This window comes from Dendropsophus ebraccatus, chromosome 11 (assembly GCF_027789765.1).
Source record: "Dendropsophus ebraccatus isolate aDenEbr1 chromosome 11, aDenEbr1.pat, whole genome shotgun sequence".
Classification (NCBI taxonomy): domain Eukaryota; kingdom Metazoa; phylum Chordata; class Amphibia; order Anura; family Hylidae; genus Dendropsophus; species Dendropsophus ebraccatus.
Genome location: NC_091464.1, coordinates 58,919,664 through 58,979,097, shown reverse-complemented (window position 1 = coordinate 58,979,097; position 59,434 = coordinate 58,919,664). Strand labels below are relative to the sequence as shown.

At 44.8% G+C, this 59,434-nt stretch overlaps 1 protein-coding gene across 3 annotated transcripts; it reads left to right on the top strand.

Moving 5' to 3' along the window:
• The first annotated feature begins 19,207 nt into the window (after positions 1–19,207).
• Positions 19,208–59,230, top strand: LOC138767195 (interferon-induced GTP-binding protein Mx2-like). Of its 3 annotated transcripts, XM_069944534.1 has the most exons (21): positions 19,208–19,286; positions 20,437–20,510; positions 20,600–20,643; positions 20,931–21,015; positions 21,690–21,739; positions 21,959–22,052; positions 22,239–22,279; positions 22,464–22,518; positions 24,992–25,053; positions 25,309–25,498; positions 27,465–27,602; positions 28,430–28,584; positions 29,543–29,681; positions 38,711–38,909; positions 39,445–39,523; positions 40,173–40,295; positions 40,484–40,625; positions 41,510–41,668; positions 42,918–42,994; positions 45,469–45,681; positions 58,826–59,230. In XM_069944534.1, exons 2-21 carry the CDS (start codon positions 20,450–20,452, stop codon positions 59,051–59,053), a joined length of 2,334 nt encoding a protein of 777 aa, XP_069800635.1. In that variant the 5' UTR covers positions 19,208–19,286; positions 20,437–20,449; the 3' UTR covers positions 59,054–59,230. The 3 variants fall into 3 exon arrangements, with proteins under 3 accessions (XP_069800635.1, XP_069800636.1, XP_069800637.1); XM_069944535.1 differs by lacking the exons at positions 21,690–21,739; positions 21,959–22,052; XM_069944536.1 differs by lacking the exons at positions 19,208–19,286; positions 20,437–20,510; positions 20,600–20,643; positions 21,690–21,739 and having other exon boundaries at positions 20,944–21,015.
• Positions 59,231–59,434: the final 204 nt, after the last annotated feature.

Here is a 59,434-nt window from a genome sequence, read left to right as displayed (position 1 = left end):
TAGTCTTCTGGCATAACACTGCTGGTAAGTGCCTAGTTCCCATAGAACCACTCAGCTGGATGCTCAGGACAAAACCAGTACACAACGCTTAAACTTCTGGTGAAGAACCCAATGCATTGTCTGCTCATTGGTACAGATATAGGATGATGCATGACTGCCCAGCACTGATAGCGACCATTATCAGAGCCAACGCTTATGCATCATCCTATGTCTGTACCAACCCCTGATTATTGCTAAATGAGCACTATCCTGGTATTTCCTCCAAGCCCTGAGATTTCACCAGGAGCTTCAGTCAAGACGGCAGATTGAGAAAGAGCAACTCGTCAGGATCTAACAGGAACCCCAACAGCTGGCTTATCCTTAAGTGGGGCCTGTACTACTGGACGTGTCACTCTGTGCCCTTAACCAGCAACAGACAGATCTTCATAGACAAGAGAACAGGTTGCTCTTCAAAGTTAAAGTTCACAATCTAATTTGGGACATGTTGGGGGTATAGAAGAAAACTGGAACATAAAGGAATATGGGGTGAATGTAATGGATGTTCCAAGTATGAAGAGGTGGATCCCCTGGATCACCGAATAGTGCTGGCCTTCTTTCTCCGAGCAGCAGAGTCTAAGGAGCTCCTGAATTTCACCAGTGCCAGGATGGACTTTGCTGCAGGAAACTCTCAGGTCGCCAACCTCGGTGACCACCGACTGAACAACCGAAGGGGTGCTGGAGTCCTGGAAAAAAACAATATTACCAATAATACCTGGATATAAGAAACAGATATCATGACTACAACTATTACCACCACATAGTAACTAATACCACCATACCATAACTGAAATCCAGTATACCAAGACCAATAATACCAGCATATTAGAAAAAATATTATCACAACACCTTCACTACCACCATTGCTATTCCCATACCATTACTAAATAACATCCACCATACAATTACCCTTATCATCAGCATACACTGACCCATTTAGAGATAGACACCAATAGTACACAGGCTGTGCACACCATGTAAGTGATTACTGCAAAGTTACTAATGACTCACAGGTGACGCAGTTGCTAACTTTTTTGGTTTCTTCTCCATCATGGCCAGCCATCATGAAGACACAACTCTTCTCCATGGAGTCTGGCAGACAAACTAGGGTTCTCACTCATACAGTATTGACATCCCCTGTGTCCCCATATAGCAGTAAGGCCCCCTCTGTGCATCCATATAGTAGTTGTGCCCCCTGTGCTGTGCCCCCATAGTAATAATGTCCCCTGTCCTGCTGTGCCCCTCCATATAAATAATATTCCCTGTGCTGTGTCCATTTAGTAATAATGTCCCCTTGCATTGCCCCAACACAAAAATAACACCATCATATTTACCTAATCCAGGCATGGGTCTTCCTCTTTTCTGGCTGTGTTCTCCAGCCTCTAGCAGGCACAATGACGTCATATAAGAACTAGCTGAACAAGGCGGGGGTCCCCTGTGCTATGTCCCCATAGTAATAATTCTCCCTGTGCTGTTCCCCATAGTAATAATTCACCCCTGTGCTGTGTCCCCATAGTAATAATGTTCCCTATGGTCTGTACCCATAGTAATAATGCTCCCTGTGCTGTACCCATATAATAATAATGTCCCCTGTGCTGTGTCCCCATAGTAATAATATTCAAAAAGTAAGGAGTAGGTTCACCTCTCAACCAGAAATATGCTTATTCAATGGTAGTGGTTCATACCTTGTAGAGAAGTGTCTTATAGGATCCGGAGCGGTGCACACAAAGTCCAGGAGCTTGCTGGACATCCAGTACATCAATCCAAAAGTGTCTGTAGCACTCAAGCTCGTAAAATCAAGATCCTTTATTAATCACGAACACATATACATCCAAAAGATACACAAGGAGTGTGCAGCAACGCGTTTCAACGTGACCGTCTTTTTCACAGCTTATACACCAAATACATAAAAAGCTCATATATATATCAAAGAGTAAAAACAAAAGGAAATAGACCACTTACCCCCTCCTCCTACTGAGCGTCTAGGTGAATGTAATGCGCATGTGTCAAATCAAGACACGCTAGTGACACCTGTATACAGACGCTGTGGTGGTGGGGATAAGTGATCCTCCTAGTGGATGAACATAAACATTACACACTGCATAAAGAAAGAAAAACAAACGGGGATAAATATTTTCATAATCTAATTTCACATTATAATTTAGTTAATAAATATACATCAAATCTGTTTTGTAGTTGAGTCCTTTAGGGAAGCGAGTGTCCATATTCAATATCCAGAAGGCTTCTCGATTGAGAACCTTCTGTGACCAATTCCCTCCTCTGCAATCTTTGTAAACTTTTTCCAAACCAAAAAATTAAAAATATTGCAAATCACCATTATGTGCAGTTATAAAATGTTTTGCTGCACCTGATACGTTTTCGCCTTTGCGGCTGATATCATAAATATGTTCCGCGATGCGGGTTTTTAATCTTCTTGTGGTACAGCCTACATATGATTTTCTGCAAAAGGAACATGAGATTACATAAATCACATGGTCTGTATTACTGTTTAAAAAGGACTTGATACAAAAACTCTTTTTCTGGTCGTCTGTATTAAAATTAGCTGTTTTTTTTTGCATATTTGCATATATTACACCGGGGTCCGCCACATGGGAAGAAACCCTTTTGAGACAGCCAGGTTTTCCCTGTGCTGTGTCCATTTAGTAATAATGTCCCCCTGCATTGCCCCAACACAAAAATAATACCATTATATTTACCTAATCCAGGCATGGGTCTTCCTCTTTTCTGGCTGTCTTCTCCAGCCTTCACAGGAACAATGATGTCATATTAGAACTAGCTGAACGAGGCGGGGGTTTAGGCTTTAGCTGCCACCAGTGCCCAGTGCTGCCCCACCCTATAATGTACTGGGGGGAGGTAGGCCCAGGGGGCAAATGGCCCCCGGCCCAGCCCGCCCCTGATCATCAGGGACAGAAATGGTGTCAAAAGGTATAAATAATAATTTAAATAAAGTTTTCCCAAGTATCAAGAATAACTTCACATAAATGAACGTATAACTACTAGACAACTAGAGAGTACTTGTATGAAGCCAGTCCACTAAAACACTAATATAGTAGTCAACAACGGTAAAATTAAGCCATGCAAAATCACTGCCTCTAGAAGTAGATTCCTACTTAGATATTAGGCAGTGCTATATCAGGGGTACATGTCAGAACATACTGAACAAAAACACTTTAAACTTACAAACCCACACACCGTATACGCAGCAGATACGCAGCAAATCTGCAGCAGATTTGATGGTGCAGATTTGATGCTGTGTTCAGTTATTTAGATCTAATCTGCTGCATATTTGTTGCGTATTTGTTGCGTATTTGCTGCGTATCGCAGCAGTAAATACGCTGCTTATACGGTGTGTGTGTTTATACCCTAAGGCTATGTTCACACTACGTATATGTCCGGCCGCATATTTTTCGCGGCCGGACATATACGTGTAAAACTCCGGCCGGAATTTACGCAAGTTGCGGCCGGCTACGTACGGTCCGCGAACTTACAAACTTACACACGCAAAGGGCGTAAGTTACAGCATTTCCGTTCCGAAACAATGATCTGGTTCATTTTTTATGGCGCCGCGTACGATCCGGGCGTAAGTTCGTACGTAGTGTGAACTGTGCAGCCGTACATCGTATAATTTCCATTGTACGCAAATTACGTAAATCTCCGGCCGCTTATTCACGGAACGCGCTATGGCCGGAAACTTACGTAGTGTAAACCTAGCCTTAGGGTGCGTTCACACCTACAGGATCTGCAGCAGATCCGCAGCAAATTTGATGGTGCAGATTTAATGTTGTGTTCAGTTATTTAAATGAAATCTGCTGCGGATCTGCAGCAGAAAATCAGCTGCAGATCCTGTAGGTGTGAACGCACCCTTAATAAATAGCCTAAGATACTATATAGAGGGTTGCATCAGGCGGTGGTGGTGAGTTAGTAGTTGGTCAGTGTCTGTCCCAATGGTAAAGACAGCAGGTAAAGATAAAAGTCCTTCTATCGTAATACATTTTAAATTGATTACTGTTTATTTCTGTGTAATAGGAAAAAGAAGGCTTCAGCTCACCCCGTTTGACAAAGCGTGGTTGCAAGTTCATGCAGTTCCCCAGGAGGCAGGAGCACGTAGGCAGATTAAGTTGCGGGCCGTCACCCGTATGGATGGTGTAAAAAACCGAGGAAAATTACAGCTCCTTAAAACGTGTATTCGTTTTTATTGGTACAACTTAAAAGAGAACAAAAATCATTAAAAACACGCCGACGCGTTGCGGAGGAGCCATGATTAAGGAGGGTCTCCTCCGCAACGCGTCGGCGTGTTTTTAATGATTTTTGTTCTCTTTTAAGTTGTACCAATAAAAACGAATACACGTTTTAAGGAGCTGTAATTTTCCTCGGTTTTTTACACCATCCACTGTTTATTTCTGTTTGTTTTGAATTGTGTTTTGACTTAATTTGATTATTGCTGCTAGAGAGGAGCGAAGCAGGCTTCTTTTGCTTTGTACGAAGCAAAACTAATCCATCCCGCAGGCTGGTGGCTCCGTAAAGAGGATGGATACAGCCCGAGGACTGGCTGGAAAATGTCTGGAAAACATGGATACAACCATGAAGCTTTGCTCATCTCTAATTATTGCTAAGTTGTAGTGTGTGGGTTGTTGCATTTTCTGTATAGGTGTTGGGGACAATACATTTATTGACAGAGATAAGGTGGTTACTAACCATTTGAATAGCTACTTCTTGTCCCATTGTAGTGAGCTCCTTCCATTCAGCAACAGTAGAAGTCAGTTGCTGTCAAGGTTGCCCCTCTGGTAAGTATCTCGAATGGTGTCATACTATGTTGGTGTTAGGAACTTACCTGTTTCGGACCTTGGCGCAGTCCTGCTACCCATCAATTCATATACCTAGAGATATTCATATTAATATGAAATGCCGGCCTAATTAATATCAGGCCAATGATTATGGTTAACATTATTTTACACGCTCACTCAAAACCTATATTTGTTATTTACTTATAACCTTCTATTGAAACCCATTCCAGACCATAATGAGCCCTGTGAGTTCATCCATTCGCCCGTGGTGGAACGCATAGTTAGAACGCAGGGCCGTACTGCCTTGCTCTATGCCATTTCCGGCCTGGAGCGAGATCCATGCTGACGCTCCATCTTGATATGAGTACACTTTCTCTATAAAAGTATGGTGATACATGTAAACTGTTGGCTTGAGAAAGGTGGGAACAAGCCCACTGAAATGCCATAGTGATTTTACAATATATGGAACCTTGGATTGAATTACCCTCTGGCTACTCGGTCTGGTTATAAGCATCTTGGAGGGGGTCAGGTTTGAAAATGTCAGCCTTTCTCCCACAGTGAAGTAAGTGCCATTTATTGAGCTTGTAGCTTTCATTCTGCTGTATTGTTGGTTCCAGTCCATGAGCGCTACATTTTTTTGTTGTTCTCCATTCATATTATTACCGGTGTGGCTATCTACCCCAGGCATTGGTGAGCACCCTCTGTATGGATGTTCTGGTGGAACGGGGATCAGAATTAGTTCATTAAATGTGATTATGGATTATTGGTGGAGTTTGTAAGGGGTCACACCTATACCAACATACACCGGGTGAGACCCATATCAATTATTTCCTACATTTGGATGAGCACTGCCCCCTGTTCTTGGCAGAGTACAAGGGCTACATTGGGGCTCCTCTGGCAAACTCCTCTTCTCTCTACTTTCTACAAAGCACTACTACATCTACTCTTTCCAAGCACCTACCTCAAGCACTAAGTCAAGCACTCAAGTCCTTGTCAATTTCTATATGCAAAACGTGTACTGTTGTATTCTCAAAGCTCTTCAGTAAAACTGTTATATTTTTACATATCAAACGCAAAGACTCTGTCTATCTCTGTCTGCACCTGCACCTATATACACACCACCGCACACCTTAGGTTATTTTTTCCATTCTCTGTGGGTGGCAGTACTGACATCCCGGGTGGGTCAGTTGCCACTCCAGGTTGCCGTGACAAGAGCCCAAGAACCCAACAACAAACCCAGAAGGTTACCCTTGCTTGCTGTCTGCCCCTGACCATATTGCCTGTTTTTTGACTACGCCTATTGGATCCTCATTTTGTACTTTTGCTGCCCGACAATTGCCAACAATTCTTTTTATGCTTGTTCGTCTTGTCCTGTCTTTTATTTCACAAATACAGGCCAGGGACCCAGTTGTTCGCTGCTGCCTAGGGCAGATAGTGGCAAGTAGACAGGGACAGTGGGTGGGTCTGAGCTTAGGGTACACCGTCTTTGTCTCTCTTCCATCTCTCTGTAACCCAAGTCGTGACAGTTGGCATTTTAACGTTAAGTCTATTGGCAATGTAATGGCCCAGAAAGGAATTTATTGTCAGGCGTCTGGAGATGAATTGTTACTATTGGCAACCTTAGACAGTCTGTATTGGGACCTATGTATTTGCTGCTTTTTCCTAACTCTCTTATGGAGATAGTGTTTTCTGTCATATATTTATTCAATATGTTGATATGTATTAATCTCCAAGACAAGTGTTGAGCTTGATCAGTGCTCCTCCCCTGCAACCTATCACACTCTAGTGATTGGCCAGTCCTGTCAGACTCCATCTTCAACCATCTAACCTGTTTCCAGTCAGCCATAAGGACTAATACGTGTCTTCAAAGTCTCAGCAGGACATCCTCTGTATTTATTAGTGCCTGCTGTCCGATTGGTGAAGTGATAGAGGGTCTCCCATTCACCATCCACTTCTTCCTGGCTTCCAAGTCAGTATGTCCATGCGTCTTCCTCCTACATGATAGCGAGCGTTGACAGAGTCAAGTCTCTTCAGTAACTTCAAGTACCTATTCACACGTACCTTATAAAGGCTGGAAAACCGCAAAGTCCCTGGAACAGATCTGTCTACTTGAAACTCTATTTATCCACCAAGTCTAAGCTATAGTAACCAAGGTAACCCTCCCCCTGAAGCTAAGGACTCTGATCAAGCCAACGGTTTACTGTCATCAGATGCCCCTGTATTGGATTGTACATAGTTATCCTTCAAGTAAAGTCTTAAAGGGGTTATCCAGCGCTACAAAAACATGGCCACTTTCCCCCTACTGTTGTCTCCAGTTTGGGTGGGGTTTTGAAACTTAGTTCCATTGAAGTAAATGGAGCTTAATTGCAAACCACACCTGAACTGGAGACAACAGTAGGGGGAAAAGTGGCCATGTTTTTGTAGTGCCGAATAACCCCTTTAATACTTTCACCATTGTGTGAAGACTTTTATTAAAAATTATATGTCCCTGTGTGTATGCTGAAGAAGACAAGGGCCCCAGCACCCTCGGACCCCACCGAGACAGTAATGTTTCAGAAGGTGAGCCCTAAGGTTGCACTACACCACCCCACAACACAAACCCTAAGCATATCACACCGCACAACACCAAAAGGGACACTATAGCAACAGGACATCTGACCACACAATAGCTCTCCGTAAGAAATTTCACAGGGTCCACATATGAGTAAGTAAACGGGTTACCGTTATTTACATGTTACAAACAGCACCAGCGCTTTAATATCCTTTTGGCTGGGACAATTGGCACATAGATGGGTTAGTGCAATACAACATCTAACTGATGTGAGTATTATACATTGGTTTATCATCTATCACTTGGCGTTGGTCTTTTTGTGCAATAACATCTTGATTACATACAGTACTGCCATTACATTGGGTTTACAACTTTATCAAAGTTTATGTATATTATCTGTTGCTACATAGGCTGGGGCTCTAGGTGCAATATCTTTGGATGTATACATTGTATATGCATACTTGCTGTTAGTTGCAAGAAAGTTTTATAACTCATTTATTTATGAACGGGCTACCATATACTTCTGATTGGCACTGTTCCTTATGTTTGTTAGTGACCCTGGCTCATCCCAGATTTGAATTTGTCTGATGTGTTCATGTTTTTAGGTGTATATCAATTTTTATGTCTAATAAAAGATTATTAATTAGAATAAAATGTAGTGAAATAGTTTTTTGAGGGGTTGTTTGTAGGTAAGAGATTTAACACTTAGCTGTATAGTCTTCACACAAGGCAAAACTGGTACTAAATATTGTAAAAGTAAACCCTAGACTGTCTGACTAAACACATAGTGCTCCTCATTGTGAGACCTTGGTTCGACTGCCAAGAACCTCAGACAAACAAGCAATTCTCCTCATTGATCTGGGCTTCCGCAGGCCTTGGCACAAGCGGCCCATCCACAGATTGGTGGCATTGTTTGAGAAGATTCACAACTCACTTAAAAAGGAACTATCAGCAGGTTACATAAATGTAACTGCAGTGTCCCAGCACTAAAGGTTCTTTCTCTTTACATATATTCTACTTGGTATGGTGCTGGAAAGTTTAGTGGCCACTGCAAAGGTTTATTTTATGTACCCCCAGTATTCAAGTCTGGCACTATGTCTTATATTGTCATTATTCTGCTATGTATATTGTTTTGTTCATATGTTGGTCACATGGTGTGGTGTTGCAAAAGGCCTAGTGTCACGTGACTTTCCCCGGCTGCCATAGTAACTCCAATAGCCATCAAGCTTTTGGCTGGGGTTTAGGTCACTTCCTCTCTAGTTTTTTTCTGGCTGTTCCCCTCTGGTCGTGAGGGAAGAACATGGTCCCTCCCTAGTCCTCACGGGAGAAGGTTGTGCTTTCTGTACTCCTCTGTCAGATATATCCAAACTCATTCCGGTCCAGTCCAGTCCAGACCTGGCGTATTCTTCAAGATTCCTGTCTATTCAAAGATCTGGGTCCATTTTCCAAAGTCGCCATATTCTTCTCATCGCTAACTGCAAGTATTCTCCTTATCACCGCTATACCCAGCATCATTCTCCCAAGGGAACTACTACTCCCATTCTCCGTAAAGATTTCCATCTAACCAAAGAGACACTCATATACTACGGCCTATTGCAACACCACCCATCTCCTCCGTTGTACCTGATTCTGCCTATTCCTGGTTGCATCCAGAGACTGTTGCTATTAGCATTGCCGTTCCAATAAACGTACAACTCCCGTTGTTTCCGAACCCTGGCATTGGTCTAGTCATTGGTGCCTTGACTAGGGGCAACGAAGAATCTGGGGTCCCACGCGGTCAGGTTCCCGTGGACTAGCCACATCCCCTCGTGCCATAACCGTGACCCCAACATCTGGCAAGTGGCAACCCGCGGCCTATACTACTCTCCCGCGGGGTCACCCCATAACCTGCTGATAGCCCCCTATTGCACAGGAGGTGCCGAGGATGAAGGCATGTATCTTAACTTTATCCTCAGCACTGTTCTTGTGCAGGAAGTGTTTTACTCCTGCGAATTCGCAGCGAGAAATCCACTTCAGATACACTCAGTGTGTTTGTACCCTTAAACTTGCAGCCCTGTGCCAAACTGGTGTGGCCTAGAATGACTATGCATTAGGCTGGCACAACCTCTCTGTCCCGCCTTCCCGTCCTCTTCATCATTAGGAATGCTCCAGGCAGGTACTTTCATATTCATCAGCTGTGAGAACACGGCACATGGGCTGGATCGTTGAGGCACCTGTGCAGTGTTCACCGCAGAGGAATAGGAAAAATCCTGCCAGTGGCATTCCTAATGAGGAGGAGGGTGGGGAGGAGGGACGGAGGGGTGGTGCAAAGTTAGGGCACAGATACTCTAAGCCACGGCCGTTTGGCACAGGGCTGCAAGTTTAAAAGTTGTTTTCTAGGACAATAACTGCATCACCTGCTGAACGGAGCCCAGGACAGATCTTGGATTAAAAGCAGCTATCCAAAGGTACAAGTGGTTTGGGGGGGGACAGACTCTGGGCACAGAGTCGCTTTAAGTGCACACTATATGGTTCAGGGAAGAAAAAGAGCGCTGCACCTCACACCTATGGCTGACACTAGTGCCTCTCGGCTGCATAAAAAACATCAGAATTTTGCGTATGAATTGATCAAGCCACACTGCCCCATGTACCGCGTGCAGGTATCTGATACACATGGGTCCCTACACTAAGTGCACACTATAGGGGAGATTTATGAAAGGGCGTAGATATACACCTAGTGTAAACTGCCCACAGTAACCAATCACAGCTCCTCTTATATTTTACCAGTGCTGAAAGCTGAGCTGTAATTGGTTGCTGTGGGCAGTTTACACCAGGTGTATATTTACACCCTTTCATGAATCTCCCCCTATGTGTTCACTACGCTGGTTTTTAGAAAGCAAAGGACGCTAATTGTAATTAAATCTGCGTCCATTCTTTTCTTCAGTGGCGGCATCGCATTTAATTCAATGCATTGCTGCCCGCTGTGTTCCCACTTCGATGGTAGGGTCTGCTTCCGTTAATAGGCGTTAAAATAAAGAACATGCTATTATTTTGCTGAACAGCGTTGAAAGCAATAACTCTTCACAAACCACTACATAGGGGCCCCCACCAGCCCGAACCCGGAAGCAGGGTTCCGGGTTCAGGCTGGTGCTTCTATGGCAGGGAAACTCCATCCCGCAACGCTCTGCCTCACAGGAGCTGTCAGGCACCGCGCTTTCCTGTGTCCAGTGGCCGCTAGACACAGGAGAGCGCGGTGCCTGACAGCTCCTGTGAGGCAGAGCGGCGCACCTCTTTTCCCTCAGGCGGGCCATGCGCGATGACGTCATTTCATTGCGTGCTGCCGGAGAAGACGCACGCTGCAGGAGATGGCCGAGGACCTGGCTACTGCTGGAGCGAGGAAAGGTGAGTGGAGTGTTTGTTGTTGTTTTTTTTAACACCATCACTGGGTCAGCACTGGGGGGGAAAGGGGTGGGGGGCTGGAAGTGAACTACAGCTACCAGGACACCACTGGGGGGGGCTACAGCTTTTCTTTTGACTTGTGGGGGGGACTACAGCTACCAGGACACCACTGGGGGGGGGGGGGACTACAGCTGCCAGGACACCACTGGGAGGGTGGGACTACAGCTACCAGGACACCACTGGGAGGGGACTACAGCTACCAGGACACCACTGCATACCTCCCAACCGTCCCGGATTCAGCGGGACGGTCCCGTTTTCGGGGTCATGTCCCGCTGTCCCGGTACGAGCCCCAAGTGTCCCGCTCTCAAAATATACCTGGCTCTTTAACTGCGACTGCTTCTGACAGGCGCTCGCAGATTCGATGCTGTGATTGGCTCGCTCTTGTGGCCGGAAGCTGCATTCTGCCTCCGGTCACAAGAGGCCTCTCTCATCCCCTGCATTCCCAGCCCGGAGCAGAGGAGTGACGTCACCGGGAGGGCCGAGAGGAAGGAGACGCTGGTGGGGAGGGCTGAAGAACAGAACTTCGGTGAGTATGGGCTTAATCTTTTTTTAAATCAAACGAGGGATGGTGTCATCCCCCCGGCTAACCTGCTCCATGCTGCTGCCCGGTCCCGGTCTGACTGTCATCCCCCTGGCTCACCTGCCAAGCAGATCAGAGTGGGCCAGCGTGCCACAGTCCATGTGTCAACGGCCGGGGGTTAACCGCACATTACCCACTATGCGACCCCCTGCTCTGCAACCTGCGGGGGCCACCCGGATACTGCTGCATGCCGCTGTCACTACGGAGCTGCATTCATACTGCGCTGTGCTCCGCTGTGACTCCCGGCCCCCACACACAGACTGCAGCCTCCTCACCTCCTGCTCCATGCTGCCCGGTCCCGGCGTCACTCCCCCCTCCCCGCTCCGCTGTGACTCCCGGCCCCCGCACACAGACCGCAGCCTCCTCACTACGGGACAATCTCTAAAGTAATAATCGGCTGCTGCGCACGGAGCGGCTCGGATGCTGCTGACACAGCGGCATCTACACAGTTAAACCGGCTATTTAACTGTGTAGATGCCGCTGTGTCAGCAGCATCCGAGCCGCTCCGTGCGCAGCAGCCGATTATTACTTTAGAGATTGTCCCGTAGTGAGGAGGCTGCGGTCTGTGTGCGGGGGCCGGGAGTCACAGCGGAGCGGGGAGGGGGGAGTGACGCCGGGACCGGGCAGCATGGAGCAGGAGGTGAGGAGGCTGCAGTCTGTGTGTGGGGGCCGGGAGTCACAGCGGAGCGGAGAGGGGGGAGTGATGCCGGGACCGGGCAGCATGGAGCAGGAGGTGAAGGTTCTGCTCCACTACAACTATTACTATCCCCAATGTACTATACTAGTGCTATGTATCAGCACTAGTATAGTATATTGGGGGTAGTAGTAGTATGGCTGACACATAACACTAATATAGAATTTTGGGGGTAGTAGTTGTATAGCTGTGTCAGCCATACTAATACTACCCCAACATACTATACTGTGTGTGAGCCATACTACTACTACCCTCAACATACTATACTGTCAGCCATACTAATACTACCCCAACATACTATACTGTGTGTGAGCCATACTACTACTACCCCCAACATACTATACTGTCAGCCATACTAATACTACCCCCAACATTCTATACTGTCAGCCATACTACTACTACCCCCAACATACTATACTGTCAGCCATACTACTACTACCCCCAACATACTATACTGTCAGCCATACTACTACCCTATGATTGTGTGAAAAAACGTGGAAGACGTGATATGGGGGTTTAGGGGCGTGTCTTGGGGTTTTAGGGGCGTGTCTTGGGGTTTAGGGGTGTGTCTTTGGGTGGGGTTAGGGGCATGTCCGTGTCCCTCTTTCCTCTCAGCCAAAGTTGGGAGGTATGCCACTGGGAGGGGGAGGAGTGAACTACAGCTACCAGGACACCACTGGGAGGGGGAGGAGTGAACTACAGCTACCAGGACACCACTGGGGGGGGGGGGAACTACAGATACCATGACACCACTGAGGGGGGGGGGGAGACTACAGCTACCAGGACATCACTGGGAGGAGGGGGTAACTACAGCTACCAGGACACCACTGGGGGGAGGGGGCAGTGAACTACAGCTATCAGGACACTACTGGGAGGGGGAGGAGTGAACTACAGCTACCAGGACACCACTGGGGGAGGGGGACCACTGGGGGGGGGGCTACAGCTACCAGGACACCACTGGAAGGGGGAGGAGTTAACTACAGCTACCACGACACCACTGGGAGGGAGGGGAGTGAACTACAGCTACCAGGACACCACTGGGGGGGGGGAGTGAACTACAGCTACTAGGACACCACTGGGGGGGACACTACAGCTACCAGGACACCACCGGGAGGGGGGGACTACAGCTACTAGGACACCTCTGTGGGGGGGAGGAACTACAGCTACCAGGACATCACTGGGAGAGGGAGGAGTGAACTAAAGCTACCAGGACACCACTGGGAGGGGGGGAAAAGTGAAACCACAGCTACCAGGACACCACCGGGAGGGGGGACTACAGCTACTAGGACACCACGGGGGGGGGGGGGACTACAGCTACCAGGACATCACTGGGAGGAGGGGGGAACTACAGCTACCAGGACACTACTGAGAGGGCGAGGAGTGAACTACAGCTACCAACACAACACGGGGGGACCACTGGGGGGGGACTACAGCTACCAGGACACCACTGGAAGGGGGAGGAGTGAACTACAGCTACCACGACACCACTGGGAGGGAGAGGAGTGAACTACAGCTACCAGGACACCACTGGGGGGGGGGGGCCCAGGTATCTGGACACAACTGGGAGGGGGGGAGTGAACTACAGCTACCAGGACACCACTGGGGGGGAGGGAACACTACAGCTACCAGGACACCACCGGGAGGGGGGGACTACAGCTACTAGGACACCACTGTGGGGGGGGGGGGGACTACAGCTACCAGGACACCACTGGGAGGGGGGAGTGAACTACAGCTACCAGGGCACCACTGGTGGGGACTACAGCTACCAGGACACCACTGGGGGGGGCTACAGCTACCAGGACACCACTGTGTGTGTGGGGGGGGGACTACAGCTACCAGGACATCACTGGGAAGGGGGGGGTACAGCTACCAGGACACCACTGGGAGGGGGGGAGTGAACTACAGCTACCAGGACACCACTGGGGGGGACACTACAGCTACCAGGACACCACTGGGGGGGGGACACTACAGCTACCAGGACACCACCGGGAGGGCAAGGGCAAGGGCAGGCACACCAGTAGTCAACAAGGATGCCAGTTAAGGCCCAGCAACAAGGAGGCAAGGGCAGGCACACCAGTAGTCAACATGGATGCCAGTTAAGGCCCAGCAACAAGAAGGCAAGGGCAGGCACACCAGTAGTCAACATGGATGCCAGTTAAGGCCCAGCAGTAACCAACAAGTAGCCTTCTACCCCCAGCACCCTTTCGATTTTCAATTTGACTGTAGCAGTTGGGGAAACATTCCCTGCATAATGTAACTACTCACTTTTACCCCCACCACCCTTTCGATTTTCAATTTGACTGCAGCAGTTGGGGGTAACATTCCCTGCATAATGTGACTCACCACCTCTCCCCCCACCGCTGTTTTGATTTTGAATTTGACTTTGATCCTTGAGGATCTGGCAATTGTCTCATGTAAAGGGATCTTCACTTAAGGGCTAGTGTACTACAAATCCCAGCAATACAGTGTAGTACCCATTAGTTTAGGGGGGGCTGTACGGTACAATGTGGTAGTGGCTGGACCTAGATACACACTCTGTTATACCCCCTTACAATGAGCAGTGAAGTTTTATGCAGGTGTACTACAAATCCCAGCAATACAGTGTAGTACCCACTAGCTTAGGGGGGGCTGTACGGTACAATCTGGTAGTGGCTGGACCTAGACACACTCTCTGACACCCCCGTCCAATGAGCAGTAAAGTTCTATGCAGGTGTACTACAAATCCCAGCCAATTTAATGTAGTACACCAGGACCACAAGCCCCAAAATAAAAAAAATAGTACACTGAGCACTTCTTAGCACTTCTTCTTGTATGCAACACCTAATGTCCCCTTTCTGCCAGCAGCCGATCACCACAGTGTGCTGGTTAAATCGTGGTAGCAGCACTGCAAGTCCCAGCCAGCAGTCTGTAGTAATACTATTAAAAAATGATTTGAAGCCCTGAAAAGGGCTGTTTGTATTGCTAGTATTCCCTGTCTACTGGAACACTAAATCCTACACTGATGCTCTCCCTGAGAAGCAGCAGCTCTGTCCCTAATCTCTCACAGCATGCGTCGGAAGCGAGCACTGCCGGCTGCGCGTTTATATAGCAGGGTCATCTGATTTGGCCAACCAATCGCTGCTATCGACATGTATGGGTCCCACGTGTTTGCAGGATGTACCAAAGAGTCTCCTGCATGTTTATTGGCTGAGAAGTAACGCCCAAACTTAAAGGAAATGGATGATGAGATTTTCTCGAGTATCGCGAGATGCTCTTCCGAGTAACGAGTACCATTGAGTACCCTAATACTCGATCGAGTACCAAGCTCAGACGAGCATGCTCGCTCATCACGAATTCTATACTATATTATACAATTATTTAATTAAAGAAAAAAGTCTAACATTAATAGCAGCTGCTGTGAGGTAGTACGAGTCCCAGGTCTCTGTCTCTGGGTGAAGCTAACTAGTAGAAGTTTTCCTACGTAGTTCAGCATAGTCAGTAGAGAACGGCTAACTTGCATCTGGGTTCTACTATGGATCAGTCTCACTGCCTTTCTTTCCTAGGGGGGGGGGGACTGTCCTGAAGTGAAGAATCCAAAGCATAGGCAAGGGTTATTCCTCTGGTTACCCCAAGGTTAAGTTCAGCAGTGCATGACTGCTGTAGTCTCTCGAACTGGAACTGTTCTGACTTCTCTGTTCCCTGACAGTAACTAACTCCTGACTGGAGCTACTCTGCTCACTAAACACCTCTCCACCTAAACACTGAGCTAAACAGGAAGCCCCCTATCTTATATAGGGCCATAAGACAGGAACTGTGTGTGCAAGAAAGAGTGAAACAGGCTAACTTTCTTACCGGTACTGCAGCTGAGCACAGGGGGAGTAAGACACCTAGTGGTTGGAGCAGGGCACAGCAACTAACTGTATTAGCTGTGGCACCTGAGTGAACTAGTTTTACCTGTGTGTGTGTAAGACAAAGAGAACAATCTGTAGTGGGACACTACAGATAGATAGATAGATAGATAGATAGATAGATAGATAGATAGATAGATAGATAGATAGAGAGATAGATGCGTGCATTCATATACTGTACAATAGACATACAAACACATTGCATACTTACATTACACACATATACATTGTGCACGTATACATATAAAAAATACAAGATCAACACACATTGCATACACATTCTTATACAGTGGAGAAAATAAGTATTTGATACTCTGCAGGTTTAACCTCCCACAAAGATTAGAGAGGTGTGTAATTTTTATCATAGGTACACTTCACCTGCGAGACACAGAATCTATAAAAAAAATTATTCTTCCTCCAAACATGGTAAGTGGAGTTGATACCAAAAATTTCTATTTGGTCTCATCTGACTACATTACCTTTTTTCATGCCTCCTCTAGATCATCCAATGGTCATTGGCTAACTTCAAACAGGCCTGGACTTGTGCTGGTGTAAGCAGGGAGAACTTTTGTGCCAAAAGGATATTAATCTACAACGGTGCAGTGTGTTACTGACGGTAATCTTTGAAACTGTGCATTCAGCTCTCTTCAGGTCATTGACCAGCTCCCATGTAGTTTTGACCTGATTCCTAACGTTCTTCAGAATCATCCATAACCCACGAGGCGAGGTCTTGCATGGAGCTCCATGCAGAGGAGGATTGACAGTCATCTTGTTTTTCTCCCGCCTTCTAATAATTGCACCAACATTTGTTGCCTTCTCACCAAAATGCTTTCATATTGTCTTGTAGCCCATCCCAGCCATGTGCAGGTTTACAGTTCTATCTCTGGCATATTTAGACAGCTTTTTAGTCTTGGCCGCGGTGGAGAGGTTGGAGTGGGATTGATGGTGTGGACAGGTGGTTTTTTATACAGGTAATGAGTTCAAACAGGTACAATTAATACAGGCAGAGTAGGATTTGTAGGTTTTAAGATACTTATTTCATACAATAAAATGCTAATTAATTATTTAAAAATCAAACAATGTGATTTTCAGAAATTTATTTCTATAGATTCTGTCTCTCACAGGTGAAGTGTACCTATGTACATGTACTGAAAAATTACACACCTCTCCATTCATTGTAGGTGGGAAAAACAGGCAGTGTATCAAATATTATTTTCCCTTCTGTACATTACTCACTAATGCACATCATACATTTCACACACCTATGCGACCTATATGGGGGAGAATTATGAAACCTCTGCCCATGGCGTATGCCACAGAAAAAGCACAGATACCTTCTCTGGTATATGCCTGCCATATAACCTGTTTGCCTAATGGGGAGGGCAGAAAGGCGCGGCAAGGCGATAAGAGGCACAGCGCAAAACTTACCCTGATTTAGGCCTGCTTGCAAGCGTAAATCATGGCAGTAATCTAAACCTGCTCAGAAGCAGCAGGCACAAGTCAGACTGGTTTCATAAAGAGGCGCGCATCTCTTAGTGAATCCTGTGGGGTAATTGGGGATGGGGCCTAATGTTGGACCGACGTACTGGCATGCTGGTCTTCATAAATGTCCCCCTATAAGTACACATTGACACATATACAGAATATACATGCACAGTACACGTCTACTGCAGAGAGATGATGTCTGGCAGCACAGGACTTCTCGGTATCCACAGACGCCTCTCACCCCTTCCTCCTTTTGTTTGTCTGGAGTAGGATCAGTGTTATGTTACAGCTGTCAATAATCTCAGGCTGTCATAACTTTCTGCAGGAGAGGGAGAGGGAAGGATGGATCCTCTGATGGGACAGCTGAGTATGACCCAGGATATTGTGAATTTAGACCCATGTCGCTAATATCCAGGGCATGTGAAGCCCCTGTATCCATCCTGTATGGTTATGGCAGATTATGTGCTGCTATTAAAGGAGAAGTCCGGCCAAAATTATTTTTTGATGTGTTATTACTTATGGAAAGTTATACAAATTTCTAATGTACATTAATTATGGGAAATGCACATATTCTGCTATTTCCCTTAATTTAGTAGATCATGGTGTTAGAATTCTCTCTGAAACCGTGACGTCACGACGAACGGTGTAATTCCTATGGAGTGTCCAGCAGGGGGCGCTCTATATGTAGAAGTCTATGGGACTTTATTGTGTCAATGGATGTCTATGTAAACTAATGTAATGTTATGTACAGTGTGCTTTATTGAATGAATACATCTATGGAATACTTTGGGGAGCAAGCGTCCTTGTTCCCCAAAGTATTGCATAAATGTATTCAATCAGTACATTTGCAGGGCACCGAGCAGGAAGGGAGAGATGTGCCGGTGCATCTACCTCTTCCCTCCCTCCCTGCTCGGTGCTGCCACCGCCACGTATACGCAGTAATATTCCCCCATAATCTGCTCATAGTAGGAGGAGTAGTACTACGTATATGTGGAGGCAGCAGCAACGAGCAGGGAGGGAGGGGGGAGGTAGATGCAACCCAATACGCACTTGAGTGCCCTCCTAATGTACTGATTGAATACATTTATGCAATACTTTGGGGAGCAAGGACACTTGTTCCCCATAGTATTCCATAGATGTATTCATTCAATAAAGCACACTGTACATAAGATTACCTTCGTTTACATAGACATCCATAAACACAATAAAGTCCCATAGACTTCTACATATAGAGCGCCCCCTGCTGGACACTCCATAGGAATTACACCGTTCGTCGTGACGTCACTGTATCTGAGAGAATTCTAACACTCCATGATCTACTAAATTAAGGGAAATAGCCCTATATGTGCATTTTCCATAATTAATGTACATTAGAAATTTGTATAACTTTCCATAAGTAATAACATATCAAAAAAAAATTTTGGCCGGACTTCCCCTTTAATAATAATGTATTTGCTGAGGTGACAGGGAGGGCACAATGTCATCACTCACAGTGCTAAGGGGGGCAGAGAATTGTCATTGTATTGCTATTTGTAGGTCTCGTCGGCCATTGCTAACTACAACTTCCAGCACATCCTAGTAGCACAGCTACTACCTGTATAAGAATTTCTGTAGAAATCTTCGGATTTGGCCAACTTTCTTTTCTCACAGACTTCTCTATTTCAGTTCTGTTTTTCCGAAATTAAAAAACTCCCCCCTCCCTCCCTCCCATCTGTAGTCTCATCCAAAGAGTATATAAAGGCTGCACTATCACCTCGCTGCTCCTCCAAGACTTTGCAGCTTCCTGACTCAGCTTATAGACACTCGACAGGTGAGGCAGCAGAAATCTTATTGTTTCTTAACCCCTACAGGGCGCAGACAATATCTTGCCCTTATTTATCTTTATTCTTCTACAGCGCCATGTCATGGCTTGATTTAAACAAGATCAATTGTATTTTCTAAAGACTTCTTATCCTGTCATTTCCACCCCTGTTTTTGGCTACAAATACTGAGAGAAATACTGACCAAAATACAATGTGTAAACATAGCCTATTACAGTAAAATAGATATATGTGTAATCTTATAATTTTTTGCATTAAAGTCTATGGGAAAATGTAAGTCTTTGTATACATTGTAAAAAGTGCACAGACAGCTGTTATGTCATAAACTTTATTGTAACACATTATGAGATTACAAATACGACTGCATTTTATACCTATTTTACTATGGTATTACGCTTTTATTTTTACTGTATGTAAACATAGCTTATTTTTTTTTTATAATTATGCATAAAGGGGTACTCTGGAGAAAAACAGTTGTTTTCAGATCAACTGGTGTCAGAAAGTTATACAGATTTGTAACTTACTTCTATTAAAAAATCTCAAGCCTTCCAGTACTTATTAGCTGCTGTATGTCCTGCAGGAAGTGATGTTTTCTTTCCAGTCTGACACAGTGCTCCCTGCTGCCACCTCTGTCCATGTCAGGAACTGTCCAGAGCAGGAAAGGTTTTCTATGGGAATTTGCCCCTGCTCTGAACAGTTACATCACTTCCTGCAGGACATACAGCACTGTATGTATGTAGCACTGTACCCCTTTGAAAATTTAACTCCCCCCACACACAAACACACACACAGCATTACATCACTCTTAATGTCTCTTTTGTGGGCTTCATCATAAGTCCAGTACACGCAGGTTCAATGATGTGGAAAAGACAAATGTAAAGGGATAAGATCTCGATCACTATTGATTTTGTGTGTAATCAAGACATCTCAGAAAGTCTCATGCACCAAGATGCTTGCAAAAACAGTCACCATACGTCCTTTATCAATGTAACACCAAGCTTCCTCGAGGTATTGGCAGGTGTAACCACTGATCATTGGAGGTCCACTTCATGGGGGTCCTCCAATCAAAGAGCTGTGTTTGCCAATATAGACTCTATTATTGTGGAAGTAGAAAAAAAATCTTATTTTACGTTACCTCAGGATTCCAACAGTCATGGCAAAAGCACTGCAGAAGAAAATGCCAAATGGGTCTGGCCCAGTGGGTCTCAATCCAGGTATGTTTCTCAGCCTCTCTTAGGTTTGGTTCTCTATGATGTTTATGCCTCTGCATCATCTTGTGTCTACGCTTTTGATTTTTTTTCAGAGTTTCCAGTTGACTTTTCAAAGCTTTTCAAAGCAACAAACAAAGTAAGTGTGCAATATTTTAGATGATCTTAGATACCCCATGAGGACACCTAACCATCGTACTGTATTCAATCTTATTCCAAAACCATAGACTTTATTATAGGGTTAGGCCCTCTTTGTGCCCAACTGTGGATCTATATGACGCTGTCAGTTCAGGTCATCAGACAGGTGATTGGGTTGGGACTCTTGGCCATGATAAGGGTGCACAATGTCACCATATTGGACCTGAACCCTATTACAAGGTACTTAATTCAAATTAACATTTTGTTTTCTTGATCTACCTACCATAGGGATCTGCTGATCCATTTTCATATCCAGGAGCGTCAAAATCCTCAGAGAACATAAACCAAACTAGAGGGAATCTTTTTCATCCAGGTACAGACTACAGACTAATATGTCTACTAGTGATGGGTGTTCTCACGCGTCTCATTTTTACCAGTTTTCTGCCGTGCTGTATCATAGATAGCAACACAGAAAGCATGGCATGGCTCATACAGTAATGATTTAGAATGTGGTTATGTGGCTGCTTTGTAGCTGGGAGTAGTAGTCCCACAGGAATGTCACATGGCAGGGTGACAAGTTGATGTGCCTCTGTGGCCCAAGCTTTTCTGTCATTGTAGTTGTTTCAGTGGAGAAATGAGAATTATATATACTAGAATTCCATGAAACAATACCATGTGAAATGTAAGAGTCTTTAGTACAGGTGAATTTATGGGTAGTATGGGTATGTGTAGTACTCAAAAACTCTTAACACTGGTTTTGAGTCCACCCCTCTCTTGGGAGAATAGACCAGACTAGTGTTTCTACATTTCTGCACTTAGCTGGGGGTCATGTATCATGTGACCAAAGCATCACTCCCTCACACTATTGTCTCACCTTAGCGTATGCAATGCAAAATACACAGACAATTTTACAAGTAAATGTACAGTACCCCATACAGGTTAGGAAAAGGGTTGCATACAGCCACAACTGCTGATGGATGGCAGCTGGACTTGTGCTACTGGGACACTACAGCTGTTTGGTAATAGTTTTTTCTATATGAATTATAGGTTTAAATCCTCCAGCTCCATCGCCCAGCCATCCAGGTCAGGGAAATACGGTAAGAAACATGGTGGTATGCCCTGTAAGTATTCTGTCAGTACAGACCCAAATCACAGCCATGGTTCAGGGCCTAATTTTGGGTTATCGGTATAGTCCATTAGACCCATGATTGGGTTGGGAGTTGTGGCCATAAGTAGGCAAAATGTGACCATATAAGACCTGTGTGAACCCAATAATAATAATACTGTATTTTGACTTCTTTATTTTCCGACCACAGGGATCTGCTGATCCATTTTCATACTCAGGAGGGTCAGGTCATATGCAAAGGGCCTCAGAGAACCCAGCTAGGCAAAATTTTGCTTTTCAACCAGGTATGGATTAAAGATTGCTATGTCTACTGGTCTTCGGGTGGACTCACACAATGGCATTATTGCTGTCCTTTTTGCAGAGCCATGCTATATCAGCAGCAACACAAAAATTAAATGCCTCATGTAGTATTCTATAGAATAAAACTGTGGATGCTATTTGGTAATTGTTTTGTTTCATATGAATTACAGGTCCATTTCCATTGCCCAGCCATCCAGGCCTGGATAATTCGGTAAGGAACACAGTGAAACCATAAAAGTTCTTTGTAGACTATTTGGGTGGGGACTTGTAGCCATGATAGGGGGGAAAATATGACCATACAAGACTTATGTGCACCCAACCTCAGGGGGTACTCAAGTACAAATTAATCCAGTTTTTTTTCTCTCCAAATTAACTATTTGATTCCCTTACCACAGGGATCTACTGATTTTTTTTCATCTTCAGCTGGGAGGAATTTTGCTCTCCATCAAGGTATAGATTTTAGATTCATATGTCTGCTCAGCTTGAGAAAGACACCGGTACGGTGTTGAAATGCGTCGCTCTGTTGGCAAATTGTTCAAGCTGATTTGTACATCATTAAAGGAGAAGTCCAGTGAAAATTTTTATTGAGGTATTGTATTGCTACCCAAAAGTTATACAAATCACCAATATATACTTATTATGGCAAATGCTTATAAAGTGCTTTTTTCCCTGCACTTACTACTGCATCAAGGCTTCACTTCCTGGATAAAATGGTGATGTCACGACCCGACTCCCAGAGCTGTGCGGGCTGTGGCTGCTGGAGAGGATGATGGCAGAGGGATGCTCAGTGTCCCTCCAGTGCCCTGTGTGCCTTAGTGTCCCCCTGCCATCATCCTCTCCAGCAGCCACAGCCCGCACAGCTCTGGGAGTCGGGTCGTGACATCACCATGTTATCCAGGAAGTGAAGCCTTGATGCAGTAGTAAGTGCAGGAAAAAAGCACTTTAAAAGCATTTCCCGTAATAAGTGTACATTGGTGATTTGTATAACTTTTGGGGGGCAATACAATACGTTAATAAAAATTTTCGCTGGACTTCTTTAATTAAAAAAAAAAAATCTGGTGACCCTCAGTGCCAAGGCCTCAAATGTGATTCACCTGCTGGGTGCAGGCTAATGTTGTGTATAGGGTGCCTCCGCTCTCTGTTCGAAGAATTGACATGTCAAGTCTTTGAGCAGAGAGCCTTGGAGAGCAGAGGCGCCCTATACATAACATTGAGACAGTGAGGCAGGCAGGATTCCGAGTGGAGTCGGCAGGGATTTCGCTTGGAATTATCTTCTGTTTTTCTCAGTGTGAACGTACCCTTAGGCTGGGTTCACACTACGTATATTTCAGTCAGTATTGTGGTCCTCATATTGCAACCAAAACCAGGAGTGGATTAAAAACACAGAAAGGATCTGTTCACACAATGTTGAAATTGAGTGGATTGCCGCCATATAACAGTAAATAACTTCCTTTATTTCAATATAACAGCCGTTGTTTTAAAATAACAGCAAATATTTGCCATTAAATGGCGGCCATCCATTCAATTTCAACATTGTGTGAACAGAGCCTTTCTGTGTTTTTAATCCACTCCTGGTTTTGGTTGCAATATGAGGACCACAATACTGACTGAAATATACGTAGTGTGAACATAGCCTTAAAGGGAAACAATCAGCAATCACCCAACAGGGCATGCTAACAAGACAGAGAGTTGTGACTAGTCACAGCCCAGATGACTAGTTCATAGCTTTCCCTTTGCCTCGCGTGCCGAGGAGGAAGGTATGTCTCTTACCTTCCTCCTTGGCGTTGTTACTTTGCTGTTAGCAGTGTAATCTGTCCGGAGCAGCGTTAGGACCACTTCCCTGGCTCTATAATAAATGGAGTGGATGGGTCGGCTAAGGAGGTAGGGGCAGTGGGCACTGAGGAAGAAGGTTTTTTTTCTTGCTTTCATCCTCAGCACTGTTTTTACAAACTCTTCAGTTCACTGTGTAAATTAGGCAGTTTGGTGCACTGGGGTCAGGACTAAGGCCCTTAGTGCACCAATGCACCCAGCCTTTTTCTCATGAATATTCATTAGGTGATCTGCACTGATGTGCAGCCGGAGTGACATCACTGCAGAGGCTGGATGAATATTCATGGGGAGGGGACAGCTGTCAGAGGGCGAATGAGGTCACTGTTGGGGGTAGCCCCACCCCCTGTGCCCCAAACCAATTAATTTACATAACTTTTTATATGAACTTGATTTACACAATGGTCACTATTACTTCATGACTGGCAGGCAGGGGTCCTGGAAAGTGAATATGGCTGTGCTGCAGAGAGCCAGGAAAACTGCAGTGCTTATTCAGCGCTAAGGCTCCTTTTCACCTCTTATTCTTCAGTCAGGTAGATCTAATGGATCAGTATTTGTTAGATAAAGAATAAGATACAGAATAAGAAAAAACACAGCTACTTTCTTGAAAAAATAGTGCCACCCCAGTTCTCAGGTTGTGTGTGGTATTGCAGTTCAGCTCCCTTCACTTCAATAGAATTGAGCAGGAAAACTGCACCCAAACTGAAGGACAGAAGAGGTTCTTTTTATATAAGAAAGCAACCATGTTTTTCTAAGCCTAGACAACCTCTTTAAATTTATTTAAAAGCTGAATTTCTATCAGGCACATACAGTAAGGCGTGCCCCCGGGAAGCCGTACCCTAATAAGATGTGCTTATGATAGGCCACGCCCCAATCGGTCTGCAATCCAAAGTGTCCTTGGAAATTTTTTTTAAATGTTTTCATCTATTATAAAGTATATTGGAAGAAAACAGCTTATCACCCCAATTGTTAAATAAATAAATAAAAAGTTACTGTTCGAGGGTACACTCACAGCACTTTATGTTTCCACTTCACCATATACAATGGTAGTTACTGTTTCATAATTTATTATTATTATTTGTTTTATAAATGACAGGTTTAAATTCTTCAGTTCCATCAACTGATCATCCAGACCAAGATACTATGGTGTGGAACACAGTGCGTGCATATACTATATATACTATAATACTATATGGTTTTCTTCTATCTATCTATCTATCTATCTATCTATCTATCTATCTATCTATCTATCTATCTATCTCCTATCTATCTATCTATCTATCTATCTATCTATCTATCTATCTATCTATCTATCTTCTTTCTATCTATCTATCTATCTATCTATCTATCTATCTATCTATCTATCTATCTTTCTCACTGCTCAGGTCACTTTTACTATTCCTTATGTCACAGGGAGCTAAACTTATGGATAAGCAATTCCAAGAGAAGATCCGTCCATGTATTGATCTCATTGACTCACTCCGGTCATTTGGGGTGGAGAAGGATCTGGCATTACCTGCGATCGCAGTTATTGGGGATCAGAGTTCTGGAAAAAGCTCAGTTCTGGAGGCTCTGTCTGGAGTCACACTACCTAGAGGCAACGGTGAGTAGTTTGTTATCTAGTTTTTCTGTGATGTGTTTTTGGATTATAAGATGACTTTTGACTAAGCTCAGAGGATCATTACAAAGTACAACTTGTCCCACAAAAAACAAGCCTCCTATAACCCTCTAAATTAAAAATTAAAAATTGGCTGAATCTTTAAAGGGGTACCCCCAGAAAAAAATCTAATTAACTGGTACCAGAAAGTTATACAGATTTGTAGAATACTTTTATTTTAAAATCTCCAGTCTTCAAGTACTTATCAGCCTCTGTATGTCCTGCAGGAAGTGGTGTATTCTTTCCAGTGTGACACAGTGCTCTTTGCTGCTGTCTCTGACCATGACAGAAACTGTCCAAAGCAGGAGAGGTTTTCTATAGTGATTCCTGCTGCTCTGGACAGTTCCTGACATGGACAGAGGTGGCAGCAGAGAGCACAGTGTCAGACTGAAAAGAATACACCACTCCCTGTAGGACTTACAGCAGCTGATAACTAATGGAAGACTGAAGATTTTTAAATATAAGTAATTTACAAATTGGTATAACTTTCTGACACCAGTTGATTTGATGTTACTTATTTTTCTCTCCGTAGTTCCCCTTTATGGATGCACCCAAATTTCAAATTGGAGGGTTGGATTTTTGTGGGACAAGTTATACTTTGTTTTAATGCTATTCATTTTGCCATAAAATGGACTCTCATTTAGAAATGTACAAACATTGCAAACAAATGGAACCTTGTTTGTGGTTTACAGTAGAAAAGGGGTATAGGGTAGTGGAGGAGTTAATGCCACCTTACAGGGGTCAGGTAGTGGGGAGATTAAAGGACAAGTGCCATGAAAAACTTTTTCCCAGTAATTGAAGCACATTACAAAGTTATATAACTCTGTAATATGCTTCAATCACCTATCTGCCTCCCTTCCCTGTCTTTTCCCCCCTCCACCCCCCACCAGGAAGTGTCCTGACTCACACAGACCTGATTACTGTCGTCACCGTCACCAAGCTCATCTCTCAGCTCCTTCTCCTGTTACACTAGCCTCCCCCCTCCCCTGCCTTGTCAGGTGACAGGCTTGCTGAGCTCCCATTGGCTGAACAACTGCAAGCCATCACTTGTCACATCTCAATTGCTTATCTTCCCTCAGACTGACTCCGGCACATAGGCAGCTCCCCCCTCCCCTCATACCCTCTCTCCTGCTGCCGTGGACTCAGTGAAGGAGTCATGTCACTAGAGAAGATAAGCTGAGCAAGCTGAGTCACCTGACAAGGAGGGGGAGGGGGAGGCTGGTGTAACAGGACCTAGAGCAGCCCTCCTGCTGATGACTCATCCTCACAAGAAGGAGCTGCCTGGTGACGGTGACGACAGTAATCAGGTCTGTGTGAGTCAGGACACTTCCTGGTGGGGGGTGGAGGGGGGAAAAAGACAGGGAAGGGAGGCAGATAGGTGATTGAAGCATATTACAGAGTTATATAACTTTGTAATGTGCTTCAATTACTGGGAAAAAGTTTTTCATGGCACTTGTCCTTTAATGTCCATGGTGGTCTAGGGTAATAAAGGGATATAGCTCGTTTACCTGGTGACCTGGGGTAGAGGAGAGGTCAATGTCAGTTTCCCTAGTGGTTAGGTATTGTATAGAGGGATCATTTTTTAAGCAGAGAATAAAAAGACGACAATGGCCTGTATTGGCACACGTTATCAGAACACTAACTCTGCCTCAAACTTGAAACAAGGACAGTTTCTTTGTCTTTAGTCTGTGGAACTGTGAGGAGCAGCCCCTGCTCAGGATTTCTCACACAGTTCAAAATTCCAGGGTCTGGGAACTACCAACGATGTGATGGGAATCCTGAGCCACCCCCTACAAATGACCTGTTTTCTATTATTATTATTATTATTATTATTATTATTATTATTATTATTATTATTATTATTATATCTTCTTTAGCTTTTTACACTTTATTGGCTTTTTTCTCCCGGCAGGTATTGTCACACGTTGCCCCCTTGAACTCAAACTAAAAAAATCTGCTCACAACTCCCCCTGGTGTGGAACGCTTTCCTACAAAAACAGAAAAGTATCACTTCAAGGACCATCGGCAGTGGAGAATGAAGTTAGGAAAGGTAAATGTAAAAACATCATCGGTCCGATTTGCTAAAATAGTCTTAGGTTTTTGCAAACCATTTTTTTCATCCGTTTTTTTACAAAAAAAAGGATGAAAAAACGGATGAACAAACAGATACATTTGTGTGCATCCATTCTGATCTGTTTTTCCATTGACTTTCATTATTAAAAAAAAAGGCTTAAAACGCATCCTTTTTTTTTTATGTACACAAAACTTTAGTCGTCTATGTTTTTGTTTACTTTAAAGAAAACTGATGCATTTTGATACTTTTTTTTATTTTTGCAAAAACGTAGTGTGAAACCAGCCTTACAGATATAAAGGCTGCCTATATAAAGCTTTTTTTTTTTGCTTCTTTTTAATCATCCAAAGTTATATTAAACCCCACCTTATTATGCATGCTCCTCCCCCAAATTGCACATACACAGCATTTTATTGAAATTCAATGTAATCCGGTCCCTTTTGAAATTTAAATTATGACTGTTGGTTAATGTGCCACTATCGATAAATACAAAACATTGAAGAGATGCAGCATTACACCACCTTTGTGGCCCTTTCTTTGTCAGAATTGGTAGGGATCCCAGAGGCTGGACCCCCACCATCATGAAGTGTTGGCATATCCTAGCAATAGCTATATCATAGGCATATGCAATTACTTTATAAGTTGACAATACTGCATGCTTACTGTCCATACATAAAACTCAATAGGAAATCTGTCTGCAGTATAATCTTAGGCTCCCCTAGTGGTGGTCACAAGTAGCTAAAATTTGCATCTAACTGGTTATGCATCATTACAGTGTTATATGAGATTTCTCTTTCCCTTTCTAGCACAAGACTCTGTAGCGGGTCCAGGAAAGGGTATTAGCAATGAACTGATAACATTGGAGGTCATCTCTCCAAATGTCCCAGATCTGACTCTGATTGATCTTCCTGGGATCACAAGGATTGCTCTACCCGACCAACCTCAGGACATTGGAAACCAGGTCTGACCAAACTGCACTTTTTTGCCATCTCTTCTAGAGATGAGCGAACCTTGAGCATGCTCGAGTCGATCCGAACCCGAACTTTCGGCATTTGATTAGCGGTGGCTGCTGAAGTTGGATAAAGCCCTAAGGCTATGTGGAAAACATGGATATAGTCAATGACTGCATCCACGTTTTCCAGACAACCTTAGAGCTTTATCCAAGTTCAGCAGCCCCAGCTAATCAAATGCCGAACATTCGGGTTCGGATCGACTCGAACCCGAACCCGGTTCGCTCATATGTAATCTCCTTCTTTTAACACTATTTCAGATAAGGTTATATATTCAAGGTAGATTAAAGCGAATGTACCAGTTGGAGTAGTGAGTTTTCTTCTTACCTGATCGGAGCTGGCGCGGAGATGCGTGACACAAACCATTTTTCAGTGCTTCCCGGTTTTCACAATCAGCCCCATTTTGAAAAATGGACTGTGCCACTGGGATCTCTGTGCCTCCACCAACCAGGTAGTGAGAAAAAAAGTTTCACTACTCCAACTGGTACATTCTCTTTAATTCCTTTAAGGGTTATTTGGAGATTAGAACATTGACAAACTAGTCTCCAGAAAGGTCATCAATATCTGATCAGAAGGTGGAGGTCTGTTTCTCTACAACCAGCAAAAAGCTGTTTATGGCTAAGCCAGCATGGTGACACATGGACCCCATTGGTGGAGTATCGATGGTAGATTGGATTAATGTATGTCAGAGAAGGAGTGCGATGTCTTTTACAAGGCTGCAATATACTGCACAGCCGCTATCACCTTACAATACTGACCCTTTTGAACAAAAAGAGAGTGATGTGCTTGCAAGACCATGTGAGCCTTTTAAACAGCTCACTCTTCAAAGAGGTTATTTTCCTATAAGAATGTACATAATTTATACTCTTATTTATACTCAAGTGTTTTTTTTTATACCTGTATCTCCAGATCAAGCAAATAATAAAAAAGTACATAACAAAACAAGAAACTATCAATCTGGCCGTGGTTCCCAGTAATGTGGATATAGCTACAACAGAAGTTCTGGAAATGGCCCGAGAGGTTGATCCAACTGGAGAGCGGACAATAGGTAACCTAAAGGGTTATATAAGAAAGATCAGTAAGGTAAAGGGGCATTACCATCTTAACTAATATAGTTATACCTGTAGGACCTGTAAATAAATATTTTTGGAAATACAATTATGTAGCAAACTTTTCTCCTTCTCCTGACATACTGCTCTCTCCTTCCCATCCCATAAAAGCTGTAGTCTAGCTGGTGTTTATATAGTTATAATGTAAAGATATAGATAAATAACGTATAATACTATACCTGTAACTTAGACAACAAACTGTCACCAATGGAAGGGAAAGAGCAGCATATCAGGAGAAGGAGACACATTTGCTAAATGATTGTATGTGCAAAAATATTTAACTGACACCTACTGTACATGTATAACTGTTAGTTGAGATGGGAATATCCTATATAAAAATATAGACCATCTGGGAAATGTTTTCACCTTTTAGCAACCTATATTTTTGTTTTTTTCCCCCCTTTAAGTTTTTAAAAACATCCACAATCCCAAAAATCCATCCAGTGTAAAACTGTACTCCTGAAAAAAAAATTGAGCCCTCTCAGAAATTTTATATTCAACTATGTAAAAACAAGAATTGTAGTAACGAATAGGCCCATTTGTATTGTGGCTACTCAAATAGAAATAGTAGGTCTCTATGGTTACAGACTACAAACAAACCCAGTGTAGTCAGATCCTGCACTCATGCATTCCCTGTTCTTCATTACCTAAATACAGTAACAGAGGATGCACATGGCTGCAGTATCAGACTACACACACTTTGCTCAGATTTATCAAAGTGTTTAAAATGGAAACCAGTGTAAACTGCCCATAGCAGCCAACTACCACTCAGCTTTCAGCTCTGGTGGCCATTTGGTTGCTGTGGACAGTTTACACCAGTTTCTATTTTACTCACTCAATCAATCAAAGCCAATGCCATTGTACCATTGTCTGTAATCCATGGAAAAGTATAAAAGTTCTATACACACGTTTTAATAAATTAGCAAAATTATGAAAAAATTATCATATTATAAGTAGAGACAAGTAGTGAAATATTCAAAAGCTCGAAATTTCATACGATTGAATATTGAGCCCCATTAAAGTCAATGGAAGAAAAAAGGCTTGTTTCTTGGTGATCTCAAAATGGTCGAATTTAGGTTTCCAAGTCCACAATGACACCTCAGAAAATGATGCACACCCCTCTGGAATGCAAGTGGGACAGCAGAGGAAGCAAGCCTGGCTGCATCTAACATGCTAAAGTCGCAGCATTACGCCACTATCAAAGCCTTTCAACAATACACTCCAAACACAATATAACCGCTATGAAAAGATAAGAAAAGGGAAACCTTCTTTCCTCTACATTGGCATGGACAGAAAGCCAAATCGTAAGCAAAAGAAAAATTTTCCTGCACCCCTTTAAATCACTTTGCCCATGACAACTGCAGATGGCAAGGGGGAAATCAAACAGCACCCACCGCTAACTATCATTATGTGTGTGTGTGTGATTTGGTCAGACACGTCCTACACATAAAGGGGTGTGGGTCTCATAGAAAATGTAAAAATGTTATTTGAGGCGCTTGAGTGAGGTGAGTCCTCCAATAATCCTTGGAGGTAGTGACCTAATTAATAATAATACAGTGTTTCTAAGAGGCCCTGGAATTTGAATGTGCACACTTTCAATCCTTCAAAGAGTATATATCTAGGAGAGATTTAATTTTTGGAATCCTGTTATAAAATGGTTTGAGATGGACAATACTCTGATCCTCGCAAAAGAGCAAGATCCTAATTTAAAGGTTAAATTGGAAAATTTTGCCCCACACCCTGATGGGCACCCTCCTATTAATTGCGCATGGGAGCCTGGTGGTGACCCTCTGAAAAGTTCTTGGAGTTACTGGAGAACTAATAACAATGCAGTCTTCCTAAGAGTCTGTGGAATTTGAATGTGCACATTTTCAATCCTAGAGTATCTATGTAGGAGAGGGCAAGTGTGGTAGCCATGGCAAACCAGAGTACATTTAAGAAAGTGCTGAACCCCCAAGTTGAATAAAGGTCCCAAGCATGACACATGTTGAAGTTGGAGCTGGAGGAGGGGTCAGTGCTGCAGAACAGGGAGAAAGCACTCCAACATATACCTTTTTTGAGGTGCTTTTAATTAAAAAAAAATTCATTGAATGTGAAATTGAAGACTAAAAAACCACCCACTACTACTGCCTCTACCAACCTGATTGATCCTGCCTGCTAAATAGTGACTACTGGCGCCTAAAGGCATAAAGCACCAAAATTAGCACTCACGACTTGGAGGAGCAGTAACAAAAAATAAGTCTTTGGCAAACTGTTTGAGGTGGACAATACTCTGATCCACAGCAAGATTCTGATCCAAAGGTGAAATGGGACCATTTTGCCCCACACCCTGATGCAGTTGTGCATGAGAGCCTGGTAGTGATCCTTACAAAAATTCATGGAGGTCTTGACAAAGTAATAACAATACAGTCTTTGTAAGAGACCCTGGAATTTGAATGATCACACTTTTAGCCCTTTATCTAAAGGCCCTGTTACACTAACCGATTATCAGCCGATATCGTCCGTTATGGATGATAATTGTCTGGTGTAATAGAAGGCAATGATCAGCCGACATGAACGACGAGAATAGCAACGATCTGCTGCTGTCGCTCAGTGGAATAGGGGTGGCGGCAACAGACTGCTGCGATCTTCTGTAGGCCGCCCGCACGATCTAGCGATCATCCGGGCAGTCCCCCCCCCCCCGCACCTCTCCACGGTCTGCTGACGTGTGTAATAGCCCCAGCAGCAATCAGGGAACAAGGAGAAGCGCTGACAGCACTCGTTTGCTCCTCATTATCGCCCTGTGTAATAGGGGTTTAAAGGGGTTGTCCAGAGAATATCTTTTTCTTTCAAATCAACCGGTGTCAGAAAGTTATATAGATTTGTAATTTACTTCTATTAATAAATCTCAAGTCTTCCCATACTTATTAGATAGTAAATGTCATGCAGGAAATGTTATTGTTTATTTTTAGCCTGACACAGTGCTCTCTGCTGACATCTCTGGCCGAGACAGGAACTCTTGTCTCGGTTTTATATGAATCCCCATAGAAAACCTCTCCTACTTTGGACAGTTCCTGTCTCGGCCAGAGATGTCAGCGGAGAGCACTGTGTCAGGTTGAAAATAAAACAACATTTCCTGCATGACATCCAGCAGCTGATGAGTATGGCAAGACTTGAGAGTTTTTAATAGAAGTAAATTACAAGTCTATATAACTTTCAGTTATCAGTTGATTTGAAAGAAAAAGATTTTCGCTGGACTTTACCACACTTGCCCTTTAAGAGAGGGCAAGTGTGGTAGCACTTGCAAATCAGGGTCCATAAAAAAAAACGCTGAACCACCAAGTAAAAAAAAGGGCATTTAATCGAGGTCTGAATTGAGTTATTTAAATTATTGAAGTAGCTCATTTTCCATGGCGGATGATTCCAACATACTTCTGTTGAAACCAGCTCATGGCTTCTTTTTTTGAAAATTTTGTGCTTTGCAGCAATAGTGGCAGCTTTGCACTTCTTGTCAGCAATATTGAATCAAGGTCGCTCAAGAAGCACAGAGAAATACAGCCCATAAATTCCTATGCTTGGGTGAGATTCAATTCCCAGATCGATGTGCCCCTGGATACCAAAGCCAAAGTTTCCTTTGTTCTTCAGCACTTCATATTTTCTGACCTTAAGGCCTTTCTCAAGAATTTCTTTTGCATTACCTCCCCGAAATGTACAGTGAACTGTGATGTTTTCATTTCTCCTTACGCCATGCTGAAGCGAACAACACAGATATTGCAGCTCAGCTGCAGCATTGGAATTTTTCTTCTCAGATTTTTCCACCTTGTTGTGAGATCTAAAGAGCCATTTACTCATTTTTGAAACACTTTCAATTAAAACATTTTTTTAAACTTAATCAGATTAAATTTGAAATTCAAGTTTAAAAAAAACTGGCTGATTAAAAATACTTGGTTGATACTGCCTTCGAAACAGTGACTACTTCCACCTAAAGGCAGAAGTCATGAAAAATGATCAAAGCTTGCTGCTGAGGGCAATGATACAGCAGAAAAGGGAGGAGGAGGGGTTGCAGAAACCTTGACAGAACCAGAACCAGGGCCCACAATCTTGGGCAGGGGTAGCAGGTAGACTGTCCCAGGGTGGGACCTGGTTCCCACCTCCACAACAGTCATTCAGTGTGCAGTCAGAGAGATGTAACATCCCATAAACTTTGACAGTAGCAGGCCATATGTAACAGAGGTTTTTCTCTTCAACCTGGCGCAGACCGCCATAAACTGTCCTGCAACTATTTTAAAAGAAGGTAAAAGAAGTTTTGACAACTGTGGCATACACAGTGGAATTAAACAATACGTAAGAGAGGTACATTTTTTGAAAACCTGGTACATAGCGCCATAAACTGTCCTGCAACAATTCTTAGGCCCTTGAGGTGAGCCCTACAAAAATGAATTTTTAGGCTGCTGAGGTAAGCCTTTCAAAAATTTATTTTTAGGCCCTTGAGGTGATCGGATGCCTAGGAAATTGACAACTGATCATACGAGACGTATGATGGTGTAGGTGAAGGGGCAGACGCAGGCGAAGCTGAAGGTTAAAGAGCAGAGAAAGGCAAAGGGGCTAATGCAAAGGCAGATGTGTTGGTGTCCTGGCTGGTGAACTGCATTGTAGCGCCAGCACACATTACAGAGGAAGAGGCAGTGGTGGCACCCACTGGTGCAGGTTGTTGTCTGTTCACTCTCTCCCACTCAGTCCAGTGCTTGGCTTCTAAGTGCTGCCGCATGCCGGTAGTGGTCAGGTTGCTTTTTTCTAGAGCGGCTAAAGTGGCTGCGATGGGGAAGAACTGCGTCCCTTCTGGCTTTGGCCTGCCTTCTCTGTATGGACTGTCCACTTACCTCTGGCCACCCCACTGCCTCTTCCTGCCTTTGGCAGTGCTGGGCATGCCTCAACATCTCCACTGCTTTCCCTGCTAGACATGACACCTGGCTAGATCGGGTCATGCACTTCATCGTCCACCACCACGACCTCTTCCACTTCCTCACTCTGCTCCTCTGCCTGCCCACTAGACATACTAACAGCCTCCCTTACTAGCAACTGTGTCTCGTCATCATCGCCCACGATTTGACATGCAAGTTGCCGGTCCACACCACCAAAATCACCAGAATATGGCGAATGCTCCAGTGTTTGGGCATCAGTAAACACTAAATCCACAGGTAGCTCCTGTGATTCTTGCAGTACTTGTCCAATTTAGGAAAAGGACCCAAGAAGAGCTCCTGGGAGTGGGCAAGGGTGTGATAAATTGATAACATTGGGCAGGTTGGGAGTAAGGAGGGTAAGAATGAGGTCCTGCAATCCTGCAATCCAGAGTCTTGGCTATCAATGAGACTGGACGGTGTGGATGACTGTGTGGTGGACAGGTGCCTGGAAGCATTGTCCGCTATCCATTGACCACCTTTTCCCATTGCTGTGGCTTCATCAGTAGTGCACCCCACCCCCAGGGATGCTGGTTGAGCGCAATACTGGCTGCCCCTCAGCAGCAGGCATTGTTTCACATCGCGCTTGCCGCAGCTTGTGCCTGTACCAGCATTTCCCCACCCCTGTCCACATGACTTTCCGCTAGCCTTCCACATTGCAAAAATAATAAATTTACACAAAGTTCCAGGATATATGTCTGTAGTATGCTCAGGAAATACTTTGCAAAAACAAACAAATTTATGAGCAGAATAACCTGTCCTGCGACAATTTTTATTGAACAGGAAATCAACTAAGCAAACACTTGCCTTATACAGTACATTTATAAAGTTTGTTGTAAGAATAAGCAGCTAGTGAGCTGGTAGCCGACCTATTCACTGTATATGCAGATGTATATGCTGTGCTGTGTATTGTAATAGCCCTAATGGCTTTTGGGGTCTTGTCTGCCTACAATCAGCTAAATCCCCACTTTTCCTACTCCAATATATATCCCTAAAACTGTCCTGCAACAGAATTAGAATGTATATACTTGCAAAGAAAATGAGTAGGCACTCACCCGATTCTTGAACTGCACTTTATTGGTAACTTCTTTTTAAAAAATTCATGGCAGACATCCTTGGTGGGCTAAGACGCCAACACCTTGCTAATGCGTGACAGCTGTTTCGTGTGGATCCCACACTTCTCCAGACTCCGCCCCTACACTTGCGTCACCCTCTTATAACGGAAGTAATAGGATGTTACTTATTAAAAAAAAACAATTGCTAAATATTTTAAAACTCTACAAATACAAAATTGCAATATTAATAACTAACTATTCAATGTGTTACAAAAACATGCTTAGATCAATCCTTTCATTTAAACCACCGGCTCCTTGTGCATTCGTCCTTATGATCCATCGGGCTTCCCTACGTAGTAGTTCCTTGTTAATGTCGGCATAATCGCCTATGTGAACACGCTCCAATCCCATGAATTTCATGTGGCTAACATCACCGCCGTGTTCCTCTCTTATATGCTGGATCAAGCGGGGTACTCCTTTCCCAGTTCGTATGGATCGGACATGTTCACTGAACCTCCTATTAAGGTTTCTAATGGTTTTACCTATATAGAAGCGTCCACAGGTACAGGTTATTGCATAGATTAGTCGTTGAGTGCGACAACAAATCATATCTGTGATTTTAAGTGTGACTCCTCCGACTGACACTATTTTTCCAGGATTGAAAAACGTACACCAAGCGCAATTTCCACATTTATGATTGCCGCTAGGTAGTGTGAATTGTTTCCATGCATTTTCACTACTTTTTTTCTCTTTGAATGCACTCTGTACTAATAAGTCTTTCAGATTTTTGGAACGTCTAAATGTGACTAGTGGTTTTTCCGCATAGCACTTTGCGAATACAGGATCTTTTTGTATGAGATACCAATTTTTGTTAATTACCTTACTGATAGTATCTGCTAAGGGAGAGAATTTAAATGAAAAGGCAAAACGTGGTTTTTCAGTTTCTCTACATTTTGTTTTGCTTTTTTTAAACAGTAATTCATGTCTCTGTTTTTTGAAGGCTCGAACCTTTGCCTTTTCTAGTTCGGTTTCAGGGTAACCCCTTTGAATCAGTCTATCGGACAATTCATTGGCTTTTTCTAGGTAGGCTTGATCTGTACTGTTGATCCTGCGTAATCTTAAAAACTGTCCAAAAGGAACTGCCAGTTTTGTATGGTGTGGGTGGTAAATTTTATAATGCAGAATTGCATTCGATGCCGTGGGTTTACGGTAGCTGGTTGTCATTAATGTATTTTGGTTGAGGGTGACAAGAACATCAAGGAATTCTATAGATTGAGAACTTACATGGCTGGTGAATGACATATTCATATTATTTTCAGTATTCATGTAGCAGACAAATTGCTTGATCCAGCATATAAGAGAGGAACACGGCGGTGATGTTAGCCACATGAAATTCATGGGATTGGAGCGTGTTCACATAGGCGATTATGCCGACATTAACAAGGAACTACTACATAGGGAAGCCCGATGGATCATAAGGACGAATGCACAAGGAGCCGGTGGTTTAAATGAAAGGATTGATCTAAGCATGTTTTTGTAACACATTGAATAGTTAGTTATTAATATTGCAATTTTGTATTTGTAGAGTTTTAAAATATTTAGCAATTGGTTTTTTTTAATAAGTAACATCCTATTACTTCCGTTATAAGAGGGTGACGCAAGTGTAGGGGCGGAGTCTGGAGAAGTGTGGGATCCACACGAAACAGCTGTCACGCATTAGCAAGGTGTTGGCGTCTTAGCCCACCAAGGATGTCTGCCATGAATTTTTTAAAAAGAAGTTACCAATAAAGTGCAGTTCAAGAATCGGGTGAGTGCCTACTCATTTTCTTTGCAAGTATATGTATATGAACTGTTCTTTTTTCTCACGAGAGAGAGCACCCCCGTCTGCACGTTGTATCCATTTATTAACTCACTAAGACCTACCACTGACTTTTCAAGCTTGCCGACTATCCAGTTAACCCCGTAGTGCCAACCGCTGTATCTATATTTACATAGAATTAGAATGTATGTACAAATAGATTCAGTAAAGCCTTTTCAGAATAAACAGCAGCTGCCTCTCTGTAAGAATAAGCAGCTGATGTGCTGTTAGCCGACCGATTCACTGTATATCCGGAGGGAATACTGTGCTGTGTCTTTTAGTAGCTCTAAGAAGCCTTTTGGAATCTTACCTGCCTACATTCAGCTAAATCCTCGCTGTCCCTACTGCAAGATCTCTCCCTCACTACCTTCCAGATGGCATCTGACAACGAGCAGGAAAAGGCAAGTTTTTATACTTGGGACGTCACTTAAGTAAGCCAGCCAATGATTGTAGACGCTGTTCTTGCAATGCCGTCATGCTCCTAGGGCCCTGTCACACACCTCCTGCATAGTTATTGGCCTGAAAAAGGCACCAGACAAGGTGAAAGGAGAAACTAACTTTTACTGTGTTTTTCATCGTATCATCAATCGAAAACGAGTATTTTGAATAGTGTAGTATTCGATCAAATAGCTACTCAATCGAGTTTTACTCCCTCATCTCTAATTATAAGCAAATAAATACATAGTCCCCGAAGGATAACACTGCAAACACTAGTCTTCTCATATAACCAACAGTGGCCATGATGGAACCCAAGCATCTTGCTAAAACTAAATCCATTGTTTCCATTATAGCCGAAATGGAGAGGCCCAATATGTTTAAGGCATGATAATACTGCACCTATTCATATAATGTATAATGTCACTGTATAGTTGTTCTGTATAGTGATGAGCTCCTTTACACTACTAGAGAAGCGAAGCACTTCACTAGGCTCAGAGGTCAGCTTATCAACTGACTATCTTTGAACTTCGTGCCACTCCAGGTACCGGGAAAAGTTGGATCAAATCCTGAGAAACTGGGAGAAGTCCAAAGGCAGTTGGCTGACAAATGGACCGCCGAGTCTAGCGAAGCGCTTCACTTTGTTGGTACTGTAAATTCACTCATTGCTACATTTTATACAGGAGTTCTAACTAAACCAGACTTGGTTGATGGTGGAGCAGAACGTGAGGTTCTACGTGTAGCCCAAAACCGAGTGTACAGCCTTAAAAAGGGATACATGATGGTCAAGTGTCGGGGACAGAGGGAGATACAGAATAACATCTCCCTGGAAGAAGCCATTATCAATGAGAAGACCTTCTTTGAAAACCATGAACACTTCCGGTAAACATTTCTCTTTGATCTCTACTGTAACATGTCTGACATAATGTTGCTTGAGCTTTATTTCAGTCTAGTGGTGCTCAATCCATTGGGAAAGGGGTCTCCCTGTAGTTTAATCAGCCACATATAGACTGAGCCTAAAGGAAACATTTGACCACGGTTGTTTTCCCTATGGAGGAATTTTCTGCAGTTGCTATGGAGCATATGAAGGCAGAGAACCAGTGGAAGTTGGCTTCTACTTTTTTTGGGGTGGGGGGTGGGGGGGTATGTGCCCTCTCTAAAGGGTTTACAAAGTTCGAAAAGAAGGGGGCAGAAAGTCACTTTTAGGATATGCCAACTAGTGACGAGCGAACAGTTAGTTTGTGTTAGTGAATAAACAATTAGCGTCGTGTTCGTATGAATGTAGGAACATTAACGAACATGTTCGCTCATCACTAATGCCAACCTTGAGGGTTGGGGTGGAATGAAGGTTGCATATGCTGTATATTGTGTATATATATATATTCATAGTTTATGAATATATGTTTTTTGCTTACAGTGTTCTTCTGAAATATGGACAGGCTGCCATACCTAACCTGGCAGAAAGGCTCACCAAAGAACTAGTGTACCATATCTCTGTAAGTATGCAAACATAACAACCCTCCCTCCCCTCGCAAAGAAAAGAAAATTCTAAAGATTATACTCATAGGGGTACTGCAAGGACTAAAAATTTCTGTTTAATACCATGCTTTACCTTGTAATATAAATGTTAAAAAAAAATAGATATAAATATTTTTTCCCAAGAACAGCACCTCTGTTAAGCTGAGCAGGCCCAGACCTACAGTGTCCATATTAGGATAAGAATCATTTTGACACAAAAGTGACTACTGACTTTGACTAGTGACTTTGATTACTGACTTTGATTATTCACTTTGATTACTGACTTCTGACTTTGACTAGTGACTTTGATTACTGACTTTGACTAGTGACTATGATTATTGACTTCTGACTTTGATTACTGACTTCTGACTTTGACTAGTGACTTTGATTACTGAATTTGACTACTGACTTTGGCTGCTCAGCTTGTGAGTTCGAAATCAATTGAAACACATGAGCCCCTATAGTCCCACTATTGTAGCTGCAATTGTTTAGCTGTTTTAATGCAGTTCATTTATGACTAATCTGTATAATGATCATTATATTGTTTGAATGGTTGACACATTCTTAGTTACATGTACTGTATATGTTACAATTTTATTCTGTTTTCACTCACATTTCCTGTTCCAGAAAACTTTACCTATTATAGATCAGCAGATTCGTAGTAAGCTGCGTGATGCCGAGGAGCAGCTAACACGGATCGGCAGAGGGGTACCTGAGACAGAAGATGAGAAGACTGCATTCATTATAGAAGTGAGTGATTAAACTCCGAGTTCAGGTCCCTATTTATTTCAGTGGACACTCTGTAATGCTTCATTTCCCCTGTCGAGGCGCTGCAGGAAAATTGAACACTTGTTGCCAGGTTCCTTTGTGGATTACTTTACACCTATGAATATTATGTAGTTATGAGTAGTTGACTGATTTTTCTTTTAACTTTGCAGAAAATCAGAGATTTTGATGACAGGATATTGAAATTAGTAGATGGGAATGAAGAAGGAAACAGTGAAGACTTAAAACTTTTCAAAAACTTGAGAAAACTTTTTAGCAGTTGGGAAATAGAAATTAAGAATTCATGTGCAGAATGTAAGTATAAAGTTTCACCTAGAGGACTTCCTTAAGTGCATTGTTCTGCAAAACATACAACCATAGAACCTGTTGGCCCAGGCAGCCCCTCCAAACCCAACCTGCCTCTGGACAGGAAATCACTGCTACAGTGATTTCCTATGGCCATCGGACTCAACTCCGCTCATTTGCATTTGTGCGTGCAGATGAGCCACGGCCAGGTCTCTGTGGCGGGACCAGGACACACAGCAGGGGGTATGGATGTGGGGCCCTGTCTAGGGGTGGGGTGGGTTTGGGTAGCATCCCGGGGTGACAGGTTCCCTTTATTGTTCTTACTGAAAGTATTACTTTATATTATAGTACTACTGTGATACTCATGTTATTATGTGATAGCAGGAGGTTTTTCCTTTTTACCCCCTCATATTATGCACACTCACTACCTCTAGTGCTACAGTACCTTCTGTTTAATTTCAACTCTGCTCATCAATGCATTTCACACTGGGTGTTGGCTGCCGGCCATTGCCTCTGCTGGCCGTGCCTCCAGGGTAGTGCGGCTCTGGCCCTGGGAGCTTGGTTCTACGACACTGTGGTTGCTTGACTGCTGGGCTGCTCCCCCCAGTGGGCACTGGCATTGTGGTGGTGGTGGTCGCCGGCGAACACTGCACCATGGCTAGAGTAGGGAATGCACGTGGTACATGAGGCAATGTGGTTTGATCAAATTATATACTAACGTCTGATGTTGGTTTTTAATGTAGCTGAACAAGCTTTATTATCAACCATGGGTGTGATGTGCAGGCATTTCTGTGTTCTCCAGGCTTGTGTATTCTATACATATGTTGCAGCCCAGATATTCATGAGGAAATATAACAATTGTTTGAGAATTATATAAAGTTTTTACATTCCAGTTGTGAACGAGCTAAAAAAGGAAAAGGATTTGTATGAGAATCAGTATCGAGGCCGTGAACTCAACGGATTCATCAACTATAAGAAATTTGAGAACATTATGAAGAAACATTTAGCAAGGTTTGAAGATCCAGCTGTATGTCTGCTGCATAAAGTCACTGGTGAGACAATTTTGTGGTGAAAATATTCAGTACATTACACTATACACAAGTTCAAAGGGGTTCTTCAGGCTTCCAGAAACAGCACCCCTCTTGTCCTCAGTTTGGTTTTGGGTTTGCAGCTCAGTTGCATTGAAGTAAAAGGAATCAAGTTTCCATCAGGACCTGATTGGAGCCAGCAGTCCAGGGGTGTCCCTTGTTATGAAAATCGCCTCCTAGTTTCTGATATATCTATGTTTTTTGTAAATATGCTAATTAGCTAATCTGGCTCACTGGAAGTGGGCCCAGTGTCCCTAGTGCAACGATTTCTCCTCCACTGATGATGTGCCTTATTATTATTTTTCTAGCTGAAGCTTGGCCTGTCATCAATGGGAGGGTATATTGGTGCACATGGGGAGCTGGGTCCACTTCCAGTGCACCAAACTAGCTAATTAGCATATTTACAAAAACATAGCTATATTAGGAACTAGATGACAATTTTAATGAGACATCTTTGAAATTGGCAAATTGATGGCGTCAATCAGGTTGTGGTGGATACTTGATTTAAAGGGTATGTCTAGCACTACAAAAACATGGCAACTCCCCCCCCCCTCTTTTGTCTCCAGTTCAGGTGTGGTTTGCAATTAAAGAGGACCTGTCACCCCCCGTGCCGGAGTGACAGGCTCCTGACCCCCTGTTACAGCCCCCTATACTCACCTGATCCCGCCGGGTCCCGCTTCCTGATCCAGTCGGGTCACGGAGATATGAGCACCCAAAGCCCGGCGCGCACGCTCACAGGAGAGTGATGCCCATAGAGAATGATGGAGCATTGGACTCCCCATTCATTCTCTATGAGCGTCGGACTCTTCTGTGAGCGCGCGCACACCGGATCAGGAAGCGGAACCCGGCGGGATCGGGTGAGTATAGGGGGCTGTAATGGGGGTCGGGAGCCTGTCACCCGGCACGGGGGGTGACAGGTATCCTTTAAGCTCCATTTACTTCAATGGAACTGAGTTTGAAACCCCACTTAATCTGGAGACAAGAGAGGGGGAAAAGTGGCCATGTTTTTGTAGTGCTGGATAACCCCTTTAACCTCCTAATGTTACATTTGCTTTAATATGTGGTGTAATTGTTGTCTGCTCTGAAAATGGAGCACAAAGAAAACTGATATTTAAAAAAAAAGTTGCAATTTCTTTGAGCAAAACACAGAAAAAGTAAAAAAAATTTGCACAAATAAACAATATAGAATTTTTAAACTGTTCCTTTTTTTTAGAACTCATCCAGAAATGTTTTACAGATGTAGCTTCAAATTGTTTTGCTCAGTTTGAAAATCTTTATAATGCTGCCACGGTAAGATTCAAATCATAAACCTATGTATTGTGCTAAAGGGAGATTACGGCAACAAAATTATTTTATTTTACATTTCTTTAAAGGAGAAATTCGGGCAAAATATAATTTTTGATATGTTATTACATAGGCAGATGTTGACAAAATCCTAATATACTCTAATTATGGGAAATGCACATATAGTGCATTACAAAGTACACCTGTTCCTGAAAAAAAGAAAAACAAGCCCTTACATGGCCCTGTAGATAGAAAAATAAAAGTGCTATAGCACTTTTGGGCTGTGTCATGAAGGGGGTTAATAAAGTTGTTGTTTTTTTTAATTTCTTTTATAAAGTTATATAACTTTGTAATATGTATATTTCGCCAGAATACCCCTTTAACCCCTAGGCGACCTAGGACGTACCGGTACGTCCTGGAAGTCTGTCCCCAGACGACCCTGGACGTACCGGTACGTCCTGAGCTATGAAGCGCGCTCCGGAGCGGAGCACGAGTCATAGCAGGTAGGGGGCGGCTGCAATCAGCAGCCGGGACCTCACCGGTAATGACACGCAGCAGCGATTGCGCTGCCGCGTGTCATTAACCCCTTAAACGCCGCAACCGCAGCGTTTAAGTGTAAGTGACAGGGGGAGTCCCCTGTCACTTACCGATCGGTAAAACGGACCGCCGGAGGTCTCTCACCTGCCTCCGTGCGGTCCGATCGGCGATCTGCTGCACTGAGCCTGCACAGGCAGGCTCAATGAGCAGATCGCCGATAACATTGATCAATGCTATGCCTATGGCATAGCAATGATCAGTGTGTGTAATCACACTATTGTATGTAAAAGTCCCCCAAAGGGACTTCAAATGTGTAAAAAAAAAAAGTTAAAAACACCAACACACAACCCCAAAACCCCTCCCCCAATAAAAGTTTAAATCACCCCCCATTTCCCATTATACAAATAAAACATATAAAAATAGATAAATAGATAAGCATATAATATACTGTAGCGTGCGTAATTGTCCGATCTATTAAACTATAACAAGCGTAATTGCAAACGGAGAACGTCATACACGAAAAGAGGGGAAAAAGTGCGCAGATTACCGATTTTATGTTACATTATATAAAAAAAAAAATAATAAAAAGTGTTCAAAACGTCCAATCTTCACAAATATGGTATTATTGAAAACTAGAGATCTTCGCGAAAAAAATGACACCCCATACAGCCCCGTAGGTAAAAAAATAAAACCGTTATAAGCATCACAATAGGCTCATTTTATTAATATTTAATTGCCAAAAAAAAAAGGATTTCATTAAAAAAATATATATAACATTAGAGAATCTGTGTAACCTGCATATGGTTGTGTTCGGACTGACCTATAGAGTAATAGTATCATGTCGCTTTTACCATATAGTGTATTACGTAGACACAGGAACCCCCCAAACGTTACCATATTGCATTCTTTTTTACGATTTCACCTATTTATATCTTCATAAATAATATATTTGGGATTCTCTCATACATGTTATGGTAAAATGAAAGACGCCATTACACAGTACAACTATTCCTGTAACAAATAAGCCATTACATGGGCTTGTAGATAGAAAACTGAAAGTGCTAGAGCTCTTAGAAGGGGAGGAGGGAAAAATGAAAGCGCAAAGATCAAAATTTGCGCAGTCCACTGGGTCATTTTGGGCCTGGTCCTCAAAGGGTTAAAGGTGTACTCCAGGTAGAGATAAAAAAAATTAACCTGATGCAGTAACATATATCATTGTTTACCCGTCTAACCCAGTTTCAAAACTACCAAAAATCCATTTGCTTCGGGGGTTTTGTTCTGTATTGTGTTTCTGTACTTCCTGGTTAAGCAGTTGTACACTGTACTACAGGTTCCAGAATGCATTGCTTTCTCTCAGCTGTTCATCACAGTCCCCCACCCTGCCCATTCCCCGCCCAAAACGGTTGCAGAACTTCTAGGCTGTGTTCACACATTGAAGTTTCATTGTGTTACTGAATTATTTGCAGTACTTTATCATTTCATGCCATTCTCCTCTCCCTTGTGCCAAGATCTAATTCTTTTGATCATATATTGACCTGAGTGGGTAGAGTGAGTCGTCTTATAGACCAACCGTGCAATACTTCATGGGGAAAAAAAAAGGTTAAGTAGTTCTGCACTGCCATCTATTGGAGGTAACATGTCTTATTCCCAATGTTTCCTATCTGTGGGCAGCAGTTTCAGGGTTCTTGCCCTGTTCCATACTGACTGGCTAGGTAAGGCGTCTTTGATGTGGAACTGAAGGGGTGGGAAAGTGGGAAAATGGCATAGGGAATCCTGTAAGCCATGCAATGCTCCAAGGGAAAAACGTATGCAAAGACCATTTTACCATAATGAGTGGTGGAAGAAGATCTGTCGATCATGCTGTATACTGTACATTGCATTAAGATTTTCCTTATTTCCATTGGTAATAAACATTTGCTTTCTCTTTTATTCTGTTCTCCAAGGACAAAATTGAGGATATTTCTCACAAGCAGAAAAAGGAGGCTGAGGGGGTGATCAATCTGCAATTCAAAATGGAGAAAATCATTTACTGCCAGGACTCACAGCACAGTGAAGTATTGAGCGCCATAAGATTTGCGGACACATGCAATGGGCTACCGGTGGAGAAGCAGCTGCCCTTAAATGAGCTGGCCTGTCATATGGAGGCGTATTTCCAGGTGAGTCACCTCTATGCAGGATTAGTGAAAATCAGTAAAAAATGGGTGAAAAAATGTGTAGTGGACCATCTTTTGTATAGACTCTCATAAAGTGATTCCTGGTCTGACTTGGTAATGACCCTTTAAAGGGTCATCTAAATTCGGTACACTTGTGTTATCTCCATGTCCAGTGTTGCTGGTCCGCTTCTCATTGCTATTTTGTTTACTTCTTTGCAGACATGATATGCCTGTATACCCTGTAGTCCCTGTAGTTGTAGTCAATCACAAACCTCAGCAGTGGATGACACAAGACCTCTGAAGCGAATGATTAGGCAGGTAATATCTGCAGGGAAATAAACAAAGGTGGCATGGAGGAGCAGGTCTGAGCATGGCGATTAAACAAGTGAGGACTGCGCACTGAAAAAACTAATTGTGCCACTGTGCCCCCTTAAGCAATCTAATGATGCCACTGACCTCCTTCTAAGGTGCCCTAACTAATAGTGCCACTGTCCCCTAATATACTGCGCAACCACGCACAAATAATCTATACCTATGTCACCTAATGATGTGCTGCTATGCCCAAGCGATCTATGCTATTGTTCTCTAATGTACCATGCCACTGTCCTCTCAAATGTACTATACCATAGCCCTCTTAGTACTCTACCCCATCCTCTCAAATGCTCCATACCCCTGTCCTTTAATGTACTGTACCACTGTTCTCTAATTTGCTGTGCCACAGTTAGGGCTGGGCGGTATACCGTGAAAATACCGATACCGTCCCTGGCGTCGGTTAACCGACCTCAACTCTGCCAGGACGGTATCTGCGGTATTTTTAATCCGGCGGCCGCATCCTCAGTCCCCTCGCGTCTGGGGACGCATATATAGTGGAGCAGGGCAGGGGATGAGAGATCTCCTGGCTCCGTAGTATGACAGTTTGAAGCTTCCCCCCGCGCCCTCGGCTTCTCTCCCGGACAGCCGGGACCCGTCTGAGCACACACGCTGCCCTGCAGGCCGTTTGCGCGCGGAGGTCCCCGGTCTCTGGAGGAGGAGACTGCAGGGACCGCGGGATCGGGTGAGGGCATCGCTGCAGTTGCACAGCGGGATCAGGGGGCGCAGTGCAGACCTCCAATCCCACTGTACAGCTCCAGCACGCACAGCGATGCCCTCACCCGATCCCGCGGTCCCTGCAGTCTCCTCCTCCAGAGACCGGGGACCTCCGCGCGCAAACGGCCTGCAGGGCAGCGTGTGTGCTCAGTATGTGGGACGAGTCAGCGGCTGTCCGAGAGTGAAGCATGTGTGCCCGGGGTGGGGGGGGGGGGGGGGTGTTGGGGATGAGGAGATACTATTTATGTGCCCCCCTTCTACCCAGGTCCCCGCCGGCTGCTGCCCCTTTTACCCAGGTCCCCCCAGCTGCTGCCACCCTGCCCCAGTCACCCCCAGCTTCTGCCACCCTGCCCCAGTCACCCCCAGCTTCTGCCACCCTGCCCCAGTCACCCCCAGCTTCTGCCACCCTGCCCCAGTCACCCCCAGCTTCTGCCACCCTGCCCCAGTCACCCCCAGCTTCTGCCACCCTGCCCCAGTCACCCCCAGCTTCTGCCACCCTGCCCCAGTCACCCCCAGCCTCTGCCACCCTGCCCCAGTCACCCCCAGCCTCTGCCACCCTGCCCCAGTCACCCCCAGCCTCTGCCACCCTGCCCCAGTCACCCCCAGCCTCTGCCACCCTGCCCCAGTCACCCCCAGCCTCTGCCACCCCGCCCCCGTCACCCCCAGCCTCTGCCACCCTGCCCCAGTCACCCCCAGCTTCTGCCACCCTGCCCCCGTCACCCCCAGCCTCTGCCACCCTGCCCCAGTCACCCCCAGCCTCTGCCACCCTGCCCCAGTCACCCCCAGCCTCTGCCACCCTGCCCCAGTCACCCCCAGCTTCTGCCACCCTGCCCCAGTCACCCCCAGCCTCTGCCACCCTGCCCCAGTCACCCCCAGCTTCTGCCACCCTGCCCCAGTCACCCCCAGCTGCTGCCACCCTGCCCCAGTCACCCCCAGCTGCTGCCACCCTGCCCCAGTCACCCCCAGCTGCTTCCACCCTGCCCCAGTTTTAATTGCAATGCCCCCTCTTCTTTTTGATGTACTGCCACAGGTTGGGGCAGGCTTATACAGAATTCATGGGCCCCATGCAGTTTCTATGCTATAGGGCCCCATGAATCCTAGCTATGCCCCTGCTCCACCCCCAGCTATCTCTTGGGATCCCCTGATACACATGAATGCTCAGCTTAACTGAGTGTGCATGTGTTTTCAATGGAAATGGAAAGAAGACTGTACCAGCAATAGGGCATAGGGATCTGCATAGCTGTATATACACGTCTTGTAGTGTGTATATAGCTGTATACTTGTATATACATGTCCTGTAGTGTGTATATAGCTGTATACTTTTATATACATGTCCTGTAGTGTGTACATAGCAGAAACCTGGACGTGTATACACAGGTACACAGCCGAGACCCCCTACTAATAGAATAAATGGCACAGCCTTGGGTTGCTGCTAAGTGACTTACTTTATTTTTTTTACTCTATTCAAAAAAAATATCTTAAGGTTGGCCCGGTCAGGTGGGTGTGGCTTACAAAGGGGTGTGGCTTACAAAGGGGTGTGGCTTACAAAGGGGTGTGTCATAATTATCGTTCAATTATCGTTACCGCGACTACATGTATGATTAACCGCGATATCTATTTTGGCCAATATCGCCCAGCCCTAGCCACAGTCCTCTAATGCATTGTACCACTGTCCTCTAATGTACTGTGCCACTGTCCTCTAATGTACTGTACCACTGTCCTCTAATGTATTGTACCACTGTCCCCTCTAATGTACTGTACCACTGTCCTCTAATGTACTGTACCACTGTCCTCTAATGTACTGCACCACTGTCCTCTCGAAAGTACTGTGCCACTGTCCTCTAATGTACTGTACCACTGTCTCCTAATGTACTGTACCACTGACTTTCTAATGTACTGTACCACTGTCCTCTAATGTACTGTACCACTGTCCTAATGTACTGTGCCACTGTCCTCTAATGTACTGTACCACTGTCTTCTAATGTACTGTACCACTGTCCTTCTAATGTACTGTACCACTGTCCTTTAATGTACTGTACCACTGTCCTCTAATGTACTGTGCCACTGTCCTCTAATGTACTGTACCACTGTTTTCTAATGTACTGTACCACTGTCCTTCTAATGTACTGTACCACTGTCCTCTAATGTACTGTACCACTGTCCTAATGTACTGTGCCACTGTCCTCTAATGTACTGTACCACTGTCCTTTAATGTACTGTACCACTGTCCTCTAATGTACTGTACCACTGTCCTCTAATGTATTGTACCACTTTCCTCTAATGTACTGTACCACTGTCCTTTAATGTACTGTGCCACTGTCCCCTCTAATGTACTGTGCCACTGTCCTCTAATGTACTGTACCACTGTTTTCTAATGTACTGTACCACTGTCCCCTCTAATGTACTGTGCCACTGTCCTCTAATGTACTGTACCACTGTTTTCTAATGTACTGTACCACTGTCCCCTCTAATGTACTGTACCACTGTCCTCTAATGTATTGTACCACTTTCCTCTAATGTACTGTACCACTGTCCTCTAATGTACTGTATTTATATACAACAGTCCTGTGCCATATCCAACACTGTGTGAACAATGTCCTATTCTGGGTCGCTAGTCCCAGTATCCCGTATGCTTCAAACAAGTAAAGTAGGACAAATACAAATTGCTTTTGAATTATTTCTTTGTTAAAAAACTTCATGCATATACAAAGATATCAGCAGAAAATCATAATATATCACCACAGTGTTGTGACCTAGAGGCTGGTCTTCACGCCACGGCCGTGGCGCTCTTCATATCCTCACGTCCATGGAGACTCTCACCCTCCTGGCGACCGGAAGTGATGTAGCACGCTACGTTTCGGGATAAACCCTTTCTCAAGCGCATACAGATACGTGTACCCTCCACCATTATATACTACACAGTAGTCATAGCAACGTCTCACTACGGAAACACAAATACAAAATTAGGTACAAAATCTTAAACTATAGCCCACAATACATTACATACTAGCTAGTTACTTATAAATATATACCTTTTATATCATTTCAAGGACTTTGTACTATTTATATGATTATCTCTATTTATATCACTTTTAATACTGGGACTATTTCATCACTACAAAAACGATGGAAAAACTTAGCAACTACTTTACAAGAACACAGTGAAGTTACATTCTTCGTTCAGTCCTTTTGGGTTCAATGAATCCAAATAGTGAATCCAGTATGTTTCTTTCTGGAGTAGTCTGCGTTTAATTTCACTTTCATTGTTTGCAAACACCTGTTCCAGAACTATCCATCTCAAGTCATACACTTTATGACCATTCTCTTTAAAGTGTCTGGCTACTGATGTTTCGCCAAAGCATTTACCTGTTGTTTCATTACTATCCTTTTCTTTGGCCATTCGCTGGCTGTACAAACGGATCGCTGAGCGATGTTCATTCAACCTCACCCTGATTTCTCTGGTTGTCTGACCAACATATGCTAGTCCACAAGGACATTTTAACATGTACACAACATTAGTACTTCTACATGTGTGCATACCTTTAGTTGGTAATTATTTTCTTCCCACTTTGTGGTTGTGAAATAGCATCTCCCCTGAAAATGCTGCTGCAGTTCTGGCATGAGAGACACGGGAAAGTTCCTATGCGGCACAATCTTAATTTCATTTGTTTAGTTCTACTGCCTCCCAGGTCAGACCTCACAACCTCATTACCAATAGCCTTGCCTCTTCTGTAAGCGAACATAGGGTTCTCCTTGAATAGAGAACCAAACTTATTGTCATGTGTCAGCATCGGCCAATACTTCAATATACATTTCTTAATCATGTTAGAATGTTTCTCATATTTGGATATGAACATGATCTTACTGGCTTTCTCATCTTTACTTTATTTCTGCAACAATTCCTGTCTAGGTATTTCACGTACTTCCCTTGCTGTCTTCTCTACCTCCTGTCGCCTATACCCCCGCTCACAGAATTTTTTTTATCATAGTTTTACTCTCTAATGTACTGTGCCACTGTCCTCTCTAATGTACTGTACCACGGTCCTCTAATGTATTGTACCACTGTCCACTAATGTACTGTACCACTGTCCTCTAATGTATGTCACAGGCCAAGTGGTAGCAACTCTCCATCTTCCTGAGGTAAAACTGCCAAAGAGGTTAAAGAGAGGAACTGCCCCTAGGTAATTGGTAATGGTGAGACTTGTAGTTCCCCCTGGGGCTTCTCTGTTACTGCTGCCTGAGGTGTTGGTGGAGACACCCTTGAAGTTGGTAAAGTGCAAAGTAAAGCAGACAACAGGGAGTCAAGGTCTTAAGGTGCAACAGTAACTTTACTTAGACTTGAAGTACATAACATAGGCAGTGAGGTGCTACAGTGACTTTGGTTAAACTTGAAGTACATAATATATAGGGAGGCATTTATTAAGTCCGGCGTTTTTTACGCCGGACTTAAAAATGCCCCCGCAGCTCCGGCGGTACAGGGATTTATGTAGAGGCGGACTGCCTCTACATAAATCCCGTGCGTGCCGTTGCGCACCGCTGAAAACCTACGCCAGCTGAGGACTGGAGTAGGTTTTCGGCGTACATTTGGGCGGAACGGATGATAAATCGCGCCCTCCGTTCCGCCCACTTCCCGCCTACTTTCCGCCCCCTTTCCGCCCCCTGGCGTACTCGGCGGAAAGTGCCGATTTGCGATTATTTTATTCGCAAATCGGCCATTTGCGTATAAAATAATACGCAAATCGGCACTTTCCGCCAAAAATCATCCGTCCGCCGGATGATAAATGCCTCCCATAGTGTTTCTCTGTGTGATACCTCTTAAAATGGCCAGAGATGGGTCACTTGATTTGTATGGTCAAATGGAGTAGCCCTTTTGTATGCTGGCAGTTGACCGATAATCCAGTGGGATGAGAGTCTTAGGCCATGTTCACATGACGTAAGAGACCGGCCGTTCCGTGACTGCAGTACTGACTGTAGACTGTAGTACTGGCCGGATGATCTTTCGGACCCGCCGCAAAGTTCTGATGCGGGCGCATCCGTGCATGCCCGCATCAGAACTCCCCACTGCACGCTATGAAGCTTGCGCCGTAGCTGCTCGCTTCATAGTGTCCACTGACATAGCGGCCACAGAAAACTGACATGTCAGTTGTTTGCCCAGCCCCAGTCCATTCTCAGCCTATTTGCAGCCCATTCGCAGCCTATTCGCAGTCCATCCCCAGCCCATCCCCAGTCCAACCCCAGTCCATCCCCAGCCCACCCCAAGTCCACTACCCGGCCCACCCCCAGCCTATCCGCATCCCATCCCCAGCCTAGGTCTTGGAGCCCATGTGCCATGAGTTGCGATGGTGACACACATGTAAACTTCACAGCTTCTCTGGTGACTTCTCTTCACAGTTTCTCTGTTGATCTGTCATGTCCTCTCTCCGCAGTTCTAGTGTACATCAGTAATATTTTAATATTGTAATAAAACATTATCGGGAAAGCTGGAGACTTCATTGGGATGTGGCACATAGTAGTAGTGAGTGGCTGGCAGACTGCGGACATTAGGATCCTATAAATGAGGTTGCTGGCTGCCCAGTAGAACTGTCATTCCTAAGAGATAAGATGACAGATATTGTGCAGTGAGACACAGAAGTAGCTGGAGAAACTATGAAGATTACCATACTTTCACCACTGCATCTCACAGCACATGGGCTCCAAGACAGGCTGGAGAAGGGCTGGCAATCAGCCTGGGGGGATGGGGGGGGGTAAAAGAATATTCTGCACAGGGCACCATCTACCTTAAAGGGGTATTCCAGCGGGGGGCACTTTTTTGCTGGGACCGGGGAGGAGGTGGCTGAGGGAAAAGACGTCCGCTCACCCCCCGGTTCCAGCGGCGGGTCCCGCATCGCGGCGCTCCGGTCCCCGGTTCCTGGCCGCTTCCTGGTGTCTGATGCGGGCCCGAGACGATACGTCTCAGGTCCGCTCAGCCAGTCAGTGACAGAGGCGGGATCTGAGCGGACTTGAAACGGATCCCGCCTCCTTCACGGACTAGCTTAGCGGACCTGAGATGTCACGTCTCGGGCCCGCGCCAGACACCAGAAAGCGTCCAGGAACCGGGCACCGGAGCGCTGCGATGCGGGACCCGCCGCTGGAAGCAATAAAATGCCCCCCGTTGGAGTACCCCTTTAAGGCCGGCCTTGGGTGTAGTATAGAGCATGTGTCATGCGGGGCCGGTTGCTGGGGGCGCGCCGCCGGCGTCCCTAGCAGCCGGCTCACTGCAAGCATTGTTACGGCCGGCCACGCTCCCGGCTCTCGCTCTGCGGTGCGCGCGGCCAGGCTCAGGAGACGCCGACGGCGTCCTTAGTGCCGGGCTGGTTGCTAGGGGCGCGTCGGCAGCGTCCCTGGCAGTCAGCCCGATGTTTCATTCACCTGGCTAGCCGCGGCTGGGCGGAATACATCAGCTGAGCGGCGTTAGGGATGGATGACTGAAAGCAGGTTGCTCCAGTCAATCCATCTCTCTGGGTCACATGGAGTCTCGGCTCCAATTGCGTTTAGGGGGCTGAGACTCCAGGCTGTATAATTCCTTTCCCTGTGTCTCAGCCCTTGCCTGTGATAGAGCCTAGTTCACCTAGAGTTATCTTGACCTCGCATTTATTCCTGACTTTGCTTTTCCTGTTACCCGACCTTCTGGCTTGCTTTTCTGACTACTCTTTTGGACTCGTGTTTTGTACCCCGCCGCCTGATAGTTACTGACCCGGAATTCCGACTCTTCTCTTATTGTGTGTGTCTGTCTCGTTTGTTTTGTGTGACACCTTAGCTAGTACAGGGACTGCCGTCCAGTTGCCCGTTTGCCATCTAGGGCATCTGAGGCAAGTAGGTAGTGTCAGTGGGGTGGGTGCCAGTGTCAGGGCTCACCTGTCCTTGTGCCGTCTTGTCCGTCCCTGACATTATCACAGGCCCTAACCTACGTCACTCTCGACGGAACAGCATGAGTACCGATACCTCGGTCGCTGACCGTCTCGACGAGTTGACTACCCAGCTTAAAGGTGTGGCAGGGTTGGTAGCCCAATTGGCTAATCGTGTGGATACTTTGTCTCAGGCTACCTCATCCCGCCCGGTGACACAGAGTCCAGAGTCAGCGCCCGTCCAGGTAGTTAAACATAAAACCAAAATGATACTACCTGATAGATTTAGTGGAAGTACTGACAAGTTCCGTACCTTTCGGGAGTCTTGTTATTTATATTTTCGTTTTAACCCTTTTGTTTCTGATGCTGAAAGGGTTGCTTTAATTGTTTCTCTTCTTCAAGGTTCCCCTCAGGACTGGGCCTTAGCCCTTCCCCCTGACGCACCAGAGTGGAATTCGGTGGAAACGTTCTTTTCCTCCCTGGGCCAAATCTACGATGACCCAAACCATGCTGCAGTAGCGGAGTCCCACCTATTGTCCATCCAGCAGGGCCGTCGCACTGCGAAAGAGTACTGCTCGGAATTCCGCCAGTGGTGCGCCCTGACTGGATGGCAGGATTCCCCTCTGAAGACCCTGTTCCGACAGGGTCTCACAGATTCCATCAAGGATGCTATGGTCAGTCATCCCACCCCTGATTCTCTTAGCGCATATATGACATTGGCTATTAGCATTGACCGGAGACTCAGGGAAAGAAAGCGGGAAAAGATGGGGGTGACTACAGTACAGACAAGAGTCAGTCAGCTCCCTAAACCATTCCCCAAGGTGACAGAGTCGCTTCCCTCTCCTACGAATTCTGACGAACCTATGATCCTGGGAAGTGCCTCAGCCCGAAGAAAATTCCGTATGGAACATTCCCTCTGCCTTTACTGCGGAAAGCCAGGGCACTATCTGAAAGACTGTCCCACCAAGCCTTCCCGGAAGCCGGAAAACTTCAGTGCCTGAGTGATAATCCGGAGGGTCACTCAGGCACACAGGTACCTCCTAAACAGTTTGATAATTTTTGTTTACCGGTTACCCTGGTGTGGAAAAACACAGTAATTTCATGTTCTGCCATGGTTGATTCAGGTGCCGCCCTGAATTTCGTCCGTACCTCTGTTATGGACTCATTAGGATTAACATTGATATCTCTCAGTTCTCCTTTTACAGTGGCAGGTGTTGACTCCGCCCCTCTGAGAGGCGGTTCAGTGAGATTTCGGTCTCCAGAGATATTAATGCAAGTTGGGTGTCTTCATCGTGAAGAAATATCATTCTTTGTGTTGGATGAGTTGGCCGCCGATATTATACTGGGTCTACCTTGGTTGCACCAGCACAATCCGGTATTTGATTGGCCGTCTGCGGAGCTGGTGCGGTGGGGTGGCTCCTGCGACGCCCATTTGCTACAGGTTAAACCTGTAATATGTACAGTGATTGAGTCACCTATTCCTGATTTTATTTCAGATTTTTTTGATGTGTTTGATGAGGCCATTGCCGACGCCTTACCTCCTCATCGTCCGTACGACTGTGCCATCGACCTCGTGCCCGGGGCCAGGTTTCCTAAGGGCCGCATTTTTAACCTGTCCCCTCCGGAGCGAGAGTCGATGCGCCAGTACGTTCAGGATAGCCTGAGGAAGGGTCATATTCGACCTTCAGTATCCCCTACGGGGGCAGGGTTCTTTTTTGTAGGCAAAAAAGATGGTGGTCTGCGTCCCTGTATAGACTACAGGGAACTCAATAAAATCACCATCAGGGATCAACATCCCCTTCCCCTGATCCCGGATCTTTTGAACCAGGTGGTAGGGGCCCACTGGTTTTCTAAAATAGACCTACGGGGCGCCTACAATTTGATTCGGATCAGAGAAGGGGACGAGTGGAAGACGGCTTTTAATACGCCTGAGGGGCATTTTGAGTACTTGGTAATGCCCTTCGGGTTAAGCAATGCCCCAGCCGTCTTCCAAAGGTTTGTTAATGATCTTTTTCGGGATCTATTTGGTCAATTTGTAGTTATTTATCTCGACGACATACTGATTTATTCTTCTGACTGGGAATCCCACGTTCAACATGTTCGCGAGGTTCTATCTAGACTTCGAAAGAATACCCTATGTGCTAAATTATCTAAGTGCCTGTTTGGGGATAAGGAGGTTGGATTCCTAGGATACATTTTAACTCCAGAGTCTGTACAGATGGATCCCCAGAAGGTGGCAGCAGTACTCAACTGGGCAAAACCCACCACCTTGAAAGAAATCCAAAGATTCTTGGGTTTAGCAAACTTCTACAGAAAATTTATTCGTAATTTCTCGCTTATTGTCAAGCCTTTAACAGAATTAACAAAAAAAGGTGCGAATCCAACCTCCTGGCCTCCAGAGGCTGACCTAGCTTTCACCCAGCTTAAGTATAGTTTTTCTTCTGCACCAGTACTGATGCACCCTGACTTAGATTCACCATTCGTGGTAGAAGTAGATGCATCAGAGTTCGGGGTCGGAGCAGTGTTGTCCCAAGGAAGGGAACCATATACTAATCTTAGACCTGTGGCATATTTCTCCAGGAAATTCTCCTCCTCCGAAGTCAATTATGACGTTGGTAATAGGGAACTATTGGCCATCAAATGGGCTTTTGAGGAGTGGAGACATTTTTTGGAGGGTGCCAAACACCAGATCACGGTTCTTACTGATCATAAGAACCTATTATATCTGGATAAAGCCAAAAGATTGAACCCACGTCAAGCACGTTGGGCCTTGTTCTTCACCAGGTTCAATTTTGTGGTAACATATCGCCCAGGGGCCAAAAATGTAAAGGCTGACGCCCTATCTCGGAGCTTTGGGTATAAGGATATGCCTGAGGAGGAACCCAAAAATATCCTAAACCCAGGTATTGTGATCGCTAGCGTATCCATGGATTTAAAACAAAAAATTTTGAGATCTCAAAATGATGCGCCTGCTAATGTACCTCCTGATAAGTTGTTCATCCCTGTACACCTTAGGTTAGCAGTTTTGAATGAAGTTCATGCATCTACACTCGCCGGACACCCTGGTATTGCCGGTACTACTTACCTCCTGTCTCGTTCCTGCTGGTGGCCCTCATGGCAGCGGGACGTAAGGGAATATGTCAAGTCTTGTGAGACATGTGCCCGAGCTAAAACTCCAAGGTCACTGCCTGAAGGGTTACTTCAACCACTACCATTACCTGGTCGTCCTTGGTCTCACCTATCAATGGATTTCATTACTGATCTTCCTCCCTCTCTAGGAAAGACAGTAATCTGGGTGGTGGTTGATAGGTTCAGCAAAATGTGCCATTTTTCTGCTTTGAAAAAACTTCCCAACGCCAGGTCTCTCGCTAAGTTGTTTGTTAAACATATCCTTCGTCTGCATGGTATACCTACCAACATAGTCTCAGACCGAGGAGTACAATTCGTTTCAAAATTCTGGAGAGCCTTCTGTAAACTGTTAAATATATCACTGTCTTTTTCCTCAGCATTTCACCCCGAAACCAACGGTCAGACGGAACGGACCAATCAATCCCTGGAGCAATATCTTAGGTGTTTTGTTTCAGATAATCAGCTTACATGGTCGGAATACTTACCTATGGCGGAATTCGCCTTGAACAATCACGTAAATGCTTCCACGCAATTAACTCCGTTCTATTGCAATTATGGCTATCATCCCAGATTCTCTGCGGTCCCAGGTCAAGAAACACATTTTTCTTCTGCTAAAGAACTCACCAAGAAACTGTGCACAGTTTGGGCGGAGAGTCTAGCGACTCTAACCGTTTCCCAAGAAAAACAAATCCTATATGCGAATCGGAAACGCCGCCCCGGTCCCCAGTATGTGGTAGGCGAGAAAGTATGGCTGTCTACCAAAAACCTACGCCTCCGAGTTCCTTCGTATAAACTCGCCCCGAGATATATTGGCCCGTTTCCCATCGTAGACATTATAAGTCCAGTGTCTTTTAAGTTACAATTGCCTCAGTCTTTGAGAGTCCATCCGGTGTTTCATAAATGCCTACTTAAGAGATATGTACCTCCAACTAATACTAGTTCCCCTCCGCTCCCAGTAGTGGTTCAAGGCGAACTAGAATATGAAATCGAAAGAATTTTGGATTCTAGGAGAATCCGCAGAACTATACAATATCTCGTACATTGGAAGGGATACGGACCGGAGGAGCGCACATGGGTCACTTCTCAGGATCTTCATGCCCCACTGTTGATTAAAAAATTTCATGAAGAACACTTTACCAAACCTGGAGGTTCCTGTGAGGGTCCGGAGGCCCCTCCTCAAGGGGGGGGTTCTGTCAGGGTCCGGGCCGTGCGCTCGGCTCCTGGCTCTGCCGAAGCGCGCGGCCGGACTCTGAACAGAGCCGCCGGCGTCCCTAGTAACATGCGGGGCCGGTTGCTGGGGGCGCTCCCGGCTCTCGCTCTGCGGTGCGCGCGGCCAGGCTCAGGAGACGCCGACGGCGTCCTTAGTGCCGGGCTGGTTGCTAGGGGCGCGTCGGCAGCGTCCCTGGCAGTCAGCCCGATGTTTCATTCACCTGGCTAGCCGCGGCTGGGCGGAATACATCAGCTGAGCGGCGTTAGGGATGGATGACTGAAAGCAGGTTGCTCCAGTCAATCCATCTCTCTGGGTCACATGGAGTCTTGGCTCCAATTGCGTTTAGGGGGCTGAGACTCCAGGCTGTATAATTCCTTTCCCTGTGTCTCAGCCCTTGCCTGTGATAGAGCCTAGTTCACCTAGAGTTATCTTGACCTCGCATTTATTCCTGACTTTGCTTTTCCCGTTACCCGACCTTCTGGCTTGCTTTTCTGACTACTCTTTTGGACTCGTGTTTTGTACCCCGCCGCCTGATAGTTACTGACCCGGAATTCCGACTCTTCTCTTATTGTGTGTGTCTGTCTCGTTTGTTTTGTGTGACACCTTAGCTAGTACAGGGACTGCCGTCCAGTTGCCCGTTTGCCATCTAGGGCATCTGAGGCAAGTAGGTAGTGTCAGTGGGGTGGGTGCTAGTGTCAGGGCTCACCTGTCCTTGTGCCGTCTTGTCCGTCCCTGACAGCATGTGTCCTGTGTGGTGTATTATTGAGGATCTGTCAGCAATGCTATGTGATGTAGTACAGAGGATCTGACAGCTAATAGCTATGTCCTTCTCTTCCAGAACACAACTAATCGTTTGGCCAATCAGGTCCCTATGATTATTCAGCATCACATCCTAAATGAGTTTAAGGAACAACTTCTAAACCAAATGATTCGTCTGCTGGATGGAAGAAACAAAAATGATTTGCTAGAAGAAAAAGACGGCCTCTCTGGAGAGAGACAGAGACTCAGGGATAAGATTCAGAGACTTGAGCTTGCTCGTGAACGCTTACAAAAATTCTGTTACTGATAGATCTGTCTTTTGGTCTTTATGTTACAGGATGAAATCCTCTCAGTTGTATGAAGTTAACTTTTCTCTTTAGAAGATTGGTTGACAAATAATGTCTATGGGGCTGTACATGGCCTCGCGACCACAACTGCATAATCTTGTTTGTATTTGAAGTAAAATTAAAATAAGAAAAATTCATATGCCAATTAAAATTTATCAAGATGAATCCAAATCACTGTCTATACCTGCACCTAGATTATTTAAAGCGTCACTGTCGTTATAACGTTCAAAACCTAAATCAGAAGTAGATGTCAAATAAAGCAAGTTTGCAATATACATTCATTATTTTTTTTGTTGTTATCATGCTGTAAAACAAAGCTGAACTTACTAGAAATCCAGGCA

What these genes read in the sequence shown, in the direction of transcription:
- LOC138767195 (XM_069944534.1), top strand. Translation starts at nt 20,450, where the DNA reads ATGGCAAAAGCACTGCAGAAGAAAATGCCAAATGGGTCTGGCCCAGTG. An exon ending in AAATTTTGCTTTTCAACCAG is followed by an intron (nt 22,053 to 22,238) that starts GTATGGATTAAA and finishes TATGAATTACAG; the next exon opens with GTCCATTTCCATTGCCCAGC. An exon ending in TCTGCTGCATAAAGTCACTG is followed by an intron (nt 41,669 to 42,917) that starts GTGAGACAATTT and finishes CCTTTTTTTTAG; the next exon opens with AACTCATCCAGAAATGTTTT.